Here is a 72,089-nt window from a genome sequence, read left to right as displayed (position 1 = left end):
ATTTCTTTAACCCTCACAACATCCATGTGAGGTAGTTCTGCTGTCATCCCTTACAGATGAAGAAAATAAGCACAGGGGGTTCATGGGGCTTGCCCAAGGCCATTTAGTAGGAAGGTGGGAAAGTAGGAATTGGAACCTAAGTCCTTTTAGTAACCGAGTCTGGGCTGGTGGTCACTGTGTTCTTCTGGATCAGGCATCAGATGCTTAGTGACAGTGCAGGACCAGGAAGTGCACAGGACAGGGCCTCTCCTTTTGTGGGGTTTACAGGAAAGCAGGTGGGTTGATCATAGGTAACGGGGATCCTTGGAAGTGCGGATCCTAGGTAAGGGCGGCCCAAGTAGGAAACTCACCAGTCATAGGGTTCTTGATGGAGATGGAGTATCCACTTCTGTGATGTAGAGTCCAGCCCTAGAGACTGCAGATGAACAGGATTTCAAGTGCTCCTGTAGGCCAGAAGAGGAAGCATGGTTATTTCTCCCTTGCTTGCATAATACTCCCAGCATGGGAGACATCCAGACCCACTCACCCTCTTTCTCTGCCACATTCCACAGCAGTTGGGCTAGGCAGTCCATGGGACTTCTGGCTTCCAGAGAAAGTGAACTACTGGTCCAGGTACATGAAAGAAAAAGCTCTACTTCCCCTAAAAGTGATTTTGGACACCAAGGGCTGGGTTCATTTCTGTTGTGGACAACTCATCCTTGAAATGTGCTGGGAATCCTGCCGTGCTGGCTAAGAAGTGCTGCTTTGCTGCCAATGCCCCTTGCATGGTCATGAACTGGCTTCAGGGCAACCTCCCCCAGTAGTCCTTGTGAAGAGCACATGATGGACTCCATCCCCACCGCAGGTGCCAACCTGAGTCAGCCACCATCATGATTTCAGCCGTATCATGTCCTCCATTCCTCCTAATCACTTAGCATAATTGTTAAGGGCATAGAGTCTGGAAACAAATACCTAGTTCAAAACTCTGCTCTGCTGTCTGCTGGCTATGAGATCCAGCACAAGTTAATCTCTGTGTCTCAGTTTCCTCATTAAGCAAAGTAAACAATACCACCTGCCATGCAGCCTTATTATAATGATTAAGGGCTAAAACGCAGAGTACTTAGAACAATGCCTGATACATAAGATTATATGGCAGTGTTAAAAAAATTATTTCTTTCTTAAATGAGAATTATCTTTTTTACCCAGTTATATGATATGTGCAAGTTAAATTCATTTATAATAAACTTTAAAATAAACAATATAACTACTACATATTGTTTTGAATTCTGTTCATGGATCCCAAGGGGACTGGACACTGCACTGTGGGAAGCTCCAAAGAGTCAAGGTCAAAGCTCTTGCCCTGGCATTCAAAGCCCTTCACACATTGTTCTCCCACAAACAACTGACCAGGTAATTTATGCTCTGTTGATTTGGATACTTCAGAAAAAAACCTCAGTTGTTTTGTTATTATTACCAGAGGCAGCATAGCCTAGCGGTTATGCACACAGGTCTAGAGTCAATGACACGGGTTCGAATCCCAGCTCTGTGCCACCTTAGCTGTGAAAAATCAGTTACTCCTCCTCTCTGTGTGTCTCGGCCTTCTCAACTGTAAAATGGAGATAATAATAGACTCCACCTCATTAGAAGGATTGAGACAATTAAAGGAGTTAGTTCATGAAAGTTCTTAGCATACTGCTTGGCCAAAGTGAAAGTTCCTTAAATGTGAGCTAATTAGGCACTGGTATTACAGTCACATTTACATGTTAAATAAAAGTCATTAAGCCTGACTATTGGACCAAAGAATGAAACAGTGGCTTTCACGCTCAGGCTGTGGGACTATTTTAGAAGCTCCAAGTGTCTTTCCTCCCCACTGGATACTGTGCTGCAGAGAGCTGGGGATGTGGGGAGGGTGACCCAGGATTGAGCGGGCCATTTCTCCACTCAATCAGAAATTCCAGCAGCAGAAATCATCCACTTGGTGAATGAGCCAGACACCCTGGCCAGGGAAAATTTCCCAGACATTTTCCAGATACTTATTTTGAAAGTAAATTGAGACATTATCTTTAATTAAAGTGGCAATCTGCCCCCATGAGTTTTCCTTTCCCTAGATGCTTAAATAATGGCCTCTGTTTGGTTCCTTCTCTGCCTTCCCTTCCTCCTATTAATTTCAAGCCCATCAGAGGGCCAGTTTACTAAATTGGTTTTAATGGAAATTTAGCCAACATGAATAATAATGAAATGTAAAATTATTCCTTAGCTAATGAACAGCCAGTGGCTTTGGGGTTAATTGTTTGCTTCTGGTGTCAGCTTATTTATATTGAAATAGAATTGTAATAGGACTCTAAACTAAAACTGTTTCATCTCCTTGATCATCACTTACCTTAGGGTTTATTCTTTATCATTAGTCATTGTTTAGTAATCACTCCCACTTTGGATTCACTTGTGAATTAATTAATTACCTAGTTAAACTTGAGTGCTTTTTCTTTTCTTTAAAAAATAGAAAATGTGTTTTCTCACCTTGTTATCTACAGATGGCACTGTGAAGGAAATATTAACAGTAGGTAGTGACAGTGATATTTCCTGCTAGCATTGTGCTTTTATTCTAATTATAACCACATACACTGTTTTAGTCATTTCAAGGCTGCTATAACAAATTACTGTAGACTGAGTTGCTTGAAAAAAACCAAACATTTATTTCTTACTTTTCTGGAGGCTAAGTCCAACACTAGAGTGCTGGAAGATCTGGTGTCTGATAAGGGCCCTTGTCCTGGTTTGCAGATGGCTGTCTTCTTGTATCCTCATATGGCAGGGAGAGAGAGATTGTGTGCTCTTCTGTCTCTTTGTCGCTTGTAAGGACACTAATTCCACTCATAAGGGCTCTGCCCTCATGACCTAATTACCTCTCAAAAGCCCCACCTCTACATACCATCACATTGGAGGGTCAGAATTTCAACATAGGGATTTCGGGGGGATACGAACATTCAGAGCATAGCACACACAGAAATACCTTCTCCACTGATCTTTCTGCTAACAAGTCATTCTGACCTGCTGTGAATCCAAGGAGTTCTCACATCAACCACAGCTACTGATGGCCTCTGGACAGCTCCATAGATCCTCTGGGCTGCCTCTAGACATAGGGTTAAGTAGGAGGCAACAGAGATGCTGTCCATCACTAGAAACACATCTTCCTTCCCTAGTACTCAGTGTTCTCATTTTAAAAGGTGAGGAGTTAGAGCAATGCTTCTTCTCAAACTTGTGAAGGTTCTTCAGGAACTACTTCTGCAAATATTGATAGATCAGTGGGACATGGAGGAAAGGGAATCATTCATCCAAATAGCTCTTCCTTCTGTCACTGGTAGGTTCTCTGTGTGAGCTTTGGTTTGGAAAAATTAAAGGGGAAAATGTTATTACACTCCTTTTTATTAAAAAAAAGGTTTAAACTATGGACAATATTCAAGGTTCCCAAATTTGGCTACATCAAAATCATTCAGGCAATGATTTCTTAGGTATAACACCAAAAGCTTAGGTAACAAAAGAAACAATAGAAAAGTTGGATTAAATCAAAATTTAAAACTTTTGTGCATCAGAAGACACAAGCAACAAAGTGAAAAGGCAACCTATGGAATGTGAGACTGTATTTATAAATTATGCATTTGATAAGGAATTAATATTCAGAATATATAAAGAACTCCTACAACTCAACAACAATAAACAAACAGCCAGATACAAAAATTAGCACAGGACCTGAACAGACATTTCTCCAAAAAAGATATACAAATAGTTAATATACACATAAAAAGAAGCTCAACATTCCTAATCATTAGGGAAATGCAAATTAAAACCATATGGGATGCTACTTCACACCCATCAGGAAGCTTAGTATCAAGAAAAACCAAAAAACTCCGAAAATGACATGTCTTGGCTAGGATATAGATAAATTAGAACCCTCACTGGGGGAAATGTACACTGGTGCAGCTGCTATGGAAAACAGTATGGCGTTTCCCCCTAAAATTAAAAATGCAATTACCTTATGATCTAGCAATTCCACTTCTGGGTAAGTATCCAAAAGAGTGGAGACCAGGGACTCCAAGAAGTATTTGCACACTGTATTAGTCCATTTACACACTGCTGATAAAGACATACCCCAAACTGGACAATTTACAAAGGAAAAAGGTTTAATGGACTTACAGTTCCACATGGCTACAGAGGCCCCACAATCATGGCAGAAGGCAAGGAGGAGCAAGTCACATCTTACATGGATGGCAGCAGGCAAAGAGAAAGAACTTGTGCAGGGAGACTCCCCCTTATAAGACCATCAGATTTCATGAGACCCATCCACCACCAGGAGAACACCATGGGAAGGACTTTCCCCCAGGACCCAATTACCTCCCCACCAGGTCCCTCCCCCAACATGTGGGAATTCAAGATAAGATTTGGGTAGGGACACAGCCAAACCATACACTCATGTTCAACCACAATATTATTCACAATAGCCCAAAGTAGGAAACAACCCACGAGTCTGTCAACAAACAGTGATAAATAAAATGTATATACATAGAATGGAATAGTATTTAGCCTTTAAAAGGAAGGAAATTCTAACACATGTTTCTACATGGTTGACCTTGAGAACATTATGCTAAGTGAAACGAGCCAGTCACATAATGACAAATATGAAATGACTCCACTTATATTAGGTACTACCCTGGGTCAAGTCTGTCTGAAGCAATCACAGAAGGCCAGGGGAATGTGAGGTTATGATTGACTCCGATGCTTAGAGAATAGGCTGGAATTAACTCAAGTTCACTTCTAGATCCTACTGGAGGTGGAAGATGTCTCCTCTAGGATATTAGCATTAAAACATGGGGCATCAGTTGGGTCTGAGTTCTCTGGTGGTTGTTCAGCTATTTATGGACTGGACAAGTTGGAATTGAGTGTGATTAATTCCACCTAGGCCTCCTGGTGTGTTTGTCTTAGGACGAATTTGCTGAAGGAATTCCAAGTGGCCTCTGTGAATTCTTCCGATTTTCAGTTTTTCAGTCTATTCCTTATATTTGCCTTTCTTTTGCAGACTGAAAACTTTACTGCCTGGTTTGGGATTCTGAGAAGGCCCTGGACTGGCCCAGGAGGGATTTAAGTCTGGTTCTGGATTTTCTGCTGACTCCCTGCATGGCTTAGAATGAGGCAGTGTGCTCAGTTGCTTTTCTGTTCAATAAAGTGTTTGAACCAGTTGATTTCCAAAGTTCCCTTTGATTCCTAAGGTTTTATGATGTTATGAATTGACCACAGCACCCAGTCATTAAGAGAATGTGCTTAGGATTGAATGTGCCTGAATTTGGTTCACAGCTCTGTCATTCATTGTGAGTGTAACCCCTAGAAGTTACTTAAGTTCTCTTGTCTTAAATTTGCTCATCTGAAGAATGGGACAATAATACCACTCACCCCATAAGCCTACCTGAAAGAACTGTTGTGCATATTAAATTATAAAATGCCTGGAAAACATTTAGCACAGTGAAACACCAAATAAATTACTAATATTTTCAATTAGTCCACTTGACACACGTTGAGCACCTGCTCTGCTAGGAGCTCTGGGTTATGTGAACCGTGTCCTACTAATGAGTTTGCAAGAGGGTTAGAAAAAAGGTTAAATGGTAGTACAAGATTAAAAAATTTAAAAAGTAGATTGTTTCTAATAAGAGGTATTTATATTAGGTTGTTTCCAATTTTTCTTTATTTGGAGAGGCCAGGATATTTTTTAAAAATCTTACTTTGTTTTTCAGTTTTTAAAACTGTCTAATTCCTAAAACCCCTGGAGGTAAGCTTAGCATTGACCACTTTGGAGTTGGTCCTCTCCAATTATACCTCCCCTGGAATTCACTAGAAGGCCAAAGAAAAGTGCTTTACCTAGGCTCATACTCCCAAGCAGAATTAGGCTAGATGGCCCAACGCAGAAGCCAGGATAGCCCTCTGCAAAGCTGCCAGGCCCTGTGAGCTGTAGTATCAGAGCCTGAAGGGGCCCTAGGGACCTACTTCAACTGCTTCATCCTCTAGCTGGGGAAACTGAGACCCAGAAAGGAGACAGGCCCCCAGCATTACTCAGGAATTAATAGCACAGTAAAGAGTGCATTTGTGATTTTCTGATTGTTCATTCACCTGTCATTGTACTGTACTGTATTAAGCACTGATCTCTCCATGGGAGTCTCTGTGCCACCTTAACCCCCTCTTGTCCTCAGTTGACTTTCCATGCAGCTTTATCATTATTTTTAAATGTACCATTCCTCAGTCCTGCTATTTACAACCCTTGCTCATTTGAGTTGCATTGTAGGGTAAATTGTCCCTTGTTGGGGACCTTTACAGCACTGAGTCAGACTGGTTGGAAGAGATCACTTAGGCTGGGGGCTGTGAGTACTTCAAGTGACCACCCCTCCAGGAAGCACCTGTTATCTCCCACAATGTTCTGCTTCAAAGTATGACTGGCCCTGCCTTTGTCCACAGTCATGGGATTGAAGGGTCCAAAGATTCCCTTAGTAAGTATTTAGCAAGTTTACTAGATACTCATAATCATTTTCTCAAAGGGCACAATTCCTAAGCCCTTTCCTCAGAAATTCCAACTCAGTAAATCCCGTATAGAAATGGGGAATCTGTGTGTTCCACAGCACTGAGGTGACTTTAGGATTTGTCTAGCTAAGTCACTATTTCTTCTCTCTCCTTCCTTCAATGCAGAAGAGATCACTGAATCTCAAAGATAAGAAATACTATTTTCAAGTGTGTAAAAATAGGTCTAGAGCCCACTTACCTTAAAAAAAATAATTTATCCTGCTCTTTAAAAGCCTCAGGGCAGACTCTACAAGGATAACCCTTCCTTTGTCTTCACGACCTTGACAGCTGAACAGTTCTTTCTCTTGTCTCACCTTCAGATAAGCATTGTCATTTTCCTTTGGCAACAACTTCACAGTCACCCCACCCAAGAGTCTGCTCTAAAAGCACCCCCATGCCAGTTCACAGAGACGACTAACAATGTGCTTGGGAACAAAATCTCTCCTAAAATTATAAAACAAAAACATCAGCCTCTAAATATATCAACCATGATGAACCTTCTATTTTTGATCCATTGTTGTAGAGCTTGAGATTCAGAGCGCTTAGTGTGCTAAGCTGAAATTAGACAGTAGATATTAAAAGCAATTAATGTTCCTCTCTTTATTTTTGTTTATTTATTTAAGTTTCACAATGCAATTACTTAAGAGGCCTTCAGAAGAGATCCCGAGAATCGTTTTCAATCAGCAGAATGAAAATGTCGCCTTTTGTGATTTGGCAAATAAACGATGTGTAGAAATAACTCCCTTATATGTCGCTGTGTACTATTCATTAAGGGCTAATTGCTGTGGTTGCTAAATGAAATACGGCAAACCGTTCCACCTCTGTGCCAGTTTGTTTAAAATCTGCAAAGCTTTATTATTAACACTATTTAATTATGAGAATGTCAGCCACAGAGAATTCCAAACCCACACTTTCCCTTCATCATTAGTAACAGGGCAAAAATGAAACACTTTCGACAATGAAGAGTTCATATTTCAAGCTTATACAGTAGCTGCTAAAAGGCTATACTCAGAAAATCAATTTTATTAAAGTCCTTCGAGCACTAAAGGGACTTGCATGCAACTAAGCAATTTTAAAAACATGTCCATGAGCTGCGACTTTTTGATTCATGTTTTTAGTGGGGTTATTTTTGAGTATTTTCAATATTGTCTCCTTACTGTGGGGTCAGGAGTGGTTTGGGGTGGGGGTGAGCAGGAAGAAGAGAACATGTCTTCATAATTATTCTCTGCCTCAATTTCCATCAGACATGGGGATCCAGGCAATCCAAGGAAGAGGTGAGTGACAATGTGAAGAATCTGTGTGGATGAGAATGATGGAGGAAGGAAGAGAAGCCAGGAGGACACCATCTTTCCTCTATTATTTTACTTTAGTGGAATTTTTTTTTTCATTTAAACTGTGAAAAAGAATAGCTATTGATGGCCATAAACCACAGATTTGCCAGCTAAGGCTTTGGAGCCTGCATGAATCTTCTCCAGCTTCCCAAATCCCACAAACCCTTCCAGAATCATGTTTGTTCAAATCCCTCCCTCGGCAATTTAGTCATCATTTTCTAGATGACTATCTTTCTGCAGTCGTATATACCAATTACTTTTGTCTTTGAACTTATCTGTTAATCATTTGTGTGTCTTGCCTTCTCAAAAAGGTCTTGAGTGTTTTGATGGCAGAGACCAGGGATCTATCTCTTGGAGCCATGAAGCCAATGCCGTCTTTATCTGAACTGTTATTTTAATCTTTAATTAGTTAACTTATTGCTTAACTCTCTGTCTCCTCTTCTCCACCTTTTTGCAAACTCTCTGGTAGCAGGTGCCTTACATCATTAGATGTCTGGAATGTGCTTGTCATACAGCAGGTGCTAAACATACATTGGTTGAATCTACTGGTGCATTGAGAAACTCTGAGTCCATCTGCGGTTCTCATGTAACCTGGCCCCATGTTTTTGTCCTTAGTAGGTATATAATGATTTATTTCTGTAGTTGTGTTTCAGTATTATTATTTTGGGACTAACTGGATAGCAGCATAGGAACTAAAGTATAGGCTCCCAAGTCAGTCAGCGAAGTCTAAATCCTAGTGCTGCCTATTTTGAATTATGTCATCCTCCTTGGATGGATGATGACCCACTTTATGGAGAGGTTTGGGCCTTGAGCTTTTCACTTCTGACCCTGGTTTACAGTAGTGGTGAGGATACTGAGCTTTGTCATCACACAGGCCACATTTCAATAGTGATATCCTTCTGTCTCTGTGTGATCTTGAGCTCCTTCTAGGCCTTGGTTTTTTTATGGGTAAAATGGAGATGATAAAATTGATTCTGTGAAATTGCCCCAAGGATTACATGAGATGGCTCATGTGTCGCACTTAGCAGCAGATTGGGGACAGGATAAGCTCTATAAACGGACACTGTTGATGACAAGATCAAGCACATCATGGCTAGTGTTTTGGTGGGTGGCAGGGTTAAGGTTTCAGTGTAGTTTTAGGTTCAGGTGTAAATGTGTACTGGAGAAGCCAGAATATTTGAGTCTGATTTCAATGCTCTGTGGCCCTACACAAGGCTTTTCTCATCTCAGTTTTGTCATCTTTGAAATGGGTACACAATCGTACTTAGCCTGTTTACATCCCAATATTGTTGTATGGCTAACAGAAAATAATAGATCTAAAAGGAATGTCCAGGCACTATACACAGTTACTCAGTTTCTATCTAAAATCAGTATTTATTGAGGGCTTGATGCTGGCCCAGCAACTGTCGTTGTGATGAAGACATGTGTGAGCCAACCCCTATCTTCCAGGATAAGGTAAGGCTGATCTAGTCTAGTAATAAATTTAATGTTTACAGAGAGCTTACTTCAGAGCTGGCATTTTCCCCAGCACTATAGGTTAACTCATTTAGTCCTCAGAACAAGCTGACAGGACAGGCATCATTTCCCTCCTCATTTATAGATGAGGAAACTAAAGTTCAGACAGGGAAAGTTATTTGCCCAAGGCCACACAGCTAGTAAGTGACAGAGCTGGGATTCAAACCCAGGGAGTCTAGCTGTTGGCTACTCTCAAGTTCTTTGTTCCTAGGTAAGCTGCTTCCCTTTCCTGGGTTTCTGGCTTCCTTTTCTCAAGATGAGCAGCGCAGAGTTTTGCCTTGTTCCTTCTTGGATAGAGGAAGGCCTTAGGGATGTAGGGAAGGAGAGAAAAATAGATTTTCACAATAAGGGTGAAGAAGGCCAAAGGGAACAGGACTCCATTTTAACAAAAACATAAACATATTTAAGTTGTCAAAACATTAACATTTTCATACACACCTCCTTTCCCTCTGCGGATGTTTACAAAGATCCTCTCCAGTTCAAGTTCAGATAAAAATTAAAAAAAAAAATTAGCCGGGTATGGCGGCATGAACCTGTAATCCCAGCTGCTCGGGAGGCTGAGGCAGGGAAATTGCTTGAACCAGGAAGGTGGAGGTTGCAGTGAGTTGAGATCACGCCACTGCACTCCAGCCTGGGTGAGACAGTGAGACTCCATCTAAAAAAAAAATAAAAAAAAACTCCCTATCATCTGGTCTATTTCTTTTATTTATTTTTTTAGTTTTAGACTTATATCTTTAATTGGACTGGTATTTATTTGGACCTGGAAAGTGAGGTGACGGCTAACCTGGTATTTTCTAAATGGTTAATCAAATTGCACTCCACAATTTCATTAAATCATTATTAATTTCCTGACTTATTGGAAATACCTCCTTTATCAAACGAATGAATATGCAAATTTGAATTGGTTTCTGAACTTTCTCCTCCTTGCGGGCCTCTGCCTATTTGGGTTTTACAATGGCAATTGCTGGTCAGTTAAAATAAGTCAATACTCAATAAAACTGAGAACTGTGGATGTGAGGTCAGAGACAGCGTGAACCTATTACCATTAGGATGTTGCACGACTGGCAGCCTTCCATCAGAATAGTGCAGTGGTCTATCAAGGCTCTGATTGAAAACACTGTGTTTGTCAATTAGTCATTTGACTTATTTTCTGAACAGTTGGTGGGAGGTCTTGACAACTATCACTGGAGCTTTTATAAAAGACAAGGACTAACAAGTTGGTCAGGTGAACTGCTAAGAAGGCAAGGCTCTCTTTCCTTTTTAGAACCCCTCAGAGGCACTTAGACATGGTTTTCCATGCTCACTCCCTGTCGACCCATGGTACAGATTTGGGCAAAGATTTCCTTGATATGTGGAAGAAATACACATAGTTCAGAGAAAATATCCAATGAGCATATCTTTGGCTCTTTGCTCAGATTCTGTGCCGTGAGCATCCATCCTGTAGCAGGTACGCATTGGGAAGCCCTGGAATCCACATGGGTTTGGGAGCCAGACACAGTAGTGCTACATGAAGGGTCCCCATTCAGTTTTTGAATAACTTTGGACAAATCATGAATCTCTCTGAATCTCTGTTTCTTCTTCTGTGAAATGGAAATAATAATTCCTTCCCATCTTATATAGCTATGAAGCTTAAATGAGATGATACATGTAAAAGCATAATACTTCATAACCTTGAAACAATTTTAAAAATGATAGTAAAAAGCATTACATCTGGACCATGAATCTTTTTTTTCCAGATGAATTGTTCAAAACCAGATCTTTTTCTTTCCTTATTGATCTGGAAAGAAGACAGACTGTTCGATAGCCTTTACAAGTTTAAGTGAGAGTTACAGAATCCTCCAAACCCAAGTCATGAGGAGAGTGTTGGGCAGAGATCATTCACTGCTACCAGGTGAATTTCATTTGTGTAATAGGAGTTTTTCTACTGAAAAGAAAATAGAGCAGTAGAAATGGCCTTTAATTTGTTAAAAAACACTTACTAAAGATAGAAAGTTCTCAGGTGTAGGTACATGGAGATGCAGTGCCTAATGAGCAGCTCGTTCGTGCACTTCCATGGAAGTCCGTGCAGGTATTGTCTTTTTGTCACACCGTGATACGAGGTTATGAATTTCAAAGTAAGCTCCTTAATGTAATCATTTCTTCTCAGTATCTTTACTTCAGTTCCTTTTATTCTCTTTTGAACCCACTCCAATCAGGCTCCTCTCCACTGAGAAAGCTCTTGTTGAGGTCACTGATGACGTTCCTGTGGCTAAATCCCATCCATGTTCAAGTCTCTGACTTTATCTTACCCAGCCTCTTCACTGTGTTGGGCCTTGTTGATCATTCCCTCCTTCAGAAAGCACTTTGTTTTCTTGGTTTCTAGACTATCACATTTCCCTGAATGTCGCCCCAACTCAATAGTAATTCTTTCTTAATGGGAGGTCTTCTATATCTCCCTAGTTTTTGAATGTTGAAGCATCTCTGGGCTCAGTTCTCAGGCCTCTTCTTTTCCCTCTTCTCCTCTCCCTTTCCTTCTTCTTCTCTCTCTTCTTCTCCCCTTTTTTGTTTTCTTCTCTGATTATACTCATGCCATTGGTAATTTTTTTCACTGGCTACTCATCCAATCTCATGGCTTTAAATACCATTTAAAAATATAACTCCAGACAAGCAAGACTTCTCTCTTGAACTACAGACTTCTATACCCAATTGCCTACTCAACATCTCTACTCGAGTGTCTAAAAGGCATTCAAAATTAAATTCTGACCAACCTGGTCCAAGCCACCAATACCTCTTGTTTGGATGACAGCAATGTTCAGCTAATGGGTCTGTTCTTCCTTTCTTACCATGATCTTTTTTAGAATGAAGAGTCTGAATATTCCTGCAAAAATCTAAATCTGATTATGTCATTCCTCTGATCAAAGCACTCCAGTGGTGTTTCCTCTTAGTTGGAGAGAAAGTCAGATCCTTACAATGATCTATAAGACCGTGAAAGATCCCCTCCCCATGCTTCTTTAATCTTAGCTCCATCCACCTTCTCCCTCACATGTCCTGCTCTGGTCAGACTTGCCTTTCTGTCGCTGTTGTTTCAGGCCCTTTGTGCAGCTGTGTCCCCTGCCTAGATTGTGAGTCCATCAGATCTCCATGTGGTTCACACCCTTACTTCCTCCAAGTCTCTGCTCACATGTCACTCAAACATTGAGACCATCCCTGACCACCACTTATAAAACAGCAACTCCACCCCCATATCTTCACTATCCCCTTATTTGATTGTTCTTTCTTGAGCTTACTACCACCAGACATATATTTGTTTGTGCTGGGCACATAGTAGGCACTAATAGATATTTGTTGAATGAATGAACGAATGAACAAATGAGACCTAGCAAACACAAGTTCACATGAAAGTATCCATTGGTCTTCTCTTTTCTGGGGCGGAGGGACATCCCCTGGCCCCCAGTCTTCAGTGCCTCATCTTGGAGGGGTTTGCTGCATTCCCTGGAATCTCCAAGGGGTGTGGTGGGTAAGCAGACTTTCACTTAAGCCTTTGAGGTCTGGATCCTGGTGATGGGACTGGCAGGATGGGTCAGGCAGTACCAGCAGTCAGTGGCTGCTGCTCTTCACCTGGGTCAGGGAGAGCAGAGGGGAAGGGTTGAGGCTGTTGCTGACGTGGCAGGTGTTTGAACCTGAGTCCTGAAAAGGAGACAGAACTACTTCACCAGGGAGACCACAGGCTACACACAGACTTCAGTCATAAACTGCCGAGTTTGCTGTCCTAGGTTTGCAGAGGATTTGTCTGGACTGATGTCCTCCCGGGAAATAGTAATGTGTGTCAGCAATTATGCTTTCAAGTTGAAATGCTATCTTATCACAGGGTACTCAGGAACTTGCTCCAAGGGTTATATGAAAGGGAAAGGGGCAATAACTGAGCCAAGAGGCTTCAGGAGTCCTCCTTGGGTCTGGGGCAGGGATAGGGTGGGAGTGGGCATGAGGATCCCCCGCCCAAGCCATCTGGAGCGAACCTTAGCCCGGGCAGCTCACTAGAGACGCAAGAACACCCCTGAGCTGGAGCTCAGGAAAGAGGGCCAAGCCACCCAGGGCCGGTTTTACGCTTTTAGTTTTGAGACAGCGATCCTGCAGGAAAATTCCCTGCTTTTGTGGAATCATAAATTTTTTAAGGTCTCTTGGCTCCACTTTTAAATTTAGTGCCTGAATAAAATGTTGGCTCAAGCTCCATATTCGATTATTAAAAATCATACTCAGGCCTGGGAGACGAGTATTTACACATCTGCCTGCTCATCTGAAGACCCACATATCAAAATGTGGCTCCCATCACGGGGCGGCTTCATGGGAAGAGGGGTGTACGAGAGCTCTTGAGTGCAGTGTTTGCTAAGTGAGGGAATTACACTACAAAGTCTTTAAAACTCTTTCTTGTTTCACAAAAAACATTTGTAAGCACTGTAGGCTACACTTCCACCAAATTCATTGTCTTTTCCCTTGATTTTTAAGAAATACATAAATGCATATGTACATGTGTGTGTATGTGTGTAAATTAATAAAAGAAAGGTCTGGGAAGGTACAGATCAAATTGATAATAGTGGTTCTTTCTGGAGAGGGACACAGTGTGGAAGGCAGCAGGGCTGAAGGGGGTTCTAACCTTATGCTATAATGTTTATCTAGGAATGCGTAGTCGCACATTTGTTCTTTAATTAAAATTATTTTTTAAACTAGTGCACAATGACTACAGACAATCCGAAGCCACAGAAAAGTATAAAAACAAAAATAGAAATTAATCATATTTCTCTCACCCCGAAGATGACACTGTTAATATGTTGGTGTTTTATCTTAGGGAGAGTTTCCTAATTACCACGCTCACTCATGCAAGGTGTTCCTGTCGGTGTTACCAGGACATGGGGTTCATAGGCAGGCAATAGCCTTGGTTTCATCGCCAAAAGTGATGATACATCTTTTTCCCTAAATAAAAATCAACAATAAAATACCCTGGGGAATGAGATGTTGAAAGTGTCCATTTTGGCCCATTTAAAAAACATCTGCACTTTTTATTTTTTGTGGATTGTGGATCATAAGAGTTCCAGGCATGAGAAATATTTACCCAAATGAGGAGAGAGGGAGGAAATTACTAACAGAAAAGGGAGAGATGGAAGATGTTGAGATAAGAGGAAAACTTCTAATTTCTGTTTTCAAGAAAATTTAGTTAAAAAGACAGCTTTCTCCCAGTGGCTCTATCAGGTCTACAAAAACGTCACAAAAATCCCTGTAGTTCAGGCGTGGCTGGTGTGGCACACTAGATATATCCCTTTAAAAAGGCTGTAAACAGCTAATCTCTATTTTGGAAACTGTTTTTTCCATGAACTTGAACTGAATTTCAACCACAGCAACAAAGCACACACATACATACACTTTAAAAGCACCAACATAGTAAAAACAAACACCATTAACTAGAGAAATTATTTTTAACATTAAATGATTCTCAAAACAATTCCCTAAATATAAATGCAATGGTGGTTTTTAACATTTCAAAAAAGTGCATAGCAACATCCTAAAAGAAAGACAAGAACGTTTCTGTGAACAACATGGGAGACTCAGTGACTCAGTTTCCATTTTAGAAATAAACAGGTGGTTCCAGGTTACAGGGAGGTGGACACAGAATAGCAGCAGAATCAAGGTTACCATACTTACTACGGACGAACCAAGAGAAGAACCCTTAAGCAGAATCCCCAGCCAGGGTCCCTGACCCTCAATCTTGCAGCAAGATGTCAAATCTGCTCCCTGCTCTATCCAGCCTGTGACTGGATCTCTGGCAGCCAAGTTCCCCCTAGAGGAGGCCCTCAATGCATATGTAAGTGGCAGGTAACAGGAGCCATAGTTAAAGTTTCAGGTGGGGGTTCAGGGTCCACACTCAAAAAGTAATTTCTCTGTTTCTTTGCTTTAAACATTGACCCTGTCATTTTAAGTCATCTCCATAGTAACTTGACCCTCATAAACATATTTCCTCACTGGAGAAGCTGGGTCACAAAGAAGAAAGACTTGATTCAAACACTAACATCTTCATCCTGAAAACAGACTCTTTGTAACTCAGGGACGGTAGGGATGTAAAGGGCATCTGGTCCTAGCTGCACCTGATGCTTCAATCCCTTAAATGACCTAACCCTTTAGGTACTTTACACTTAAATGCTTCCATGAGCAGAGAGCTCAGTACCTCCTCACATCTGAGAGTTAGTAACTTTTTCTTACACTGAGTTATAAAATCTAGCTCTAAAAGGTCTTCATACAGTAGTCTATGTTGCCAGGTCTGCATGACAACAGTCTGTCACTTCTCCCTGAAGTCACCCTCTGTGTTTCATCAACTATTCCCTGCATGCGTGTTTCCAGGTCTCTGTCTTAAGAGCTCATTGTGCTGCCAATGTCCCGCTTAGCTGTGAAGGCTGGAACCCTGTCTGGATTTGGATATCTGCAATTCATCTGTTCAAGGCAGAGATCTAACATTTGGGATAGATTGTGTTAATTATGACTCCTTCCCCAATAATGACAAAAACTGATGCAAAAGCGCTTTTGCCAAAATAGGGAGTTGATTGACCCACATCACCAAAAAGTCCCACCATGGGTCTCAGGCATGGCTTGATCCGCAGGCCCAATAATGTCTTCAGGACTCAGTCCCATTGTCTCCATTTCTCCACTTGGCTTCTGTCTGTTGGGTCCTAGGGTAGCAAGATAACCAGACTTCCAGACCTCCACGTTCCAGACCTCCATGTTCACCATACTGGCCTAGTGGAAGGGAGGGCTCTTTTCCCCAATAGTTTGGGTCAAAAGATTCTTGGCTCTTATTGGCCTGAATTGCACCATCCACTCATCCCTGCAAGGACAGCTGAGACCACAAGCTCTGATTGGCCAGCCGTGCGTCAAATCCCCACCTGAAAGTCAATGTCTCCCAAAACACACATGAACCGAGAATGGGAAATTGCCACTGGAAACTGGCAGCCCCATTACTAGAAAGAGGAAGAATGGAAGCTGGGGAGCACAAGGTCAAGCACGATGACCCAGAGTCCGTGACACTGCCGAAGGCACGCGGCTCCTGTTCAGGGACGGCAGGCGGGACAATGAAGATCTTGAAGAATGTCAGGCATAGCATGGCGGCGATCTGTCCAGTTCAGAAATGTCCGCTGCAAGCACAGAGCCAGCTTCCCCCGGGCTTTCGATAAAAGCTTTTCCTCACACGTTGCTCAGCTTTAGCACCATGATTCACAGCTCTCAGGTTGTTGACACGTTGTTTAGAGAAAAGTTGATTTTTACACTTAAATTAGGTTGCTTCGGAAAAAACAAAAAACTAGCTGTTCTCTCCTTTCTCTTCCCTTTGCCCCGTGCCCTCACTTTATTCAAAGACAATATTCCTGGCCTCTGACCCACCAGGGCTTTCGGGTACTGACTGTAGATGTTGGGCTTAGGAAATGGAGAGTCCAAGCTGCAACAGGGACAGGCCCCAAAGAGCTTCGTTATTAGACAGTGGTTGGTACTGGGGCCCCGGGAAGTACTCCGGTGTGATGTGAGAAGAGCCCTCATGGTCAGGAAACTGGAGACATGCTGGAGTGGCTTTTGCCCTGCATGGAAAAACAGTCTTAAGAGCAGGAGTAAACATGAATGAGATTGTTTAGTCATCAATGACAGAATGTCAGGACCAGAGGGACATCATGCCTAGATGATATTCTTGCAAGATTTTGATTAAGATAATGAAAGAGGCCAGGCATGGTGACTCATGCCTGTAATTCCAGCACTTTGAGAGTCTGAGGCAGGCAGATCACAAGGTCAGGAGATCGAGACCATCCTGGCCAAAATGTGAAACTAAACTCGTCTCTACTAAAATACAAAAAATTAGCTGGGTGTGGTGGCGCATGCCTGTAGTCCCAGCTTCTCAGGAGGCTGAGGCGGGGGAATTCCTTGAACCCAGGAGGTAGAGGTTGCAGTGAGCTGAGATCACGCTACTGTACTCCAGCCTGGCAACAGAGCAAGACAGAGCAAGACTCCATCTAAAAAAAAATAAAAAGATGCTAAAAGGTACCAAAAAGACAATATGGGAAAAATATTTCAGTAGACACAATGACAAAACATTAGCATACCAATTATACAGCAACCTCTAACAAATTTGTTCATCTGGGACATATTCAACTTAGACAAGCACCCTAGTAGAGAAATAAACTTAACTAGGCAGTTTGTAAGTGAATAAATACAGATGAAGATTCAGCCTTCATTGCAATCAAGGATGCAACATTAAACAACAAGATGCAATCTTTTGGGCCTATCTAAAATGGCAAAGGCATTTAAAATGATCATCCCCAGGGTTGGTGAAGATGTGAGCTCACACACCTTTACGCTGCGCAGGAGGAAATGAGGTGGTTTAATATTTTGGAGAACAATTTGGAAATTTATGTCAAAATCTTCAAAATTATGCATGCCCTATGTCCCAGCAAATCCATGAGTAATTATCCTGAAGAAATTATAATAATTATTTATAAAGGTTTATTGTAGGAATAACTACTAAAGATTTTTTGTAATAGCAAAAAGTCAACAAGTTGAAGTCTCCAGTAACATGGGATTTGTTAAAAAAAAAAAAACATGAAAAATCATATTTTGGAGACTGGGCACAGTGGCTCATGCCTGTAATCCCAGCACTTTGGGAGGTTGAGGTGGGCGTACCATAAGGTCAGAAGACTGAGACCATCCTGGCCAACATGATGAAACCCCGTTTCTACTAAAATACAAAAAATTAGTGGGGCATGGTGTTGTGTACCTGCACTCCCAGCTACTCGGGAGACTGAGGCAGGGGAAACTCTTGAACCCGGGAGGTGGAGGTTGCAGTGAGCTGAGATGGTGCCATTGCACTCCAGCCTGGTGACAGAGCAAGACTCTGTCTGAAAATAAATAAATAAATAAATCATATTTTGGAAGATTTCTGTGACATAGGAAATGCTTAACATATACTCAAATTATTATTAATAAACAAATTATGAGAAAATGTGAAATTATGAAGTAATATATGTACCATATAATATATACACACATACTTATGGATGTGCATGTATAGATATATGTGTGTATGTATGTGTGTATATATGTATACATATATATTATACAGGCTTGAAGGAAGAAGGGCTGGAAGGATAATCTGTAAAATATTAATTTTGGTTATCTCTAGTTTCAGAGTAATGGGTGATTTTTTGGTGTATTTTTCTATGTTTTCTATCATAAGAAATGTTAATGATGGCTACTATTTCTGGAGGGTTTATCATGGGCCAGACACTGTGATAACTCTTTGCATTTATCAGGAGATAAGACAGTAGGTTAATTTACCAGATTACAAATTATATAAAATTATATCCACTTTACAGATGAGAAAACTAAGGGCTGTGCTCAAGCAAGGTCCTCGCTCTTCTTGTAGACGATGCCCTGGTATCCCACAGCCCACTGTGCCCCACTAAAAGGGCCTTGTTATGTGTGGTCTGCAGCACAGGATCAGGAAGGAGAGTGGGAGAGATGTCTGCCTGCCGTCCAGTCGTCCTTCGATACTTAGGGACTCAAATGGTGTGTGTTCTGGGCCAATGTTTCCTTCCCTTCTTTATCCTAAAAGGAAGCAGCAGAGCACACTGGAAGGAGCTCTGTGTAGAATTCCAGGCCTGGTTTGCCAGCGTGACCTTGGGCAAGTCCCTTCCTCTCTCTAGTGTCAATTTCCTGCTGGGGTTGAACTTGCTGCCCCAACACTCCATTCCCCAACACTCTAGTAACTCAGGGGCATTACTGGGACTGGAATAAGCTAGTGCTCTTTCTTCGGGTCCTACCTCCACTTCAAAACCCTTAGAGCCCACTGACGTACCAATGATGAAATTCATTCGTTCCTTCACTCATTCTTGCAGTGAACTCCTGTGTTCCATTTTTATCTAAATGTTATTATTCAGTCCCCACAAGGTATCTCTTGGGAGGGTATTAAATGACTTTTTGATTTCTAGAGAGAAACACATTTGTATGTAGCTTCATCAGCCATGGAAGCAGAAAATCAAAGACAATCAAGATGTTATTGGTGTCCTTCTTTTCGAAACCTCCCAACATATTTAATCTCAGAATTAGCCCTTACTTTATTTGTCATCATCCACCAGCCTTTTAGGGAGCCCGTTGAGCATTAAAGTGAGGTCTGCTTGCAGCACAGAGTAAGTGCACAGTCTACGGGTTCAACTCAGCCATGTCCCTGCACGTGGATGAGGCGGCTGCTACAGGTGTCACTGTGTGTAAGTGTCAGGTGGGAGGACAGAGGCCTGGAAGGAGGGGCCCCTGTGAATTCACAGGACTCCATGCAATGAAAGATACTATAGGCCCCATATTGAAAATCCTCCATCAGCCAGCTCTTGAATTTCAACTAAAATTCCAGCTCCTCCCCTGGGGCTCGCAGATCTTACCAGAGGAAGCCCTGCCCACCTCTTTGATTGTAGGTCCCGCTCCACTCTCCAGCATTCTCAGCTCCAGCACACTGGCCTTCTTCAGACAGTCCTTGGAGTCCCTTCTGCCTGGAAGGCTCTCCTCCCAGATCTTTACCTACCTGGCTCCTTCTGGGATCAATTCAAAAGCAGTGCCCTGGTTTGTCTCACTCACTGCTGAGAATCCCGAGCACCTAAAACAATGCTTGGTACATAGTAGGCCCTTAGTGAATATTTGATACGTGAATAATTTTTCCCAGGAGACATCCCTGAGGACTGCCTGGAGAAGGGGGTATGTGGTCCCTGACCACTAAGCAGCTCTCTGGGCCTCTCCTCCTCCAGCCTACTTCATGTATTTTTTTTTCCATCTGGACACATACTCTTACCCAGGATGACCTCATACGTGCAGATACTGGATTTCAGCTGCTATCTTGGTGCAGTCTCTCCCCACGATGCTGTCTTGCAGTCCCCTGCCTTCCCTGCTCTTTGTCCCTTCTCAGCTGTCCTATTTCTGGTGTTTAATTACAGTCCTGCTATGCAGACAATGACGATGCCATCATTCTCAAAAGATGATTGTGTCTGCTCGCTTTTTTGTCCAGAGAAGAAAGACAGCAAGATGGTCCACATCATAAAAATGCGTGCTGTGTTAGCGCAAAACCATTTCAGAGAGCACTGGAGTGATGCTGTCTGTCGCCACGCTCATGGGCTCACCCAAATGGCTCGTATAGCTTCTGATCTGCTCTGGGCAGGATGTCTTATTACATTAATTACAATTTTCAGGCCTAAGCTCTGTTTTTAGAAGCGCTTTTAAAACATCTTTTGTTTTGGGGTGTGTGTGTGTGTGTGCGTGCGTGTGTGTGTGTGTGTGTGTGTGTGTGAATGATGGGAACTGGAGTTTTTCCAGCCAGGAGCAAATTTAGCCAATAAATAGTTTGGGTGGAAAATGTGCTCCGGCGTTCGGCCTGAGTTTAGGCTTTGGCAAACAGAGCTGTCGTCTTCATTGGACAAAACAGGCAAAGGGCCAGAGAGAAACTTTTCAAGGCCCTTTCAGCATGTTTGAGACCTGGTGAGAATGAGGGGAGAGAAAATCATTGGCTCCAAGAGGAGAAGAAAAATACCATCAACTAGAAATGAATAATAATATTATCAGCAACAATAGAAAATATTCCCATTTTCAAGCAGAAAATAATATATTTCATCGGGGGTCTGAGTGTATTTTAGTATTCTGACATGGCACAGGACGGGACACCACAAAGCGGACATGCCCAGCCTGGGAAGACTTCACGAAGGCCTCGTGGGTAAATGGGGCTGCCTTTCTCTCATCGCCCTCACTAGAAACCACCTCGGTTTCTCCAAAGAGAAAGCTTTTGTGGTGGGATGAGAGAGGCTTTTATTCCTCCATCATAAATAGGAGAGTTTAAACTTCACTGGTAAGAGGAAGATTTAAGAATTAAAATGAAGAAAACTTATAAAATCTTTCCAACAGGACGGTAATTGCAGTAATAATCCCCTTTGTTATAGAAGCTACTGTATTATGGGTGACCTTGACTTCCATTATGTACTGTTACCTTTAGCTCAGAATCTATAACTCAGGGGACTATTAATTATCTTGCCATAAGTGCCGGCCAGAGTGGGGGGCTTTCTGAAAGAGTAAATGCCACATCGATATGAAGTGGAGTTTCTCTGCTGCTCGACGGCTGTTATCAGCGATTAGGGTTCAGCAGCCCGTTGTCAAAGCCAGATTATTTCTGCTTAGGTTCCACACAGCCTCAAACTTTCCTGATCACCATGACCTCTCTCTGTGATTTATCCCAGCTTGTGAAACACAACAGTTTATATATACAATTTAAATCCTCCTACTTCTTCATCAACCACATCCCTGGGGTGTGCACTACTGCTAAAAGGTGCATAAAAATAAAACACTCTCTTTTCGAATGTTGTTTTCCTTGGGGTATTTTTTGCAATTTACAGTTTGTCCCATGGAATGATACATTCTCATCTCCCACCATGTATTGGTATCAGGATAGAGAACATTACTTATACTATATCCAGCTCAATAAATGTTGACTATGCTATGTTGGGGGTGACACAAAGAATTTTTTTTAAATGAGCTTGAAATCAGATTAAAGGAAGGCCTTTCATTTGCCATCTTTTTCTTAAAAGGGCTAGCTCGAACCAACATTCTGACTACTCAGCATCCGTTGGAAATTTTATCCTTCGATTTCAATCTTCGGTTACAGCCAAGAAACTATTCCGAGAAGTTCTCAGCAGTCATGACTAACCCCAAAGCTAAATTTCCATTTCCCCCCCAATGCCCTAATTGAATTTAGGGGTCGGTTATGTTTTGCATAGGCATCTACCCCACATCAAGGGCATGCATTCAAAAAGAGTCTTACGGAGTGGATCAGATAAATACGGGCTGCAAATGTGCTGATTTACCCCAGCTTGTAAAACAAAACAATTTACGTATACAATTTAAACATTCTTTCTAGTTTTTCACAAACCACATCCCTTGGGTGTATAATTGAGATTTCCTTGCCACCCAGAAGATAGTGAGATAGTCCGCCGGGCTTTGTTCCCCTTCTGCGGGAGGGCGGCTGGTGCTGTGAGCGGCTGCTTAGAAACGAGCTGCCGGCGCTTTGGATTCGTGGCTGTCAGATGCTGGACCGGCCGGCAACGCTAGAGTGCAGGCTGACATAAGGATTACGGATGTGCTGCAGACAGCCCGTCGGAAAAGGCAGAAGCCTCTGCCAATAGAGGGGTTGTCTGTTACCTTCTTTATTTAGGCTTCGGGAGAGAACCCGGAGCCGAAGTAGGCAGGCGGAAAGAGGACACGTTTGATGCTCAAAGGGCGCTGCCAGCTTGAGTCACATTGCCATGTGCCGGCTATTTTCATAAAATGCAAAAGCAGCAGCCAAAGAAAAAGGCACGCTTTTCTACCTTGTTTCTCCCTTGGTAGAGCCCTGGAGGAGGGGATGTAGTTCTTCCCATAGGTGAGACTGCGATCTGTCCAAGGACCTAAAATCTACTTCAGTCATCAAGAACCTGGGCATCTTTCTCATAACTGGTGTCAGAATAACTATAGTGAGGTGATTCAACCTAACTATCCATCAGTAGGAGAATGAGAGAGATAAAAAAGAATAAAGAAAGTGACAGAATCACATGGTGGAATATTACACCACAGTTAAAAGGAATGAACTAGGTTGCCAGTTGGAAAAAGCAAGTTGTAGAATTTACAGACACACCAAGTGATACTCCACATGGCTTCTGGATTCCTGTAACTATAGTAAAAGCACAGAAATGAAGGCAAGAAGGAAACATACCACATTCAGTCCAGTGGCTGGAGAAGGAGGAAGGGAAAGAGAAGGGTAAAATAGAGATGGGACAAAAGAAACTTCGGATTTATGTGCAAGTTTCATTTTTACTGAAGTAATCCGGAGCAAATATGGCTTTTAAAGACACGTTTTTCTTTCTGTTTTGTGGGATCTTGTTCGTTTGCATTATTCTCAGTACCTTTTTGTATTTACAGTGATTCATTTTAAAGAAAAATAATTAGAAATATGAGTGTGCAAAACACAGACAGATGCTCACTTTCAACATAGCTCCGATGTTGGGTCCATAAGCCCCCAAGTCAGAATACAGCTGAAAAGTTGTAGAAGTCAGTCACCTTTATAATTTTAAATGGCACCATTTGGGTGTAATTGAGTCTCTTTTCTCCCCCCATCCCCCGCCCCTCTCCTTTTAGTCAAATTAAACTTATTGATTAGAGCCCATTAGTATGTAATGGATTGTTAATTTGACTCTTTTTACAAATCATATTTATCTGCACCAATAAAATATTTGGATTTAATATTCATATGTCACATTTATGGTGATGTTGATTGAGAGCCAAGCAATTTGAAGTGAAAGCAGACACTCCGTCCTTTATTCACAGAAGGAAATGCACAATTAGCTCCATGCACTCCTCCAGAGGTGGGAAACTTAAATATAAAGAAAATTAGAGAAAAAGAGAGAAATGTGCCCCTTTTTTTTTGCAAACATTAAAGAAACTCCATATAGTGTTTGCACACTTCAGCAGCGGACTAGAATTGATGCATCCTCCTCGTGTGTTATTCAGGTGATTTATAAAATTCAGGTTGCAAAATTCCAACTAGGAACAAAAAATCAGATTTTTGGTAAACATCGATTGAGCTGTGGCCTCTTGTACTAATTTTTCCTATAGCGGAAAATAGAGCCCTAAGAAAGATCAAGTCCTTGCCTCCATTTGCTGGTAGAGGGCACTTAGCAGGCAGTTGCTTAAAGGGAAAACGTGAATTTATTTTCTGTGAATTTCAAATAAATATTAACTGAATGCTGCAGGTGATATGGCTGCTGGGAATGCAGGACAAAAATACTGAAAACTGCTACAATTTATTGAGTGTCTATTCTCTGCTTGTCTCCTGGAGTGATGATAACAATATTTTACATATAATACAGCATGAGCATCATCCATTTGGAGTGGATGCCAGCCAAAAACACAACTGGTAAGCTTTACTGGTGCACAAGCCAAGTTTCAGTCCTGCTTGCTTATGGAACAGGAAATGCTACATTTCAGTTTGTTTAATGCCCAATTAAAGGAGCTGCATTTGCCTGGGCTGCTAATGCATTTGATGATTTCCTTTCTCTTTTTTTGTACTCCTAAAATTTTTTAAGTCTTAATACATCCTGGCTTTTTTGTTTGTTTGTTTGGTTTGTTTTTGCAAGCCACTTCAAACCTTCTGAGAAGCAGTCAGGCTATCCATTTTAAATAAATACATGATTTTCCTGATCCTGGCCAAATCTCATTACAAAGAAAACCAAGGCACCATCAGATTCCTTTGTTGCCCAGGGGGTTGTCCTATCAATATTGTATAAAGCAGGCAGGTCATTGACTAGGCTTCAGAATTCTTTTTATTATTTCAAGGGTTTGGGGGTAATACTTGTTGTAATGAGAGCCAATCTATAAAAATAAAATTTCTTTTCATAAGGTTGGTACGAAAAGAGTCTTGCACAGTCAGTGACTGACTGTGACAATATTTGGTTCACGGTCCTTGCAGACAAAGAGCTTGGCTGATCATCATTAATGATGGTGCATGATTGCTACAACTTTTTTTGACATTCCGCTTTCCTATAGAAACTGTATGCAGCCTATTGTCAAGTCGTTTTACTGAGCTCAGGAAATTTCCATTTGTCACTTAACAGCCATGTGTCAGAAGCAAGATGCTTTGAACATGAATTGTGATTTCTTTCAGTTATCTTCTGAGAATGCATGTTCTTTCCACCAGCATGAAATGACCTAATTTTTGAATTGGTAACCTTTATTAAAAAAAAACCAAACTATTAACATTCAAGTTTTCATATTGAATACCATCGTAACTTTTTTTCCTCTAAGAAACCCAACCCCCTTCAAGGCAGTCATTATCCTAGATAAGTATGTGGTGAGCCAGGATATAGAGAGGAAGTGGGAAGTTTCCCTGGACTCAGCAGAAATTTGGTGTCAGAAGCAGAAATAGTCCCTTGTAAGCTAATAGTTACATAACTCTTCCTCTTCACAGGTTCAAGGGGATAGATTTTTACACGAATATGTCATGGCTCCGGACTGAACTGTAAAATTCTAGAGGACAGGGAATAGAATCCATTTGTTTATTTTTCTCTGCAGAACCTAACAAAATAAGTATTTGGTGATTACATTGTAAATTTGGGGATTAGAAATGTCTTTAAAATCTTGATCAAATTACTTCAAACTCTGGAAACACTGTTTTATCATATCTGGACTGAGTGTAATAACATTTTAAGGATTAATGAAACGTTGGGCAGTTCTTGTGTTATTTGGTTATTGCAGAAACCAAGTCATAAGGCAAAAACATTTATAAAATACAAAATAATGATTTATACAGTATGTTATACTCCCTCAGGCAAAGATGTTATATAAACCACAAAGTATTTGGCCACTGTAACACATTTAAGATGTCTTAAATACCATGAGATTTATAAATATTTTTAATAGTTAAATTTAACTTCGAAAGTTACCTAATATTCAATGAGATTTGAGGTTGGAACTTGTTTTTCTTTTTTTGCATTTGAATGTGCTTCATTTAGGTTGATGCAAGCAAGTTAGTGTGGGTGCTTAATAGCATATCATAAAGGATTTAACTTAATTCCACCATAATGAATTAATTCTCTCAGTGACACTGTTTTCATTATAGATTTAATGACATCACCTTGGCTAAGATTCAGGAATTCAGAACGCTAAGTTACCCTGAACTATCTAAAAATGAAAATGGAAAGATAATTCTGGTCCATGTCTGGTGTACTCCAACTGCGGATAAGGGTACGAAGAGAATGTCTATTATTTTGAGTACTTGAGTTAAAAATAAAACTCCTAACACCAGTGAGGAAATTGGATTCCACATTCTCTTAAACTGTCCCGAGGGACATTCATTTTGCAAAACATGAAACCAAGAAGAAGAAGAAAGCCCTAGTGTTTCTTTTCATTGGCTTATGTCATGATTATCTGTTGTAAACATAGAAGGATAAATATGCAGTCTTAAATCATAATTCAGGGACAAGTTTTTGCCAGCTAAGGAAAGGGGGAATGAATGTAAAAACATTTATGCTGCATTTTCAAGGACTGTGTTTAATTTCCTTTTGGATTTGTTTATTTTGTGGAATTAGAGGGATGTTGCATCCTATTTTTATAGTCTTGTATTGTTATAGGAATGTTTTGGCAGATGCAAAATTAGAAACAAATTTTGTGTGTTCTCTAGTGCCCTTTAGGGCCTTAAAGGACAGGAACAAAGTATGGTGGTTTGTCATCAGACTCCAGGAAGCCACGAGGAAACAGTTCTTAGGAACCGAATTGCTCAAAATGGGAAAGAAATGAAGAAACGTGCAGCAGATGCTCCCAGCCTGGACGTGTAACCTTCAACAAGAAGGGCCCAACAGTCATGCTAATTGGTCTTGAACAATGGCTGTTTGCACTGGGAGATGAGAGAGAGTGCCGTGTTTCTTCCTGATTCCCTTCTATAGACATCTTTCCAGGATTTGAAATTGATAATTGTAGACACAAAGATACACTTGGCCTACTTTGCCAGCCTATTTGGAATCATGGGTGTCACCCTGCATGTCTGGTACATGTGCAGATGGTTTCTGGTGGCTTCAATAACATCAGAAAACACAAAATCTGCATTTGTTTTTTTTCCAGACAATTGAAAGGAGCTGGTTGTCAGTGCCCTTCGTGTTGAAATGAAAAATGTTATGCTGATTTTTTAGAAATGTTCATTATGCTTACAGTCCCTTAATACTGCTAAACTCAGTTATCTGGGCTAAGTTCAGAGGTGATGAAATAGAGTCAATCAATACTGGTATCAAGTTTGAATTAGTGACTGCTTTAGCGAAGTAGATATAATTTCTGATTTCCATTTGTAAACAGAATTTCTGCTTTAATCAGTTCAGTACTTATTAACTCAGCATTTTCTCAACATCACTCATTTGAGTACCACCTTTATATTTTTGGCCATATCTAAGTACTACTGTATGATCACTTACATATTTTTTTCAAGCAGACTTACTTTTTAAAAATAAAATAAATTTATTTTTAAAAGAAAGTTTTTTATCACTTTTATAAAAGGAAACCCAACAGTCCACCAACAAGTAACTGATACAAAGTAAACATCGAAATAATCGTTGCTTATCTAAGGCTCTCTGAACCTTAGGCATTTTCATTCTTCATGAAACGGGAGGTTACTCTGTATCAGAAAGGTGTTAAAGCTGTTGTAGTACCAGTGGAGAATATCTCTTTGATAATCAGAGGATGAAAAGAACAGTGAAAAGAGACCAAAGGATTTGACTTTACTCAAAGTGCTCACAGTGGCTGTTTCCCCAGCTGGAACCAAACAAAAATCAACCTTACCCTCAAAGTGCTTATGTCTGTTGGGTGAGAAAATACTTGCCTGTCAGATTTGAGAATATATTTCTACGTTATTTTTCAGATGTGTGCTGAATTTTGGAGCATGCACTCTAAGTTCCGCAGGAATTTAGAAAATGGTGGGCTAACAGCTCCCATTTACTGAGCGCGTATGTGAAAGCACTGTGTTACGTTTCTCGTGTGCGCTCTGATTTAATCCTCACAGTAAATTTAATTACCCGGGTACCCCACTTTACAGATGTGGAAACCGAGGCTAAGAGAAGTTAACTGAGCCAAAGTCACACAGATGTCAACCCAATGCAGGCTAACTACAGTGTAGGAAGTCTTTTTTTTGAGACAGTGTCTCACTCTGTTGCTCAGGCTGGAATGCAGTGAGGTGATCATAGCTCATGGCAGCCTCAAACTCGCAGGCTTAAGATATCCTCCTACCTCAGCCTTCCAAGTACCTGGGACTACAAGCATGTACCACCACACCTGGCTAATTTTTAAATGTTTTTGTAAAGATGGGGCCTTACAGTTTGCCCAGGTTGGTCTTGAACTTCTGGGCTTAAGCAATCCTTTCATCTCTGCCTCCCAAAGTGCTGGGATTATAGGCGTGAGCCACCATGCCCAGCCAGGAAGTCTTAATATCTATATTGTACCACAAATAAAGCTAATTTATATTTGATATTTTGTATTTAGGGAAATACATGTTTCCTTTTAGAAAAGAGCTTGCCCTCTGTATTTGTTAGCTATCACAACAGTGCTGCATAACATACCATGCCAAAACTCAGTGGCTTAAAACAGCAGTGATTTCTTATTGCTCACACATTTGTAAGCCAACTGGAGAGATTCAGTGAAAGGCTCAGCAGCTGAGCCAGCTCTGCACTGCATGCCTCTCATCCTCCTCCTGGGACCAGCAGGCTAGCCAGGGTAAGACCATCCTGGGGTGATGCAAAAGAAAATGCCTAACTTTACAACCACAGGCATGCAAGTTGCAAGCTGTTGGTGGCATCATGGCTGTGAACATCCCATTGTCCAAGGTAAGTCACAGGGCTAAGCCCAAAGTCAAAGACAGGACAATATGCTTCACCTTTAGCAGAAGAGACAACAAATGCATGACAAAGGGCACAGACCCAGGGAGAGGTGATGCATCAGGGCCAGTGAGGCAGTCTCCTTTTTAAGCGCAGGAGCATAATTCTCCCTGTCACTTTATTGGCAACTTGTTTATCTTAGATGCAGGGAATATCACAACTCAACCCCAGTTCAATAGCTAGTCTATTACACTACAGAAACGTAGAATATTATACTACTGAATGCTATATAGTAGTCTCCATTAGTCATGAGGATACTTTCCAAGACCTTCAGTAAATGGTTGAATATATATAGTACAAAATTCTTTAAATACTGTGTTTTTTCCTAAATGTACATACTTAGGATAAAGTTTCATTTATAAATTAGGCACAGTAAGACATTAACAAAAATAACTAATAAGTTAGAGCAATTATAACAATATACTGTAATGAAAGTTACATGAATATGGCCTCTCTCTCTCTCTCTCTCTCTCTCTCTCTCTCTCTCTCTCTCTCAAAATATCTTATTGTATTGTACCCAAGGTAACTGAAACCATGGAAAGCAAAACCAGGATAAGGGAGACTCCTGTAGTTACTAAGTATCTAACACAGTTCTCTTTGTTTCCATTAAGAGGAAACTGAAGTTCAAGGAGAGAAAATGCCTTTCCCAGGGTGTTGGCAGAGAGTGGGGCAGACTCTGGTCTCTCAGCCTCTGTCTAGCCGGTCTTCCACTCTACAAAATCAGTAAGATCAGAACCAGCGAAGTTTTCTTCAAGAAAACAAGGGAGTTATTGAACTCCACAGAGGAACAAGATGTCTTATTTGAGTTAAAAGAGCAGCATCAGAAAAATGTTTACAGAAGTTACTGTAGAGATATTTTGGATTCCTCCCTCTGTTGTAACTAGATTGTAATTAGATGTTACGCATGAACACAGGCTCACATTTAAGCTAACTCTGAGATCCATGTGCACTACTTTAAAGTATTTTAAAAGTAAAAGTCTTAGTAATACTATATAATAGCACATATAATAGTGATTTCTATAACAGCAAAAATTTATAGCAAAACAAAGGTCCAACAATAGGGACTGTTTAAGTACATGATGGTTCTGTATAACCATTTCAACAAGGCAAAAATACTTATGTGATACAATTAAATAACAAATAAGGTGTAAAACTATATGCATCCTTGATCACAACATGAAAAATGCAGACAAAATTTCCAAAATCCAACCCAAAATCATAAATGTGAAAAAGCTAGAGAAAACCAAAAACCAACCCCGCACCACTTTTATGACTCACTATATTTTTGACGCTGAAATAGAATATTCCAGTTTTATTTACACTTGGGACATGAAAACTTTTTCATTTTAGGCCTTCATAGTATTTTCTTTTTCTTTCATTGATAAAATAAAATTAATTTCGCTTTATTTAGGTGAATTTATTTACATGAATTACTCCAGATTCACCCCTTGCAAAACTAGTAAAGGAAACAGGATGTCTACAGGGAGACATGAGTCTCCCCCAAGTATTGAGGCTTGCTTTGGCAAAGAAAGACCTTGGACCCAGGGCATGATGGTCAAGTGTGTCTTCTCCCCAGACAAACCGTCATGGTATATAGTGGCTTGTCGCCAGTTACAGATGATGTAGCCAGGACATCTGCCTCCTCTGCACCTGCACAATCAATATCATCTTACTGCTCAAGCTGTGAGCAGTTGGTCTTGTAGCATTAAAGCTATTTAGAACCCCTGCCAGAAGACAGAAGACAGGGACCACACGTCAGGGCAGAATCAGAGAACTTTCAGAACTGGAAAGACCCAAGAGATTATCTCAGCTTCTTGCTTTCAGGTGTGGAAAGAGTCCCAGAGAGATACAGTGTCTTGCCCAAGGTAGCACAGCTTCTGAGTGATTGGGCAGAAGCTTGATTTAGTTGTTATTTATGGAGATGCTGTCCTTCTTTCCACGGGGAGAGCTCCCTGAGGGCTGACTTGCTGCTGATTTCATCTCTGTCACTTTTGTTAACTTATTAGTGTCTTTAGAACTGACACAAGGATTCCCAGCTGCTCTGTGAGTTACTCCCCAGGTACTCAGCACAGCCCCGTGCCTGCTGCAGGAAGGACTTGATAAATGTGAGCTGTAACCCGTCCTTACATTTCCACTGCACTTTGTGGGTTTAAAAAGCATCCTATAACTAAAATTGTGTGCCATAGACTCAGTAATTCCACATTCCTTTAGAATGACTTCAAAAGACAAAAATAGTAAATACATGTTTTAAAATATTAAAACACAAAGATGTTCATGACAGTGATTTTTATAATAGCACAAAGCTTGTAACAAAGCAAAAGTCCAACAACAGGATCGTTTCAGTAAATAATGGTCATGCATAGCCATTTCAATGATGCAAAAACACTTACATGATAACATTAAATAAAAAGTAAGATATAAAACTGTAAGCACCTTTGATGGCAACATGAAAATACAAAAAAAATTTTTTTTCAAAAATTTCAATCCCAAATCGTATACGTTAGAAACCTAGAAGAAAAAAAATACCCTACATCACTGGTTGCTTTAGATTAGGTAGATTATGTGTAAGCATTTTTAAAAACTGTGTTTGGGGATGTTCTTTTTATTTAATGAGTGTTTATAAAAGAATCAACCTCTTATTTCAAAATAAAATCACATCACATTTATTATCTCATTTGATCACTACAGTTTCAGATAAAGCACACTTTGTCATGCCCCATTACATAAAGCAACTGGGCTGAGAGATTTTTTTTTAAACTTAACCCTTCTAGTAAGTGTTGGAGTTGAAATTTACACTACGATTTCTGAACCTCTCTGCCAGTGCTCTTTTACTGTCTCCTCTGCCTGGTTGGTGTATGTTGGCGATTATATTTGCTCTTCATTGACTGTCATTCTCTTCAGTTACAGCATGCTTTGTGGCAACTACAAAACGTCCCCTTGTAGTCCCATCGTACTGGCTGAGTGATGGGACCACCTTTCCTGTTTTCCTGTCTCTTTATACTCCATAATAGTATACTTTTCTTAGTAGCAACATGTTTAGCTGTGTTGGCTCAGGCACTCATTAGGAAAGGTCTTTTAAAATACTCTTTTCAAAACCTGGAGAAGACATGGAGTATTAGAAGCCCTATAAAATAGCTATTATTATTTCCATTGTACAGATGAGGAAGCTGAGGCCCAGAGACGTTAAGCAAATCTCCTAGGGTCACCTACTTAGTGAAATCCAGCACTGGCAACTCCCAAGTCTATAACCTTGACCACTATTCCAGGTTTTCCCAAACATATCTGATCATAAGGAACCCAGATAGTCATGTAAGAATATATGGATTCTGAGCTCTCTCCTCTGTTAATTATGACCCAGGGTAAAGCCCAGTAATTTGGATTTTTAACAAATGCATCAGGTGATTCTCATGATTATATAGCTATACTGTCTTATTTTAAGACACCAAACCCAGGGTCTGCCCAGCAAGCACAAACCTCTATTTCTGTCTTCTTTTCTCTTTCCTGTACCTGAACTCAGGCTGTGCTTTTAAAATGTGGTTAGCTGAACTCAGCATAGTTGGGGAAATGTGTGGCTGCTCTATTCCCTAAGGAAGAAATGGTAGGTTAAAAATACCGTTTGATTTGGGCATTTTGGAGAACACCTGTGAAAAAACAAACAAAAACTCAAATAAAACCCTAGATTCATAATTGCTATTAAATCTAGAGTTCTGCTGAAATATGTCAAAGTTTCAGAATATACCTTAGCCCTAATGTCTTATGGGAGAAAGTATTATTGTTACTGCCATCTTTTATTTTTAATTTTCGTCTGATTACCAGGATTATGATAAATAACTTATTTGAGACAACACATTGTGATAGTCAAGTCCTGAGCTGAGACTAAGGACATCTGGGTATTCCTGCTAAATGGCTATATGTCCTTTAGAAAAGCATTCCTCACTGGGCGCGGTGGCTCACGCCTGTAATCCCAGCACTTTGGGAGGCTGAGGCAGGCAGATCATGAGGTCAAAGAGATCGAGACCATCCTGGCCAACATGGTGAAACCCCGTCTCTACTAAAAAATACAAAAATTAGCTGGGTGTGGTGGTGTGCGCCTGTAGTCCCAGCTGCTCAGGAGACTGAGGCAGGAGAACTGCTTAAAACTGGGAGGTGGAGGTTGCAGTGAGCCGAGATCGCGCCACTGCACTCCAGCCTGGCGCCTGGCGACAAAACAAGACTTTTTCTCAAAAAAAAAAAAAAAAAAAAAAAGAAAAAAAGAAAAGGAAAGAAAAGAAAAGCATTCCATTCCTCATGCCTGGGTCTCAGGTGATGATATTATACTACTATACTCTAAGACTATACTAGGTCTTAGAGGGTGGTGGCTCACACCTGCAATTAGAGCACTTTGGGGGGCCGAGGTGGGCAGATCATTTGAGGTCAGGAGTTCAAAACAGGCCTGGCCAACATAATGCAATCCTGTTGCTACTAAAAATACAAAAATTAGCCAGGTGTGGTGGTGGGCGCCTGTAATCCCAGTTACTTGGGAGGCTGAGGCAGGAGAATTGCTTCAGCCTGGAAGGCAAACATTGCAGTGAGCAGAGATCACGCTACTACATTCCAGCCTGGGTAACAGAGTGAGACTCTGTCTCAAAAAAAAATAAAAATAATAAAGATAATCTAGATTCAAAACTCATCACTTTCCATTTTTTTCATATTGATAATTTTGAGATTATTTATACCTACTGCATCTGTAAGGTGGGAAAGTGTGTGTTCTTTCTGCTGTGTATCTCTTCCTAACTAGACGATCAGTGATGTCCTGTTTGTAGTCAGAATTTGGCTACATGGAATACTATGCAGCCATAAAAATATCTAAATCATGTCCTTTACAGGGACATGGATGGAGTTAGAGGCTACTATCCTCAGCAAACTAACACAGGAACAGAAAACTAATACCTCATGTTCTCACTTATAAGTGGGAACTAAATGATGAGAACACATGAACACACAGAGGGAAACAACACACACTGAGGCCTATCAGAGGGTGGGGGGCAGGAGGAGGAAGACAATAAGGAAAAATAACTATCGGGTAATAGGCTTAATACCTATTAAGTACAACAAACCCCTGTGACACATGGTTACTTATAGAATAAACCTGCCATCTCCATAAATAAACCTGAACTTAAAATAAAAGTTAAAAAAAAACCCGACTCATTCTCTAGGGTGTAGAAAAGGCAAGTCCTGATTTCTAGTGTTTGCTGATTTTGTGGTGTAAATATTCATACTATGGCTGATGCCTACTACGGCTGAATTCTGGCTACAAACAGGACATCACTGATGGTGTAATTGGGAAGAGATACACAGCAGAAAGAACACACACGTATATGACTTTCCCACCTTACAGATGCAATAGGTATAAATAATCTCAAAATTATCAATATGGAAAAAACGGAAAGTGATGAGTTTTGAATCAAGATTATCTTTCTTTCTTTCTTTATTTTTCTGAAACAGAGTCTCACTCTGTTGCCCAGGCTGGAATGTAGTAGCATGATCTCTGCTCACTGCAATGTTTGCCTTCCAGGCTGAAGCAATTCTCCTGCCTCAGCCTCCCAAGTAACTGGGATTACCGGCGCCCACCACCACACCTGGCTAATTTTTGTATTTTTAGTAGCAACAAATACATATTCTCCAAATAGAATTTGAGAACATCTATTGCATTTCAAAGGCAATAACTCTGAGCATTATCCAGGGTTTCCGTCTTTACTAATGCAGTAATTTTTTAAAATGATAACTTATTGTTTACATTTTCCAACTTACTAACAAGTTTAAACATCTATTCATATTTTATTATCTATTACTACTTCTCTTGAAAAAAAAGTTTATATACTTTGCCTATTTATTTGCATTTTTGCAAGTTGTCTTCAGATTTATTTATTTTTTTACCAAAGAGAATAGTTTAATTTTTTTGTGGTCAGATTTGCCAATCTTTTGACAGTTTCTGGGCGAAATGTAACACTTGAAAAAGGCCTTCCACTGTGCTTTTATTAAAAGAAACTTATGTAGATTTCCATTTAGTACTTTTATGGTTTTATATTTTATATCTAAATATTTGAGACATCTATAAGTAGTTAGAAGTGCATTAATGATTAATTTCAATTTTCTAAGCACCATTTTTTGAATAAACCGTAGTTTCTCCACCAATTTGAAATGCCACTTTTATTTCTTATAAGATCCTCACGTGTATTTAGCTTAACTGCTCCTAATTATCTTTCATTGTTCTGCCTCCTGAGCTCTGGAGTAGCACCATACTGTTTTAAATACTGCAGCTTTAGAATACATTTTAAAATATAATAGTACTAGCCCCTTCATTAATTTTATTTTCAGAATTTTCCTGGCTCTCTTATATGATTGTTTTTCTATGCAAATTTTGATATCCTATGTCAAGTTGCTTCAAAAAAAAACTTTATCAAAGTTTTAACTAGTAATAACCTCCTTCTTGGAAAGGCTCTTTCTGACCCACTTTCTCTTTTGTTCCTCGTAATAATGCTAGCCATGCCAGACCACCTTTACAGGGGAAGGACCTGAGGCTCTGAGAGGTGATAACATTGGCCCATAGTCACCCAGTGAATGTGGGTGCCAAGTTAAACCCAGGTTTTCTGTCTCCAATCTAGTGCTCTTTTTATCACCCCTAGAGAAATATAAATGAGGAATTATTCTGAGAAGTGAGGAGGAAAATATATTCATCTCTGTAGAGAGCCTAAAAAAGAATTAGTCAATCTGAACTCATTCAGAATTCAAGTGTATGTAGAGTTGTGCAACACATCTTTTCAAATGAAGCCACCCGTCTACTTGCATTGTACAATCTTGAACTTCCTCGGCTTAGCCCCTGTGAATGACTATGGAACAATTTGTAACACCAAGTGGCGTAGGGCTTCCTCTTAATATTATGTATTAGGTGCAACCACACTGCTGCTTTGAGCTACTTACTTAAGATGGTGAAAAAAAATGTTGAGACTTTGATCTCATGTTTTAAATCTGGACATTATAAATAGATAGGATTTCAGCTTAAATATACTAATACTTTTTTAACTATGCAAATTATATTGGTTCCTTAGCAACAGAACAGATAAGTGTTTCCCTTCTAATTCTGCATATGTTAGTTTAGAGAAGGCACACAATAAGTTAATTAGAGAGTGGTTGGGGGTGATTTGTAAATGTCATATTAACATGCTGCTTGCTTTTGTAGCACTCGAAGACTTTTAAATATATGGGTTCCATTTCTGGCATGGTTGACTTATTTTTTGTCTCTAGAAACTTTTCCAACTAATATTTGGACTAAAGATTTGAAAGTGGTATGTGGTGTCTTTGTTTGCAACTTCTAATTACAGATGTTCTCAGTTTTGAGGAAGACAGACATATAAAAATTTAACCAGGAAATAAGAGAAATCAGGGTATGATTAGAATCCTAGGGTATCAGAGGTAATAGTTATACAGTAGTATCTCCTTATCCATGGTTGGGGGAGGCTGTGTCCCAAGACCCCCAGTAGATGCCTGAAACTGCAGATTATATTGAATCTGAATCTTACATACAGAATACTGTATCATTATTAAGTTGAGAACTTTCACCTTTTCATTTAAAGGAAGCACTTTACGGCTTCTCTTTTGCATATCCAGATTGCCAGCATCACTACTTTTGCACTTTGGGGCCATTATTAAGTAAAATAAGGGTTACTTAAACACAAACACCATGGTGATACCTCAAAAATCCAGACAACGAAGCAACTAATAGGCTGGGAGCATGTACAGTGTGGATATGCTGGACAAAGTGATGATTTCTACACCCTGGGCAGAAAAGACCAGGGTGCTGGAAGATTCCATCATGTTACTCAGAATTGCTTGCAACTTAAAATATATGAGTGACTTATTTCTGGAATTTTCAACTGAATATATTTGGACCACCATTGACTAAGGGTAACTGAAACCGTGGAAAACAAAACCGTGGATGAGGTGGGACTACCGTAAATCTTTCATTCTACTGGGGAGAGAACTGGGGTTTAAAGTAAACAAATGATCTACCCAAGAGTCTAGTTAGTGTCTATTTTTTGGTTAAGCTTCTAGTCAAATCTGAGACTCACGTATTAGTCAGCTATGGCTGTCATGAGAAAATACTGTAGAGTGAAACTTATCTTCTCACAGTTCTTAAGGATGGGAAGTCCAAGATCAAGGTGTCAGCATGATTGGTTTCTGGTGAGGTCCCTCTTTCTGGCTTGTAGACAGCTACTTTTTCCCCTATGGTCTCACATGGTGGATGGAGGCTTGGAGAAAAAAGAGAGAAAGAGGGATGGTGTTCTGATGTCTCTTCTTATAAAGGCACTGACCTCATCAAGAAGGCACCACCCTCATGGCCTCAATGAATCCCGAAGGCCCCATCTTGAAATACCATCACATTAGGTAGTTTAGGACTTCAGCATATGGATTTGGGGGGATTTAAACATTTAGTCTACAACAACACCCTATTGTGCCTGCTCTTCCCCTTTTATCCTAAGGCTTGCCTGCCACTGTGTTTCTTGAATAACCAACCTTGGTTTATACTTCTGTCTGTTTTCAATTCATCTTGAAGTTGATTTCTGCCAATGCTGCCCTGTGCTCCATCTTCCCACTATGCTTGAGCTGGCCTGTATTGCATCTGATTCATGAACTGTGTTCCAAGAGGGGATAGAGAGAGGTGGTGTGCTAAGGGGAGAAATTCTATAATATCCTGAATAAATTCTAAGATAGAAAAGCTAAAAAGAGCTTTGAGGAAAAAAACAACATCAATTAATTTATTAAAATTATAACATAGTCCAACCCAGTGCCTGGAAGACTGGCTCCTGCAAACAACAGTGGCAAGAAGAAGGGCTATTCTGCCATCAATGGGGTGATGATCAGAGAGCTTACTTTTTGTCTCTAGAACCTTTTTCCAACTAATATTTGGAATAAAGATTTGAAAGTAGATTTGAATATGAGAGCTCATCATCAATATTTACAGATACATCTGGAAAGTGGGCTTCAAGAAGTGCACCTCTTGGGCACTCAAAAATAAAAAATCTGGAAATTTGTCATGAAGTAGATAGGAACCCTAAATATGTGCATTGACATTGGGCTCAACAAAGCTATTGGGGCCAAAGGAATGAGGAACATCCCATACCACATCCATGTGCAGTTGTCCAGAAAAACTAATGCGAATGAAGATTCACCAAATGAGCTCCGTACATTGGTTACCTATGTATCTGTTATCGCTTAAAAAATCTACAGTCAATTTGATAAGAACTAACTACTTTTTGTCAAATAAAGTTATAAAATCACACAAAAAATAAAATAATAACTAATCTTCTATTTTGATTATTTAAATTGCACAATTTAAGTTTTCACATATGTTTACACATGCTGAAACCGTTACCCTTATGTTGATTATTAAAAAGCTTAAGGCAAAGACTTCCTTTATATTTTACAACACCTAGCAGAGTAAGGAAGAAAAGCTAAGTTGACAATGATACAAACTTTCTAAGAGAGATGAACTCAAATTTTCTGTTAGGAATGCATTTAGCTGCAAATAACAGAAATCTGAACTAATAGTGGCATAAATCATATGGACAGTTATTAACTTTACAATGAGTCTGGATGTATGCAGCTTTAGTAACTGTTTAGAATATAAACGATGTTGGGCTTACCCTCTTGGTACCCGTTGGTGCCACTGCCCCAGGCCTCATGACCTTACCATAGCCTGTCCAAAGGCCAGAAACACGGGAAGCCAGAGGTGAGAGGACTCTGTATGCCTCCCTTTCTTTTTATCAGGAAAGAGAAATCATTCTCAGAAGCCCCAGGGGGTATTCTGTTACGTCTCATTTGCCATGACAAAGCCAACATTTAATGTAGAAGAGGCTAGGAAAGCCTTTATTCTGGCATGCCAATGAGAAAAAGGGGCTTGGGTGTGCTGCTGACTGGTAACCAGCTGTCATATACTGGATCTGCTAGCAGACTGCCTGGCCCTGGCCCCTTGGCACTCACCATCCCAGTATATATAAACTGGGTTCTATGGGGAGAGACTGGAGGCTTTCTCTTGGCACAAGTAGGCAGGCTCTTAATGCTGGGAAGTTACATCCCTGGGAGCAGCCCCAAGTCATTGACAAATTATAGATGGAGGACATACCTCAGCTCTTTACCCTTGAGTGGGGCAACTCTGAGGAATATTTCACTTGTTTCCTGGTAGTTTTCTGTGGGACCAAGCCCCAGTTGCCCTTAGGTGTCACATGTTTCTCTGAATTGGCTTTCTCGCCTTCTGTCTCTCACCACTTCACCCCACACCAGTATTTACTGAGATCATCTTCCCGATAAACCACGTGTATTCAAGTCTTGTCTTAAGGTTTAGCTTCTGGGAGACATTCAGCCTAAAATATTAGCTATGCGAACCTCTTTTCCTTCAGTTCTTCTTATTGTGGAAGAGAGATAATAATCTCACCCAGGTAGGCCAGTTGTGAGGGTCAATGACAAACATATGTACAAATACATTGCAAGTTGCAAAGCATGAAATGGACACAGGAATAATGTGGGTTGCAAAGCATGAAATGGACACAGGAATAATGTGGGCTGGAAAACACAAGGTGCTTTTTCAATCAGGCCATCAGTTTAGATTCCACTGATGTAATTTCAGCCATATTTGCCAAGAACTGAGTCTTTGGGCAGAGACTCCTTCTTCTGACATGTAAAGGAGGTGTGATTGCTAAAGTGCTACTTTCTCTCAATCTCTGCTAAGAGCCTTGCTTTTATGCCTGTTACTGCACTAGGATTCCAATTAGCTATTATTCTTTAGAGATGGGGGTGGTGATGAAGTAGTCTGCACTCTTGCATTATAGTTTACAATATTCAGCATATTGACAAAGATAAACAGTTAATTCTCTGTCAAGGTACTCAACAGGAAATCTCTTGGGATTGCCTCAAAACTTTACCCCTGGTTTCATTTTCCCCACAGGAAAATAAAGGTACCTTGATATATTGTATACAATCACTTTAATGAAGCCAGGCTTTTGAAAATAAGAAGCAAAGCCATCTATTTCCATGCAGTTGAAACTTTCTTCTCATATGACTTGAGATTTCTTCTCTGTGTATGTGTTTTCTTGACCTTTAAGCTGGGAAGTTATGGGGTCTCTTTTTCTAATTCCTAGAATTTTCTCAGTGCTTTTTTTCTGATCTCCTGAAGTGGACCTGTGCTATATTCAGGCTGGCTGCATCTAGTCTAGCTGCTTCTGATAGTAGCACCTGTGTTGGATATTTTTCATCTGCCCCTTCAGATCCATTCTCTGCCATTCTTTGTCCTTCCCGATGTCTCTGAAGATTGATCACTATAAACTAAAGACTGCATCACCCAACTCCTTTGATATCTGGATTTCTTTTTTTTTTTTTTTATTGCATTTTAGGTTTTGGGGTACATGTGAAAAACATGCAAGGTTGTTGCATAGGTACATATGTGGCAGTGTGATTTGCTGCCTTCCTCCCCTTCACCTATATCTGGCATTTCTCCCCATGCTATCCCTCCCCAACTCCCCACCCCCCTCTATCCCCCCTCTCCCCCCCAACAGACCCCAGTGTATAGTGCTCCCCTCCCTGTGTCCATGTGTTCTCATTGTTCAACACCCACCTATGAGTGAGAACATGTGGTGTTTGATTTTCTGTTCTTGTGTCAGTTTGCTGAGAATGATGGTTTCCAGGTTCATCCATGTCCCTACAAAGGACGCGAACTCATCGTTTTTGATGGCTGCATAATATTCCATGGTGTATATGTGCCACATTTTTCCTGTCCAGTCTATCATCGATGGGCATTTGGGTTGGTTCCAGGTCTTTGCTATTGTAAACTGTGCTGCAATGAACATTCGTGTGCATGTGTCCTTATAGTAGAACGATTTATAATCCTTTGGATATATACCCAGTAATGGGATTGCTGGGTCAAATGGAATTTCTATTTCTAGGTCCTTGAGGAATCGCCACACTGTTTTCCACAATGGTTGAACTAATTTACACTCCCACCAACAGTGTAAAAGTGTTCCTATTTCTCCACATCCTCTCCAGCATCTGTTGTCTCCAGATTTTTTAATGATCGCCATTCTAACTGGCGTGAGATGGTATCTCAACGTAGTTTTGATTTGCATTTCTCTAATGACCAGTGATGATGAGCATTTTTTAATATGTTTGTTGGCCTCATGTATGTCTTCTTTTGTAAAGTACCTGTTCATATTCTTTGCCCATTTTTGAATGGGCTTGTTTGTATTTTTCTTGTAAATCTTTTCTGGCAGGGGCTTGGAGGGCATGAGAGAGGTATGGGTATTCAGAATTCTGATACCCTTGGGGCCGAGTCGCTATTGGCAGTGGCCTCCTCCTCTACTTACTACCCCAGCTCCTGTCCGTGCAACCTCTACTTCTCTCTCAGATTCTACTAATACTCCCTCTCCTGGCGCCTTCAGGCTCTGGGTGGTAACGGCTTCCTATTGTTGCTGGTCTCTGGGTGCTTCCCCACTTATCTCCTTTAGCCTACACTTCTGTAACAGCACTATACTGACCTCTTCCCCAGTCACTCCTTCAAGAGTGCCTTCTGCACCCTACTGGCTCAGAGAGCATGCCATTTTCCTTCTGAGAAGTTACCTTTCTCCTTCCAGATAGAGCTAGTGGGACATCAAGGCATCCTGCCTTTCTTCAGCCAAGATGAGGATGTTGTGTAGGAACATGTGGCTTAAGCAATTCCAGTGAGGTGCTCTGTTTCTGGAATTTAAACCAAGAGCAGAGCAGTCACAGGCTTGAGCACAGCTGAAGCTCAGTTTTCTGGCAGCGTAACCAAAGAGGCTAATGAGCAGCTCCTATTGCTCAGAAATCCAGAGCTGCTATGGTCAGTGGCTTTTCCAGGCCTGATCCTGATAAAGGCAGCCTTTCTCTCCATCCTCTGAGCCTTCCTGGAACTGTCCAGTAAATTTCTTTCTTTTTTTTTTTCCTCTGGTGAGCTGGTGTAGATTTCTGTTGCCTACCACCAGATAAACCAGATAATCTTCACTGATCTACATCCCAAGCAGCTCTTCCAGAAATTGCCTTCCCCAAGCATCCACATGGACTCACTCAGAGGCCCTACCCTTGTTTCTTGTTAGGGAAATTGATCCTTTTGCTTGTCTTTAATTATTGCACTTAGTATTAATAGTTGCTGCTTTTGATAGCTTCCATCCTGCTATTCTCAAGTGCACCCACATCATATGACAGTGGGTTTTCCTGATAATTATCGGGGATCTCCCCTTTCTGCGATTGCTAGTTTTTAACTGTGGTTCCTGTTTATGCGTCCAGGACCCCAGACCTGAGCCCTACCAACAAATGCCAAACAATAATGAGGCAGTCTGTGCCCTAAAGTAGTTGGAACCTGTAGTCCTTAAATAAAAAGTTTGCCCGAGGAAATGTTATTATCATGACATGGTTTGAATGTAGACACAAATGCTATATTTAAAATGTAAGAGTGCAATTGGCATTCAAAGAGATAGTTTTAAAATGCTGGAGGCAGCCAGCCTGGTATTGGCAGCTTTCTAATAAGCAACCCAATGATACCTGCATGACCCCGTAAATGGTAAGGACTAGAAGCCTCTGCCCACAGAAGCTTGAGGCCATAGAGGGCAAATAGGTTTCAATTTTTGCTATCACATCTTCTCCCATGACCAGCTGAGAAATAATTTATTTTCTTTAGGAAATTCCCAAGTTGTTGGAACAACATGCGCCCCCACCCACAGCAATCAGTTATTCAAACTGACCCCTTGCCTGGATTGGTGCGGAGATATAACTCCTTGTAGTTCCTCTTTGCCCAAGGACCTCCCCTTTCTTTCCACTGGGTCTTGGGAGAGGTGACCTTTGTTTTACTCAGATTTTTCACACTTGTGTTCTTTGTGTAAAATGCACATGAAGACAAGGAGCCAGCTTCCATTTCTCCTTCTGAAACTGATTGATACATATTTAATTAAACTAACCCACTATCTCTTTGGGATCACCCTTCTTTCTCTTTCTGCTTCCTCACAAAATGCCCTCCTTAGAAACCAAGGTCATAGTTAAAAGGGTGTTGTGCCTGGAAGGTAGTTTACAGATTATTTCATCCATCCCTTCTGTAGTGGGTTGAATTTTATTTTATTTTATTATTTTTAAACCTTTTTTTTTTTTTTTAACATGAATAAGTTCTTTACTGGTGATTTCTAAGATTTTGGTGTACCTATCACCTGAGCAATGTATACTGTACCCAATGTATAGTCTTTCATTCCTCACCCCATGCCACCCTTTCCTCCAGTCCCCAACGTACATTTAATTATTCTGATGCCTTTGCGTCCTCATAGCTTAGCTTGCACTATTGAATGAGAACATATGATGCTTGGTTTTCCATTCCTCAGTCACTTCATTTAGAATAATGGTCTCCAATTCCATCCAGGTTGCTGTGCCATTATTTTGTTCCTTTTTATGGCTGAGTAGTATTCCATGGTATATATACACAGCATAGTGGGTTGAGTTTTATCTCCCTGAAACATGCCCAAATCCTAATCCCCAATACCTGTGCATGTGACATTATTTGGAAATGAGGTATTTACAGATGTGGTTAGGTTGAGGATCTCACGATGAGGTCATCCTGATTTAGGGTGGGTCATAAATCCAATGACTGATGTTTCTATAAGAGACAGAAGAGAAGAAGGAGAAGAAGACCACTGAAGACAGAGGCAGTGATTGAAATGATGCTACCACAAGGCAAGGAAGCTGGAAGAGGCGAGGAAGGATTGTCCTGCAGGAGTGTGGCCCTGCCAGCACCTTGATTTTGGACTTCTGACCTCCATGATAGTGAGAAAGTAAATCTAAGCAACCAAGTTTGTAATAATGTGTTACAACAGCCCTAGGAAGCTAATACACCCTTCCATGCACTAAGGCTTGAAGAGGAAAGCACTTGGCCAGATTCTTCTAGGGGTTAGAGGTGACAGATCAGGGATTGGAATCCAATTCTCCTGACTCACAACAGTTACTTTTTCTGCATTGTCCCCTTTCATGAAGCCTTTCTCCAGCAGTCAGAAAGAGGCGTGGACTTGTGCTAACATCCAGTGCTCAGCATGTCTCCTACTCCTGCCCTAGAGTTCAGAGCAGAGGCTGACCCATGAGTCCCTGTCCATGCACTCAGTCCATTAATCAGTGTCTTGTATCAGCCCCCTGCACCAGGCATGGTGCTAGATTCAGTAGGGGGTCCCGGGACAAACCTGCTATGGATCCCACACTGAGGAGTTTATGGTCTACTCGAGTTGGCGCACAGTACAGGATAGAGTATGTTTGCAGAGCTGTAATTCAGGTAGAGTCATACATATTTAATTTATGCAAATGCACCAATATGAGTTTTTAGCTTGCGGGAACAGCACCTATGGATGATGTGATTCTGTCGACTGTTCCACTCCGTGTGAGTGTTCCCTGGGTTAAGTGATGCAGGCAGATACAGATCCACCCTTCTTTTAATTGCCCTGAGTTCTCTGTGTCTCTTGCAGTTTCATCAACCTGCCTGAGTAGAATTCTTGAGTTTAAAGATATGTATTTCTCTTACCATCTGCCCCAATCAACCACATCATCCAATACTCAACCAAAGAGATGGCAATCCCTTTCTTCATTAGAAAAAAGTTTGGGCATTATTGGAATGTATTAGGAGACATCACTTACAAGGTGGTGGCTGGCTTCATAAGAGATTTTTGAGCATAAGTTGGCTTAAATGTCATCTTTATGCCTCCAAGGTCTAGTTATGATGTGATGTCACTGTGTAAACCCATAAACCAATTCCAGCATGGATTTAGGTTATCCATGGTTAGTTATCCATTTTCACACTATGATCCCTCAGGGATATATTTTTCCATTCAATAACTATGTGATAGCTCTCCTTCTCCTCACTCCTTTATATTCTCCCGTGGATCATCTCTGTTTACAACTGTCCTCTCCTCTTCCCCACCAGATTACAAGCTCTTTGAGGACAAGCTCCATATCTGGTTCATTTTTATTTTGCCTATGATGCCTGGCACAGTGTGGAGCTTCCAGGAGGTATTGAATAACTATATATACGAAGAACAGATGCTTATACTTAAATCCATGTTTTAGAGCATCTGGCCTAGTCTTACCCACTCTCTGAAGAATGTAACATTATAACATTATAAAAAACAGTTAAGAGACAGCCTGGCTGAGTGTGTTGGCTCACACTTTTAACCTCAGCACTTTGGGAGGCCAACGCAGGTGGATCTCTTGAGCCCAGGAGTTCAAGACCAGTATGGGCAATGTGGTGAGACCCCACCTCTACAAAAAATGCAAAATTTGGCTGGGTGTTGTGGCATGTGCCTGTAGTCCCAGCTACTCGGGAGGCTGAGGCGGGAGGATTGTTTGAGCCTGGGAGGCAGAAGTTGCAGTGAGCCAGGATCACGTGACAGAGGGAGACCCTGTTTCAAAAAAAAAAAAAAGACAAAGACAACCTACAGCATGGAAGAAATATTTAGAACACAGAACAGAGGATTCCTATTAAGACTATAAAAAAAAATTCTACCAATCAATGAGAGAAACAAGTACCCAGTTTAAAAATAATGGACAAAGGATATATGGACAAGTAAGTCATGAAAGAGGAAAAGATATTCAACGTCACTAGGAATGAAGAAACTGGGATCAAAACAATAACGAGACATCCCTGCATACCTGTTAGATTGGCCCATCTAACACCAGTGAATATCAAGTATTGGCAGACTAGGGGAAACAGGTAGTCTCATATATTGCTGGAGAGAATGTAGCTAGATCGGGACACCTTAGGGGCAATATAACTTATTAAACATTTGAAAGGGCATTCCTATGACCCTACTTTTCAAATCTATCCTAAGTAAACACATCTGCTTATGTGCCCAAAAAGGTACATACTAAGATGTTCAATTCAGCAGTGCTTATAAAAATTAAATTTGAGGGGAAAAATTGTAATGAGTATATATTGAAAACAAGTATATAAATATATAAATGTACATAATATAAAAACAAGTAAATAGATATTTGTATGGATATACATATATATGTGTGTGTGTGTATATATATATATATATAGTGTGTGTATATATATATATAAATTTTTGAGATGGAGTTTTGCTCTGTTTCCCAGGCTGGAGTGCAGTGGCACTCAGCTCACTGCAACCTCCACCTCCATGGTTCAAGCGATTCTCCTGCCTCAACCTCCTGAGTAGCTGGGACTATAGGCATCTGCCACCATGCTTGGCTAATTTTTGTATTTTTAGTAGAGACGGAGCTTTGCCATGTATGGGCCAGGTTGGTCTTGACCTCTTGATCTCAAGTGATCCACCCACCTCAGCCTTCCAGTTTTGAGATTACAGGCGTGAGGCCACCATGTCAGGCCAATTTATATATATTTTTGTGATGCAGTGAAAGGAGTTAGAAAGCAATACACCAAACTGATAAAAGTGCTTACATCCATGGAAGATGAGACCAGAAAGGTTTTTGAGGGAGAAAGTTGTCAAAGAAGGATTTTGGTAGAGACTGGCTGGCTGGTCCCCATGTGTGCTTCCTCTTATTTCTGGTAACCCAGCTAAACAGCATTTCCCAGCTTCTCTTGCAGCTAAGTTGTGGTCATGTGAACCAGTTGCAGGCCTGGCTCATAGTAACCTTGCACATGCAGCCCTTTTCTTTCCTTTTCCTCTGGGCCTTTTCCTTCCTGGATAACTTTGGAAGTTATGTGTTGAAAATGGTGAAGTCATAGGACAGATGGAAGGTTCTTGGAGAGAGAAGCTGCCTATGGACCAGGAACACTGGAATGAGCTTTATTTGATCAAGAAATAGACTTCTATGTTGTTAAATCACTGAGATTGTGTTGTCTCTGTGCTAGAAACCAGCTTTACCCAAGTGAACACTGGAATTTAAGTGTTGATTGAGGTGTTTTTACTTTTTTTAATAAGGAGAATGTATTAATGTATCATAAGCAATTAAATAAAAATTTACAAAGAAAGATGGAGTGAGCCATGAGCCCAAACCCTACTTTAAGACAGCAAAGCACTCAGAATTCTATGTGAGGAATAGTGGATGCTTTTCTGGGTATACAAAGCTCTGTGTTGGGTCCTGCTATGCACCACTCAGAGAAATGCACCTTCCCTTCTTGTAGAAGAGCATGAGAATAGAGTCAAAAGGTCTGAATAGCAATCCTAACTCCTGATACCACCACCTGTGGAACCCTGAGTAAATCACTTTACCTCCCTGGGCCTCAGCTTCCTCACCTGCCAAAAAGACAAACTGTTTAGGACAGATTCCCTGGGAAGCAGGATCTGAGACTCTGAGGTGTGTCAGGTGAGTGCTCTCGACCTGTGAGGGGTGAAGGAACAGAACTTGGCAGAGAGAGAAGTTGAATTGGGGCACAGTTGAAACAGACCTCAGCTGATTCCACAGGGAGTTGGAATGGACCTGTAGAATTGTCTCTAACTGGGGCAAGGCAGCCAAGCCTTTGTAATTGCTCCCAAATAGACCAGGTTTTAGATGCAGGCTTCCCTGGGGAGGGACTTGACCTTGAGAGAGCCATCAGCAGTCAACACTCCCAGCAACTGTGGGGAGGGGTGTCGTAGTCCTGACGAGGGGATCTAGACAATGCACCCCAGCTTTCACCACATACTCCAGTGCTTTTATCCCAAGGCTGGGGAGAAAACCCACTAAAACTTCGAATTTGAAACAGTTTTGTCGATTAAAAACATTCTCCTTATATGAGATAATTTAAACATATTATCAGTGACTCACCAAAACAAATAGGTATATTTATGGGGTCGTATGTGATACCCCATAAACATATCAAATTATTGTCAATTAAAGGTAAATAATTTTTTAAAGTTTTAAAAAATGTTTATATATATATATGTATATACACACCAAAGAGAAGAATACTGTTGTTAATATTCTTCTTCATGATTCTCTTCCCTCCTTTCCTCTCTCTGGTTCATGTATATCACTGAATTCAATTTTCTAATATTGATGTAGGGCTTTTACATCAGTGTTACAAGGAAGATTTTCCTATAATTTTCCTTTCTTGTGAAGTCTGTGTGGGGTTTTATATGAAAGCTATGGGGGAAGGAAAGCTAAACAGAAATACAAATAGATGAAGGTCAGCTGGATTTTTGTTTTCTTGCCCTTTAAGCGGTGTGAGTATCTCTGAGGGGTAATGAAACCCCTAAGCAGAGGTGGGGTTTTCTCTGTGTGTGTCCATTTAGTAGTGATGAATGGAGGGATGGTGCTAAATTGTTAGTGTCCCCCCGATGGTCTGAAATTAACAGAGACCTGGCATATGTCAGAAAGGTGAGGGCCAGGGTCATTTCAGGGTGAGGTTAAAGGAAATGGACTCCAGATGATCATTCGTGCTGTGACCCCCATCTGTTTGATTGTATTGAACCCTAAGAGTGAAATCACTGCTGTTTGAATTCAAAGCTGAAACTGGTCCAGTGTTAGGGGTCTCAGTACTCTAGCTATCAAGCCTCAGGTGCTAGAAACACTAGGCTGGAGGAAGTATATCTGTGTCTTCATAATTTTGTGGAGTGTTTTATAGACTTGCAGTGTTTTATAAATATTGAGTTTGACTCGGGTGTTCTTGTGTCTTGCTCATGGAACTTGGCAACCTATAGCAGGGGTAACTTTAGCTGGGGAGTGGGGCAATGAGAAGCTGACTATTGGTTCTATTATTAACTAATTAATTATTTATTTATGTCACTAAAAATAGTGACAGGGTCTCTGTTGACCAGGCTGGTCTTGACTCCCAGCCTCAAGCATTCCTCCCCACCTCGGCTTTCCAAAGTGTTGAGATTACAGTGTGAGCTGCCACTCCTGGCTACCTCATTGATTCTAGAGGCAACTTTCTCCAAAAAGAGACCAGTGCTTTCCAGGCGACTTGGATATGATCCTTTGGAATAAGAGACAAAAATATTAAAAGTTCTTATTTTCTATCTTTTTTTAAAAATGGATATTTTTGTGTATATATATATTATGTTATAATATATGCATTTAATTTATAAATAAACACCTATGTTTGGGGTGCCTCTTTGAAAAAAATGTACGAACAATAATAGACATTTCTGGTTTAAAGAATAGGATCTTTAAAAAAAAAGAATAGGATCTTTAGGGGGTCGGGATCACTGATCCCCTCTTTAAGAATTTGATGAAAACTAAGGATATTCTCTCTCTAGAATACTGCACACATACATAAGTTTCTACAAACCATTTTAGAGGGCTCTCTGAAGATTTCTCTGAATGTCAGGGAAAGAGTGCTTGTTTTCAAGTGTCCTCACTTAGGGATTGTTCTAGCACATCTTTAGGCCACTCCAGCATCTGTTCACCCAGCAGGTACCTCACTTATGGATCCTGGCAGTCGGCACGAAGGGCATCTTACATTCCTTCTATCTGGTGCCTTCCTGAGCCAAAAGTACTGGACCCAAAATAATCAGCCATTTCCTATCACTCACCCAACAGGACAGCCCCAGAGGGTACAGAAATCCTTTTGTTCATCCCCATTGTTCACATTTGTACACACACAAGCAGATGTATTACGTATTTTTATTATAAAGCTAGATCTTGCAGAAAATTTGGAAAGCTAGAAATGTATACATCAGAACAATTAACAGACTCACTCTTATCTTCCAGAGATAACCACTGTTTTCATTTTGGCACCAGACCTTGAAATCCACTCTCCTATGCATCTTTGTACCTATGAAAGGATTAATTTTAATGTTGATTAAAAGGAAGTCCATCTTCTGAGTTTACTTTAAAGTACCCATGCTTGTGTTTTTAAAAAATTAATTCCAGCTCCTTTATTGATTTTTTTAAAAAAGATTTTTCTTGAACAAGAATGAGACAGATAATTGCATTGTAGTATATCCAGCCAAAAATAAACAAATACATAAATACTGAGGTTTCTGGGATCGTGAAGTCAAGGGCAGAAATTTGGGCTCTTTCTTATTCATACATATATGCCTTTGATTTATTCTCCAATTTTCTGTAAAACTTCTCTTTCCCCTGAAGGTCCTTCTCCTCTTTTCCTTTTCTGATGTCCCCTCCCCTTCCACATTCATTCACTTTTTCAACACAGATTTCTTGGGTATCCACTTTGCATCAGTCACTGAGCTTGGGATAGGAAAACAGACTCAACCCCATTCCTAACTTACTCATTCTTCTATTTCTTTTCTTTTTATTTTTTGTATAGCTGCTCTGCCTTGTTAACATCCACTTCCAGGCATTTCCTTTTTTTTCTCTGTAACTTACACCTCTAGAAACATCCCTAAATTCAGGTGCCTTCTCTGATGGTCAGTATTCCATAAACTGTCAGATCCATGAAAGAAGCCTCTCTTTGCTGAATTTATGGATTGGCAAAGCCATTTCATAAAAAATGATTAATGATAATTAACATTTTAACTTCAGGCCATTTAATGGCACCTGACAAAAGGGTCAAGTGAATCTCATGGGTGTCATATGTCAGATGTCACAGTTACATGATGGGGCTGAACAGTAGCTGAGAATTCAATAAAGAGGATGTGTGGGGAACTGCAAATGAAGCTTCTACACCCATTCCCCAGGGGCCTGCTTCTCCTTTGCCCCTCGTCAAATTAGACATCCCAAATTAGAAGTATGAGTGGGCTTCAGTTTGAATGTATGTTTGAGAATTCAGTTTTGTAAAATACGTAATGGTGCCCTGCTCCTTCTGCCTCATCCATTCGATACCTAAATGCTGCACAATAAGAAAAGTCTAATACATTTCCAGCATTAGCAACTAAAAGTTGAACTTCTCAGCCTCGCTCACTCTGTAACTTGCTCCTTAACTGGCTCAGAGCTGATTCCCTCAATGCCCTCCATCCTCATGTCCTCATTTCACTTCCTCACCCAATCCAGGTTCCACTTCTGCTTCTCTCCCACTTGTTCCTTCCCCTCTCCTCTTGCCCCTTGAAAGTTTGCAGATCACAGTCCAGCAATTTTCTTCCTGGCTCTAACCAGCCCTCAGGAGCCCCCTTCCAGAGGGCAGCCCCACCTTTGCTCTGCCCTAACCTCATAGATGGGACCCAAACACAAGCTACTATCAACATAAAGTTGAGCATCAAGTGAGACCAAGAATCACCATGTTTTAGAAATGGAAGGTTGGAATCTCCCTGGGAACTAATGAGGTGAATGATCAAGGACTAGACAAGATGGTGGATACCATGTACTAGATCTGGATCCATGGGCAGTGAGAGCTTGGTGTTGAGAAAATAGCTGGTAATGAAAAGGAACAGATTCTTGGTGAGGGAGGAGGACACTTCTCAAGAATGAGAAAATTGCCTTAGCAAAACAATGCTTTGGTCAGAAAGTGACACCGCATGCCCAGATTCCAGCATCTGGGGAGTAGCCCTTTGCTGACAAAATTGGAACCTCACAATGAGGTGACACAGGAGATACTTGGGACTATAATCTGTGTCATGACCTTAGCAAGAACATGGATGGCAAGCTGAAGCTGTTTGTCACTTTTCCAAGGAACCCCACCTTAGTTGAGCAAGTTAATATACTCCTAACCAACATTTATTGAGTATGTGTGTCAATTTCTGAGATGAACACTTAACATTCACCAGCTGATTTCATCTTCACCACCACCCCATGAGCTAAGTTCTAGTTTTACCCCGTTTTATATAAGAAGACACTGAGGCTCAGAGTGATTGGGGAACTTGCTCATTGCCATCCAAGTACTAAGTGGTGAGTCCAGAACATGGCCCCGGCTTGGTCTGAGTTTATCCACGTTCCTAATCGTACTACCAATCTCCTGACCATTTGAGTGTGTCATGGTGGCTAAGCAATAAGGAAAGAACAGACGTAAATAGCAGATGTTCACGAAACATTTCTTTATGCTCCAAAACCATTTATTTAAAAATGTGAAAGGGAACCTATTTAAAGAAAAATATGAAGTAAAAGTAGTACAAGTTTGGATTGGCATAAATCTTGAAGGCGAAATGAAAACTAGCAGAGGTTGGTAAGCTCTGAAATGCACATAGCAAGCATCAGGAAACAGTGCTATTGGGTATGTTTAAGGATCAACAGAGAATAATGAGGAGTTTCTAACATAATAAAACAATTCCCCACTGTTAGGCCGAGTAAGCGTCCCCATGTACCACAGCTATTCTGACCTTGTGTTGCGTGCCAATGTCAATAGCTGTTGTCACCAGTGGATGGGCCTCCCGTTTGGTACTTAGAGATTCTCTTTATGCACTTAAAAGGCATCATTAGCACCAAGTGGCTATTAAAGCAGTCTTGCTGTTCAGAATGATTTTCTGAAGCAAATGCAGAGGAAACGTGTTGAGGGCTGAAGTCATTAGCTGTGACCACAGAAGGACTGACCGTGGGCAATTGTGCCATTAATCTTGATAAGGGGAAATATGAACAATTCATAAAATTTGCATGGTGAGGTAGCTCCCTAAATGGACACCGGAGTGAATGACCCCATGTCTTTGCTCTAGGTAAGAGGGACACGTATGAGCTGTGACCTCGACTTGGAATAATGAGTGGTGGGGACCCAACAGTGACTTCAGGCCTTGCTGGAGAGGCAGGCCTGTGGCAGGGCTTGCTGGAGTATAGGAATAGAAAAGCTGTTACAGCTGACACTTTATACAATGCTTACCGTGAGCCAGGCATAGTTACAATGCTTTAGATATGAACTGTTAAATCCTCACAACAGTGCTGTGAGGTAGGTATAATTATTCCCATTTTAGAGATGAGAAAACTGAGGTCTAGAGAGAATATGCTACTTGCCTGAGGATGCACAGCTTGTAAATGGCAGAGCTGGGATTCGAACCCCAGTGGCTTGGATTCAGTGGCTGCATGCTTACCACTTCGCTATACAGCATTAACTTTGAGTGAGTACACTTCTGCCTTCACATGGGCTTTGGGGTCACACAGATATGGATTTGAACCCCAACTCTGCCATAGCCCAGTTATTGAACCTTTGACAAGTGGCCTCGCTTACTTAAGACTCAGTTTTGGCCAGGCATGGTAGCTCATGCCTGTAATCCCAGCACTTTGGGAGGCCAAAGCAGGCAGATCATGAGGTGAAGAGATGGAAACCAGCCTGGTCAACATGGTGAAACCCATCTCTACTGAAAATACAAAAATTAATCGGACATAGTGACAGGTGCCTGTAGTGCCAGCTACTCGGGAGGCTGAGGCAGGAGACTCGCTTGAACCCAGGAGGTGGAGCTTGCAGTGAGCCAAGATTGTGCCACTGCACTCCAGCCTGGCAACAGGCCCATCTAAAAAAAAAAAAAAAAGACTCAGTTTCTACATTTATAAAGAGGACCATAAGTGTAAGGCAATTAACAGTGCTTGGAAGCATATCGCTGTCCTCTTCTTCCACACGGACGGTACAGATGCTGTGCTTGCCTGGCCAGGACAGTGAAGGGGGATGTGGATGGACAGAAGGATGCTGCCTCAACCAGAACCTCCATGGCGAGGGCCAGCTTAGACAACTGGCCAGAAAGACAGTGTCCTCTTCCCTGTCACCTGCTTCCTAACTAGCCTCTTTCATTTTGGGTTCTGGATTAGAGTCTAATAAGGATTGGACATTTTGTCCCCCTAAAATTCATGTGTTGAAGCCCTAACCCCTAATGTGACTGTGTTTGAAGATAGGGCTTATTAAGAGATGATAAAGGTTAAATGAAGTCACAAAGGTAGGGCTGTGATCTAATAGGGCCAGTTCCTTTAGAAGAAGAACCAGAGACACCGGGGCTTTGTGTCTTCTCCATGTGAGCATGTAGCTGTCACAGCTGTCCACAGTCCACAAGGTAGCTGTCCACAAGCCAGGAAGAAAGCCCTTACCAGGAACTGAATCAGCTGGTACCTTGATCTGGGACTTCCCAGGCTCCAGAACTGTGAGAAAACAAATGTTTGTTGTTTAAGCCACCCAGTCTGTGGTGCTTTGTTATGGCAACCTGATTTGAGACAGAGTACCATGATCCCATGTTGAATGGGAGAGTACAGTCTGGAAGTGCATTCAAAACTTTACTTTCACTAGTGGTCCAAATTTGGTAAATACGGCTATGAATTCTTTGCTACTCCTCCCATGGAGCTGTAGAGTCAAATTCCCCTCCTCTTGAAACTGGATGGGCTCTAGTGACTTGATTGAACAAAAGAATATGATAGAAGTGGTGTTCTGGGACTTTTGAGGATGGGTCATAAGAAACCTTGCAACTTTCATCTCGACCTTTTGGGATACTTGCTCTTGAAACCCAGGCTGTCATCATGTGAGAAAACAAGTAACCTAAGGAAAGCCCTGCAGGGGCGAAACCAGGATCCTCCTTGGAAATGGATCCTCTAGCTCCAACAGAGCCACCTCTTCTAATAGCACATGGAGCAGAAACAAATCCCTCCTACTGAGCCCTACCCAAATTGCAGATTCATTGGAAAGGTCAATAACTATTGTGGGTTCTTTTAACCATTATGATTGGGGGTGATTTTTCCACTGCAATACATAGCTAGAACTTCAAGAAACATTTGCAAAACACCCGTACCTCTGCTCAAAGCCACCTCTGAACTGCCCCGGGGGTGAATGTGTTGGCCCATGTGCTGAGGATCTCCTGTGTGGAGGAGTCTCCTTCCACCACAATTCCCTCCTATACACAGGCAGCGGGGATAGGTGATGGACAGAGCTGAAGGATGCCTCTCTTGGCTAAACACAGGCCTTCAATATCCAGGATTACATTCAGCTTTGAGCTCCTCACAAATGATGTTGTAAATTGTGAATATCAGACCCCATTTTACCATGGGGGGAACAAGGAATGCACAGGGCTAAGGGAGAAGCTACAGGCTTTTAGATTTTCTGTCTTCCAATATCCTCCCCAACCCTCTGCCAGTCCACAGCTTCTAGAAAATGCTGAGCCTGGAAAGAGAAACAGCCTGGTTGTAGTTCACTGGTTCTCAACCTTAGGTGCACAGCGGAATCACTTGAGAGCTTTAAAAAATACTGCTGGACCCATGCCTAGAGATGGGATTTAGTTGGTCTACTAACAATTTGCCACTGGCAATGTGAGCTGGTCATGACATTAAATAATGCTGAATCTCAGAATAACCTAAATTATTCCCTTTTCAAGTCTCCTTCAATCCTCTGATTATGAAAAAGAAGTCTCTGTTAGGTGCTAGCTTGTCTTTAACAACTCTCCAACTCTTGCCATTAACCAAAACTCAATTAACACTGAGCTAAATCTTTGTCCTCTGATAGAGTTTGAATACTCGTTTGCACCCAAGTCTCCTGTTGACATCTAATCCCCAATTTTGAGGTCGGGCCTGGTGGAAGGTGATTGGATCATGGGGACAGATCTCTCATGAATGGCTTGGGCCATCTCCTTGGTGAGGAGTGAGCTCTTGCTCTGAGTTCACATGAGTGTGTGGCACCTTCTCCTTCATTCACTCTCTCTTGTTCCTGCTTTTGCCTTGTGACGTGCCTGATACGCCTTTGCCTTCCACCATGATCGTAAGCTTCCTAAGGCCTCCCTAGAAGTTGAGCAGATAGATGCCAGCACCATTATTCCTGTAGAGCCTGTAGAACCATGAGTCAATTAAACCTCTTTTCTTTACAAATTACGCAGTCTCAGATATTTTTTTGTGGTGATGCAAGAATGGCCTAGTACATCCCCATAGCAACCAGGTGAGAAAACCATAGAGCTTATAAAAGAGCCACATCACAACCTACCAGAATGCTGATTCTCGGAGATATTTGGTGTCTTGCCCAAGGACTCAGGTCACTGGTCCTCCTTCTCCCCTTGCCCCAATTTTATATTTAATGAAGAAAATTATGCTAATAGAGGGAACCTCCACAATATAATGACAGAGGCCCATTAGACGCCATTCCTTTATTTTTTGAGACAGGGTTTCATCATGTTGCCCAGGCTGGGGTACAGTGACATGATCATGGCTTACTGCAGCTTCAACCTCCTGGGTTCAAGCAAGCCTCCTACCTCAGCTTCCTGAGTAGCTGGGACCACAGGTGCATGCCACCACCCCTAATTTTTGTATTTTTTTTTTGTAAATACAGGGCTTCGTTATGTTGCCCAGGCTGGTCTCAAACTCCTGAGCTCAAGCGATCTGCCCGCCTCTGCCTCCCAAAGTGGTGGGATTACAGGTGTGAGCCACTGTGACTAGTCTAGACTCCATTTCTTACTCTGATCCCAGAGTAAAGATTAAACAACTCCCACTGAGGGTGAAGAGAGGAAGCATGGAAGGGAGGAGAAAGAATGAACCATGGAGAAAATGTAGACTTTTTAGTTTAGGAGGCAACTTTCAAAGTTACTTGGAGAAGGAATTTGGTTCAAAAAAGAAAGAACTTTCTAATACCAAGGCTGCAAGTGGCTGTGCCAGGAGACAGACACGGTGGAGAAGCCCAGCCCTCATCAGTTCTTTCTTTTGCTTAAGATACCGTCTTTCTTTCCTCCTGGCTTCCTCCAGATGTGTACAGATTCTTGACTGCATGCTTATATTTGGGGATGGGATTCTCTTGTACACCATGGTGCAGGCCACAGGTGCTTCCAACCCTGGATTCCTAAATCATCTTCAGGCAGCTGGAACATGCAAGTTAGCCTCCTAGTTCTCCTACTCCCTCTCCAATAAGAACACATCTTTGAGCTTCTGGATGGGGGAAAAAAGAGCTGAACCGGATGAGGAGATTGAATGGGAATCCAGATTAAATCCTGAAGGAAATGCTTGCACCTGTTACCGGGATGTGATTCACTCTTGGCCAACAGCAGGAGTCCTAAGCCCTCCTGTTGAGCTTAGCGTCTGGCCACTGGAGGTTCAGCCACCACTATGCAGATCAGCAGCCCATCAGACCACCTGGGGTGCTTGTTAACAAGACAGACTTCTCAGCCCACCTCCTAGTGTGATTCTTTAAAATTTAGCTGATTCTGATGGCAGGATCCATGGGCTACATTTTGCCAAACACTGACTAGGGGTGTCTCAGAGAGTGTGTCTCTGGGAAATGTGGGCAATGGGATAGGTAGAGATGTTCTTGGCCAGGGTGCAGGGGTGATTCCAGGAGGTACCACAAGTTTTTTTCCCATTGGACATTTCAAAGAGGGAAGGAGGGAAACCTAGGAGTCCAGAGCATGAAATAATAGACTCTAGACATTTAGGGTCTCAGAAATAGATAATATTATTAATAATTAAATAAAGAAATCTTAAAATAATAGAATGCATTTGCAGTGGAACTTAGTGGTTAAAGAATTAGTCTTGCATAGAGCCTGTCTCTTTACTTGGTAGCTGGATAACTGACATCGAGTTACTTAACCTCTCTGAGCCTGTTCCCTCATTCATGAATGGGGCATACTGTTAGGTGTAATATAATGTGTCTTTGGACTATTGTGATAAATGAGCTAGCACATTTAAAGGACCTGGTGCAAGAGACTAAATGTGTGTGTCCTCCCAAAATGTATATGTTGAAATATAATCCCTAATGTGATGGTATCTGGAGCTGAGGTCTTGGGGAGATAATGAGGTCACAAACATGAAGCCTTTGTGAATGGGATTAGTGACCTTATAAAAGAGACTTCAGAGGGTTCTCTTGCCCCTTCGATGGCACGAGGATGCAGTAAGGTGCTGTCTGTGAACCAGGAAGCAGACCCTCACCAGATGCTGGACCTGCTGACACCTTGGACTTCTCAGTCTCCAGAAATGTAAGCAACACCTTTCTGTTTTTTATGTGTCACCGAATTTATGGTACTCTGTGAAACAGCAGTTCAAATGAACTAAGACACCTGGCATTGATTCTGACACACGGTAAGGGCTCTAGAAGTTTTTATTATCAGTGACAGGATCATAGAATCTTAAAACTAGAAGTGATCATAGAGATCATCTAGTGAATCCAATGTCCATCTACTGACACTGGCAGGAGAGAAATAAAGGAAGACACTGGGTGTGCTGGTGGTAGGGGGTGGGGTGCTCCTCTGGGTGGCTGCTCCTCTCCTCCAGAGGGCCTAGCACCTGGTTGCTGCCCTGCTGAGGGAAAGGCCACTCTAGCCATAGAAGGAATTTGAAGGCCCAGCTTCTATACATCCTACAAACCTGAGAACCTCAACTTTCTGCATTTACCAACATTTACTTTGCAGAGCTCACAGTTCAGCTGTCTGTGGGCACCAGGAGGCTCAGCCGAAGAGAGCAGGGCTGCATCTTCCCTCCCTTTGCTCTGGTGTTTAATCAAGACTGTATTCAAAATATGATTCTGGGAGATTATATTGGGAGATTTGCAGGAGGCTCTCAGCGGGGCAGAGATGGTGGGAACAGATTGCCACTGGGGGCTTGAGGCTGGGATAATCACAGGCTCAGACGTGCCATTCTCAGGCCCTTCTCCTAGACCCCTGGAGCTCACCATCAGCTTGGGAGGAGACACTGAGCAGCAAGAGAGAGAACTAGATCATCCCTGTATTTTACAGTGGCAGAACTAGGAGGGGAAGGGGCTTGTCCAAGCCACGTAATAAGGTGGTAACACGATTGTGAAGGAAAAGCAGGTTTCTGGGATTCCAGGCTACTCTTCAGCCACTCTCACACCCCACTGTCTCCAGCCAACTAGAACCAGACCTTTAGGATAACCCTAGGCTTCAGGCTACCGCTTTGGGCTGGGGAAGGCAAGGAGAGGCTAGGCCACCCAGGCAAGAGATGTTTCTTGCAGCTGGAGAGAAAACCTCCTGGGGTCCTGGGTGGTGAGGTAGGGCAACATGGGAAGGCCTCCTTTTCCATGGTTAAGGCTGAATGGCTGGAGGCTGTGTGCAGGTAAGATTCCCCCTAACCCCCACCCTCTGGATCCCAGACCCTGCTCAGCCATGTGAACTGAGTTTAGTGGAGTCCCTTCTCCAATCTGGTCTTCAGCTTCCCGTCTCCAAGTGTTGACTCTCTGATTCTAAGAATCCCTCTCCCCTCAATGAAATGACTCTCTAGGGCCCTACTCTCAACTGGAGGGCCTAGGAAGCCTCGGCCACCTCTGCAGTCTCTGGAGGGGTCTACCTGGTCCCCCAGTAGGGGGTGGGGTCGAGTACGCCTTGAAAGAAACCTCCAGCTAATGCTCTTTATTACAAGCATTAATCCCGCAAAGCCGACTGGAAATAATGTTTATCTTTTCTCAGTTTAATTTTCCGGACCCTAAGCCGCGGGTCAGCAAGGGCGACTGGAGGGTCCCCGGGGAGGTTGGGGGTGGGAGCAGCTGTTGCCCAGGAACAAAACGAAAGCAAAGAGGGGGGTCTCCCAGAGGAAGTGCATGCGGGTGTTCTGGCCAGGGAGTGGGAACCGAAAAAGGGACATCTACCCCGGTGGAAAGCTGGAGTTGGTCTTCACCACGCACTGCTGTGACCCTGAGCTGGTCACCCGCCCTCCCGTTTGGGCTTATCCTTCTCATCATTAGAGGAGGTTTGCAGTTTTTGTAATTCATGATCTCTAAAGTCCCTTCCGACAGCAAAGGGTCTTTTCCATAGAGAAGAGGGAAGTGGCGCACTGCTTCGGTTTCCCTAGCAATTCCGACCTCCACATTTCTTCTCATCGGCCTCCAAAGATCTTCAGCTCTGCCCAGGAGGCGGACTCTGCTCGTCGGGATTTTGGTGACTGATGATCTGGCATCTGCGCTGGTCTGGAAGGCCTGGCCTGGTCGGGACCCGGCGTTGGAGACGCAGCTCCGCAGCGATCCAGGCCTTGGGCGCACAACCCAGCTACCTTTCCTCTTGCCTTCCCTCCCCATCTGCTCTCCCGAGCTCGCCTACTGGACAGTGCCCCGGGTCCCTGCTTCCCTGCGAGCAGCAGTGCGCTCACTCCCAGGCTAAAGCCGAAGCCACTAGACCCGAGACGCGAACGCAGGCAGCCTTCCCCAGCCGGCATCGTTCGGGCATCTTTAAATCTCTTACCCTCAATCCCCGCAGCCCGACATGGGTCGCAGGGGGAACAAAGACCCCTTCCATGCTCGTCAGCTCCCATTGGTTGGCCTGTACCGGAAGTATTTGCTGACACTTTTGATAAAATGGGAAGAATGCCCCCACTCGCCTCACCCTGACCTGAAAGCTGCCCGACCTAGCCATTAGGTCCAGGTTGACCAGAGGAAAGCGGTCCTCATCACCCCTCCCCGCAGTAAACTTACTACCCAAATACAAACCTGGAAACAGATGCAGTTTCCAGATAAACATCCTGACAGGTTCCACCACCTCCCATGTGCATGACCCGAGAGATGGTCAGCCTGGCTTCGCAGGTTGGTTACACAGCGGCTAGTCCTCTGGGCTGCAGGCCCACCGCCTTGTCGGTTACCTTGTCAGTTTCTTTCCCAGCTACTAAAGGAACTGAGGTCTGAAGACCAGGCCGCGCTGTCGCTGTTGCAAGAACCCCTGGCCGCAATGCATCCTTGCCTGCACCCCGACCTCTCCAAGCATCCCCGGGCAAAGATAGGCCACACAGCATGGGTTCGGACTGATTATTTTTAAGGACACAAGGGGTTGGGAGTGGGAGAAGACGCACACGGTCCTTAGTGGCTGGGTCAGCGATGAAGTTACAAAGTGAGGCGGGTGAGGGTGAGAGACAGGGGTGAGCAGGAGAGGAAGCCGTACTGAATCCAGAGGAGGAAGACAGACTTGGTAGAGTCGGTGGGTGGGGCAGACTTGCCCAGCCTCCCACTTGGCCTTCCTCAAGGTGCCCTGCCATCTCCTCCATGGGGTCCACTAACGTCCAAGTCTGCCCACCACCCTAGCTCTGCGTGCAAGGACAGCTGCTAGGAGGGTTTTTGTGTGTCTGTCTCTTAGGCAAAGTGAGAGCTCCTGGTCCCTGGCAAGGTCTGGCAGCTTCTTAACCTGGAGATGAATTTGAAATGCGGGGCCCATTTCCAAGATTCTTCCGCAAATCACAGCCATTGCGCTAACCTGCTGAGAGAGGAAATGTTGATTAAAACCCAAAGGCCGCTTAGCGGCAATTCTTAGGAAACCTCTGGGTCAGCCATGTCTCTTCTGGAGACAAGAAAAGGGTCTAGAGGCAATTAGCTTGCCAGAGGTAATGTTTGGATCCGTTGTGTAAATTCAAATAACAGTGTAACCCACTTTTCTAAGCCAGCAGCTAATCCTGAGAGAAATTACTACAAAGAGCAGAATCTGACAGTAATTGCTGGAGGCTGCCTCATGCTTGGGGAATGTCCCTTTGTGGGGTGAAATTCCCTTCCACCAGGTCCTTAACGCAGTGAAAGAATCAGCCAGCACCAGGGGACACTGATTGGCAGTCACTGGCCTGCCTGGGGATGAGCCCTTGGCAGAGTGCTCTCCAGGGACAGAACCAATCCCGGCTCTAAAGTTATTGACCACAGGGGCATGTCTACAACTCTCCAGGGGTTTTGGTGGGACACAGAGAGGGCTGCAAAGTAGACTTATGCACTGATCTTAAATCTATGGTGTGCATCTGGCCCACAGTCTCAGACTTCTCCAAAAGCCCTGGCGCCTGCCCAATCCTAGTAAACTATCCAAGCAGCACAGGAGGGGACCACGGGGTCTCCTCTGAAGGGCAGGCAGGGACAAGGGCGATTGTGCTAGAGGGGCATGGTGATGCACACCTGGTGAATTTGGTCGCACACTTGACCACGAATGCAGAGATCTTGGTTGTCCATCTCTCGAACGGCTAAGTGATTCTAGGTAATTATAGTCTCCCTGTGAGTTTATTATTATTATTATTTGGCTTTAAAATAAGGGAGAACTAGAACTTTTATCTCTAAGCTTCCGTCTCAAAGAGTACTGTGAAGCAGTCTCCCGTCAGGTCTGTGGGAAACCTGGGCAGACAGGAGTGGCAAAGGGGTGTGCATTGCCGGGCAGGGCGGTAGGTGTGTGTCTTTTGCACAGATATTCCCAGCGCCGTTGGGGGCCCACTACCTTCTGCTCCAGACGAGTACTGGCAGTGCACTGCAGGCTCGCTCCTCCGCGGGCACGGCGCACAGTTCAGCGGTAGTCCCTGCAGGGCAAACCTGGGGTTTCCAAAGGCTTTGGCTATACAGGAAGACTCGTCGCACGCGGAGTCTCTGGGGACCGCGAGTCGCCGGGCAGAGGCAGGAGGCTGTCCGGTAATCATATGGCACTCAGGACTTCGTGGCCTGGGCCGGGTTGGGGGTGCACCTTCGACAGCGCTAGCTGCTGCAGTGTGCGCCAGAGACCAGATGCGCGGTTTCTCCACGCACGGGTAGTGCATGGTCAACCTGGGGCCGCCTGGCTCCTCCGCGAGGAAGTCAGCTTCTTCCGATCCGGAAGGCTCATTGAAGGAGAAGCGGGGAGCGGCCAGGCCACACTCCCTGCGCTCCAGTCGGCCCTCTCGAGCTGCAGCGCAAAACCCAGGCAGCGACCGCGCGCCCTTACGGAACTCTGCCAGCCTGTCCGCAGCTGTGGCCATTGCCTCCTCGTCTTCAGGTTCCTCCTCCTCCTCCTCCTCCTCTTCTTCCTCCAGGTCTTCCAGGTCACTCAGCCGGAGCCCCCGGGCCTCCCGGCTAGCAGTAACGTCTGCAGGAAATCAAGAGCGAGTGAGAAAAGCCCCAGGGCCCAAGGGAAATCCGAGGAATGCCCATCCTTGGGAAGATTTTAGCAAGACGCGCCCTGCACAGAGGGCATGTGCGGGCATCCGCGGTGTAATTCACCAGACCTGTCGTACCACTCCTTGCACTTGTCCTGGTGTTGTTGGCCGCCTGTCGGTGGGAAAGAATTCCTGCCCTACCCTGTCCCCACCCTTTACTCTCCTGGGCAGTGCCAAGCCAAGGAAACACCATTTGGCGCTGCCCGAGTTCCGGATCTCAGTTTCTCAATTGTGAAAAACCAGGGAGCAGTTTTTACTCAGTCTCAACATCTACAAGTGGCTGCTGTTATATCATTTAATTCAGCAGATATTTACTGAGGGCCAACTATGTGCCTGCCATCATTTAGGTATTAGGTGTGTAGGCACATGGCAGTGAGTAAGACTTCTGGTGGAGCTGGCATTTTAGAGAGGGTATTTGGGTTTGCAAGTTTTCTCACAGTGACAAGTATGGCAAAGGAAATCCAAACAGGCTGGCAGAACAAAGAATAACTGGAAAGATACTTTGGCTTGGGTGAGGCAGGAAGGACTTTAGGAGGTAACATTTTGACGTCTAGAAGATGCTGGTTCTGAAGAGAAATGCAGGTAGAGGGAAGTGCACAGGCTAGGAAGTGCAAGGGTAAGCCTGAGGACCTTCCAGAAAATCTACCCCACAGGGCAGCTTTGAAAGACCAAACTGCCTGATGGCTTGCAAAACCCTTAAGGTGGAGTGAAGGTTTCCAATACCTTTGGTGTCAGCGTTTAGGCAGCCTAGCGAGTCCTCCTCTCTGCCCTCTGCCTTCCTCTCCTCCCCACCTTTGTTCTTGGGTGCCCATGTCATCTTGTTCTCTTTCTTGAGGCGCCGGCGTGCATTGGCGAACCAGGTGGACACCTGGGTGAGGGTCATCTTGGTGATGATGGCCAGCATGATCTTTTCACCCTTAGTGGGGTAGGGGTTCTTGCGGTGCTCATTGAGCCAGGCCTTGAGTGTGCTGGTGGTCTCCCGGGTGGCATTCTTTCTTCGACCTGCGCCACTCAATTCCACTGCCCCATACCTGTGGGGGAGAACCTGGCTCTTGTTCTAGAAGGGGAACAAGGACCTGCAGGCAGAGGGCAGTCTGTGGCCTGGAAGTGTGGCCCAGCTCCCTCCCTCTTCCTTGCCCCCATCCACCCTACCTTGGCAGTGGGGCAGGAAAGACTCAGTGCCAGTCACTTTCACTCCTTACCGGTCATATTGGTACTGCCCCAGAGTACGCTCATAGGGATAATAGGCTCCTGGTTGTGCCAGGCTGGGTGTAAAACTCCCTGCAGCCTCCTTAAATTCATACTGTGGATTCTGGCAGAAGAGAAAAAGAGAATTCAGGACTACAGTTGGGGAGGGAGCACACGGAATGGTCACTAAGGGTTTGGTTCAAATCCCAGTATGGCCACTGGCAATGATCGAGTGACCTTGGGCACAGTTGCTTAACCACTCTGTGCCTCAATTTCTTCCTTCGTAAAATGGGGATAGTAGTACTTATAGGTTATTGAAGAAGACTATGTTGGTAGAATGCATGGCAGCATCCCTGGTGCAGAATAAGCAGTAGTTAAATATTAGCTGCTGTTATTACTGTGCCGCTTGTGCCTCCTCCTGGCCCCTCCCCAACACACACACCAGCTGGGGCACTTCCTGCTTTACTCTCCTTCAGGAGCTTTTTTCTGACCCTTTGTATCTCTGTGACTTTGGGTAAAGTATTTGAACCTCTGTGCACCTCTATTTCCTCATTCATAAATTGAGATTAGTGATGACTTACCTACTTTACAGAATGAAGTACAATTGTTTTCTACACAGTATGAAGTTCTGCAAACTGTAAGGTACTGTGTTTGTTTTTTTTCCTCCTTATACACAGTCCTAACCATTTCCTTTCCTTGTGAGCTGTGCATCTCTCTGTGACTTTCTCTGGACTTCACCTGCCTCTGCTGCTCACGCCCCTGGGACTCCACTCCTGTACTCACCAGTGCCCCATACAGTGCGGGCGGCTCCGGGCTATAGGGCAGGTAGCCAGAGTAGCTCTGGGCAGCTGCAGCGGCTGCGTAGGGGGCTCCATAGATGCCCAAGGCGGCGCCCAGCTCCGGTCGCGCACTGCCCAGCAGCCGACTATCGTAGGGTGCGCAGCAGAGAGCGGGCGCCGGGGTGGAGCCTGATGCCACATCTGAGACTGAGCGTGGGGTGGATTCGCAGCATGTGGTGCTGGAACTTGCAGACACCAGAAACTACAGGGGTGAGAAAGAGGGCACTGGAGGTCAGAGACCCCCCACCTCCCACTGGCGGGAGCTAGAAGCAAAGAGGAAAAAGCCAGATTGCTTCTTCATTCATTCCTTCATTATGCATTAACTAAATGCTACCTGGGCTGAGCATTCTGTTAGGTGCTGGGGCGGAAATTATAAAAGGCATTTTAACCAAACTGCCGTTTTAGATGCGCCTAGGGCATTGGAAGGCCCCAGAGCCCCAGGGGGTCCGGAGAATGTGAATGTTCTGAAACCCGAATTAAAGACACCAAATCCTCAGCCCTCTTCCCTACCCTCCTCACAGGACCTTGCAAAGGCAAAACTAGAAGGTGGCCTTAGAAACCGTCATAAATGTTTCATTCCTGATCCCATTTTATAGATAGGTAGTCGGGATCAGAGAGAGTATGAGACTTGTCTAAGATCACACAGCAGGTCAAAGGTCGAGCCGGCTCTAGACACCAGGAAAATACACTCTAGAGAGAAACTGGAGACCAGTGGAGGCGGTGTCCGCAGAACTTTTCCAAGAAACCCTTGTCATCCCACAACATCCACTTTGGTTTGGAAAACGGAGGGAACCAGAGAGCTTGGGCCCGCCCAAAGAAGCGGTAGGATAAGAGCCGAGGTCAACAAATGAACAGCAATATGGTGAGATGGACAGCGTTCTAGCCTAGAAGCCTTTTTTTTTTTTTTCCTTTTTCTTTTTCTTTAAGACACTCCCGGTCACCTCAGACTTCTGTATAGGAGAAGGCCTGACTGGGAGATTCCTGTGATCCCACCCACCTCACTGAGCGCGTGGTCAGAGTGCCCATGTTTCGGGTCACAAGATTTTCCAGCGTGCACTCCGGGGCGAAACGTTCTCATTTAGGGATTGGGGATGTCAGAGGAGGCTGTGACACATTACCCTGGTCCTTGCTCCCTCCAGCTTCCTCCAGGACACAAGAGGAGGAAGATCAGAGGCAGGCGCTGTGCACTAAGCATTCCTCCACCCAGTCTGTCCCCTATTCCCCATAGAGGCACCTCTTACCTGGGAAGCGCCGCTGTACGGGTGTCCAAAGTGCGGGAAGGACATGGTGGCTGTCCCTGGCCCGCCTCCCTCTTCCCTTTCGAGTTCCCGTCTCAGCCCAGCTGTTCGGCGCCCCCAGCCGTGCGGCGTCTCAGTTCCTTACACGGCTGCGGGTGCCCAGCGCCGGTTCCTCCGCCTGGTTGGCCCGAGTGGAGGCAGAGCTAAGGGCAGCCCGGCTGCGGAGCCCTGTGCTCTGGAGGGCACCCCTCTGGCCCGTGGGGTCCGGAAGACAGAAGGGCCCATAGATGGGCAGGGGAAGGAAGAAGATGCGGGTTCCCAAAGGCGCGTGGTGGCGAGGTGAGGCGCGGCGCGGCGCGGGGTTGTGAGGCTCCGGAGGTATCCCAGTCCAAGGTGGCCAGAGGCTCAATGTGACGTCACCGTAATCCCGGGCCGCCAGACGGGACCCCGGGCCCCGGGGCCCCGGGCCACCAAGCGTGCCAAAAGCAGCCAGCCCGTGCGCGCGCGCGTACTCTCACCCACACTCACACTTGCTCCGGGAGGTTTGTGCAGCTGGCGAGGAACGTCAAAGACCCTGACCCTCTCTGCTCGGCGCTGAATCCTACCCCTTTTCGCCTGGAGCTCACGCGCGCGCGCACACACACACAACCTCTCCAAATTACCCGGGAGAAGTAGGAGAAACGCCTCCCTCCGCGCCGCGCAGGCCCCGGGCGCAGCGCGCTCACCTCCTCCCCTGCGGCCCGGAGGAGGCGAGAGGCAACCGGGGCGGCGAGGGAGGAGAGAATACAAAAGAAGAGACAGGAGAAAAGTGGGGGAGAAAGGCAATAGGGAGAAGGAGGAGGGGAGAGGGGAGACAGGCGTCTGAGTGAGCAGAGCACGCGGGGGTGGGGGAGGGAGCAGGGGTGGGAGAAGGCTGGGCGGAGGCTGAGCGCTAGCAGGTGGAGGAGAGCAGAAGCCCGGGGGAGAAGCCTCCAGCCCGGCTTCTCCGCCCCGGTGCTGCAGGAAAGTTTGTTCAAGCCACAGGCCCGGCGCTCGTTGGAGCAGCTCCGGGCGGCGGGCAGCGTCGGTGACTCCCAGTGGCCCGCCCATCTTTGTCCTCGGGGATCTGGTTCCCCAACTCAGCCTCCCCAGGACTCTGGCTAGATTCCGGTTCTCCAAGCCCTGGCCTTGCTCAGGCCCTTGACCCTGGGGCTTTTCTGCAGCCGCCTGGTCCTCGAGTAGACTGGGTAGCGCCCCCTCGAGGCCGAGGCTCGGGGTCCCTCAGATACGGTCGGGAAACTCGCCAGTTCCGATCCCTGGCATCCGCAGACTGCTGGCTAAGATCCCTGGGCATCTCCTCCGAAGGCAAAGCTTGGCTGCTTCGAGTGCGCCGCCCGCAGTGGCCGCAGGGGAGCCAGGGAGCCCGAAAAAGGCGCCCGGGCCGGGCTGCAGCTGCTGCTCTCCGCTGGGGGTGGCGCTGGAGAGCCGCAGTGGAGCGCTCCTAGAGGGCGGCCCATTCCCTGCGCTCCTCTTGGACGCCCGGTTGGGTACGGCTGTCTGACCACTCCTTCACTCCATCTCAGGGGTCTGCAAAGGGGCACTGATGGGTGGGTGGTGGGGGAAAGCGCTCATTGTTGCCCAGGAGGGGGTTGCGTCCTCTAGGCCTGCCCCTCCTCCACAGGGCACCTCGAGTTTGCGAGCACTGTAGACTGCACATCTGAAGGTTCAATACTCAGGCCCCAGCTGCCCTTCTGAGAGCCTCCAATCTGAGACTTCTAGAGACAAAAAGGGACTGTCGGTCTGGTAGGGGAAGGTCTTCGGAGGGCACTGCAGGGATCCGGTGGGATTTGCAGGCCAGAAACCTCAGAAAGCCTTGCCTTTCACTTATGGGGTCATGGCGCTTTATACTTTTAAAATGGTCTCCCAGGCCCTTGCCGTAACTCCTCCTAGGAGCCATAGGGATTGGTTCAAGGTCCCAGATTTATTGTCTAGTTGAAACGCTAGAGTCTGTGACCCAGAAGATAGCAATGGCTCTGGGTTCTTGCATGAGGCAGGGCAAGGTCTGGGGCCCTGGACAGAGCATCCTTCAACTCCGAGTTTGCCACGGGTACCTTACAGAGGGGACTGGTCACTGGGAACCAGTGATCTCTTTAGAATGACATCTCTAGCTCTTCACACCCCGTTTTAAAAACCCATTCTGTAGAATGCTCAAGGAGCTTAAAGAAGCCACAAACCAGAGACTCGTCTTCTTAAGAGATTATAACCATGAGGACAAGCTCCATTCTAAATACTAACAAACACAGCTGCTGCTGCTGACTGCTGTTACCTTGGAGAAACCTTACGTTCAACCCGGGAAAATCTTAGTTAGAAAAAGAATTATAGTCCTCACCAGATTGACTTAGTGATAAAAAATAATCACTGTAATAGATCCCTTGATTTTTTCAAAATGCACTTTGGATCCATCCACACATTTGCAGCTTGGATATATCTAAGGAATTTTTTTTACAGTAAGAATTGGAGAGTATTCATTAAATTCATCCCTTGGGGAAGATTACTGCTAATTAATTAATTGCAAACATTTCCAGAGGGAAGGTATGTCAATTGTAAAGTAATAAAATTAGATAGTCGAAATACTGACTCAGCAACTTTGATTGCCCATTTGTTCCTAAGCAGAATTTAAAAAAAAAATTTTATGACAGAAAAATGGGACTGGTGGTGGAAAAAAAGCATTAGCCCTGTCCCTTGGTGATATGGTTGCAAAGGAGAAACTACCATATAGGAATTATTGATTTTCAACTGATTTATAAGATCGCTGCTGTATCAATGCTGTGTGCAGGACCTCCAGGCCTACTTCTTGTCTTTGCTCTCTAGGATTTGAGAAAAGCAACACAATTTTTAGAAAGAAAAGAGGGTGAGGAACAGTGGGGAAGGAAATTGGGAGGGAGGACTATGAAGGTGTCTCAGCATTTTTCTTCTTCTGAAAAGAAAAATGAACAAAAGAAAGAGTATGTTTTATGTGAAGACACATTTTCTATTGTCTTCAGAGTTGCTTGGTGGTTTTTGTAGCTTCTATTAGAATGTTTCCCAGGGAGGAAGGCCTGCCATGTCTCCCCTGGCTTCCCAGCCTTGCAAGACCTTGATTTAATATTTTCTTCCCAGGGAGAGGCTGCACCCACTGTAAATCTCCCCTGTTTTGCCGACATTTGATTGTTAATGATGTTTCCTAAAAATGGTTTTTATGAAATGTGCCTACTCTTCTTGTTATTTTGGGACTCTCGTAACAAAACAAAGCCAGTGGGTTAAGCCAATCTCAACCTCTGTCTGGCAGAAACCTCAGGTGAGAAGATGTCTGTTTCTTGGAAATTCTGACTGAGGGAAGCTGCAGTAGAATTTGCTTTTGTCCTCCTGATGGTTCACAGATTCCCACTTGAGCAACCCTGGGTTTCTCCACCCTGGCAGCCTTTCATTGCTTTGTTCAGCGCTGATTAATTTAGTTTCAGAGAAAAAGCCCCAATTGTATATGTGTACACACAGAATTTTATTGAAGCAAGTACATAAATCCATCAAATATAGACCCTCCCAGTTATATTTAAGGGAGTTATTCCACTGAAAGTATTTTAAATAAATGATACAGATTCTTTTGTTGTACTGTGCAACATGCCTGGTAGTTCCTCTAGCTGCTCATTAAAACAAATATGAAACAAATTAAACAGTCAAAAGCCTATCTGTACCAGAGAGAGTGCTAATCCACATTGTTTATTTGAAGCTCTTATTGCTTTGCTTCAAATGCACTGAAGTTCCTGAGCAGGCAGAGCAAAGAATGTGTGATTCACAATAAGCTCGCATGCAGGTACCACAAAAAAACAAACAATAAAAGAAGGAAAACAAACTGTATTTCATTATTTTGGGTTAAAAATGTATGTGATTTTCTAATGATTTATAAAGACAGCAGATTTTACAGGGGGAAATATAGCAACCTGGAAATGCCCCAAATCAACTTCAAATGCCTCAAATCCCAGCAGGAATGAGTGAGTACATGAGCATAATAACAGAGTTGAAAATGTGCTAAATTATATTTTTTAAGTATGGATTTTTTTAGTGACTGTTTTTGAACTGAGAAGAATAAAATTTCCTCAAATCTATGCATGAATGAACAAGTGCATCTGGACAGATGCATCTATAATTTATACTGATCAGCCACCGCAGGTCTCATGGAGTAAAGCCGAAATGAACACTAATTGTTTTGACGGAAGTAGTGTGCACGGCATCTGATTGTGAAATGCAGTGAGTCCCTGCCTTGCCTGAATACATATTGTCAACAGCAACTCTGGCATCAGGAGGTGAAAATAAAAAGGCAATAATTCCCAGATGAGAGTGTTGATGTCTCTTGTCAAAAAGGTGGCAAATAGAAAGAAAGAATTAACTACTTTGGGATAAAGTAAAAAATAAGACTGAATGCAAAGGTCTTGGTTTGCCAGCACTGTACGTCAGCTTAGAGTTAAAATTAATAAAGTGTGTTAGTAATGGTAAAATTTTGTAGCATTTGTTGAGTGCTTGGGAGCTTTCCTAAACCCCTCTGCTTTATCTTATTTAAGGCCAATGATAAGGATATTGGAGAGGTGATAAGCAAGTCTAAGATCACACAGCCAAGTAAGCGGCAGAGGAAGAACTAGACTTCAGACCTCCTGATTCTGGGTCTTTTCACAGAACCATATTTTAAACACATAGAAAGCCAGACACAGCCAGGAGATATTGCCAACTCCAGCTGGACTGTGTGAATTCACGTATCGTGTGCCGTGAAGATGCAATATAATTTTGCAGAAGAAACATCTTAAAGAGTTGCCACTGTAAGAAAATTAAGTTCAGGGCCTGTACGCCCTGTTTTATGTCAATCTGTTTTGTGAAAGAGCTCATGTGGTAATTGGGAGTTTTAGAAATTTGGCGTGAATCATTAATTGAATGGCAAACAGCAAACAGACCCAGCTGTGACTGATATATACATACAAAACAAACAAACAACAACAACAAAATAGCATCCCTCCCCTGAAAAGGAAAATCTTGAAAAAAAATTCAGCCAAAAGATAGTGTCTCTGTTTCTATACTGGTTTAAAAACAATTCATTGAAATTAGTTACTGGTATTTTCAGGAAGAGGAATTTTTGAAAATCTGGCTTTGGCATCAATAGGTGGGGAGATTTGCTGCACTAGTTTCTCATTTTTAAAGCAGTTTTTATGTATTAAAAATTCTTGATTATTTTTATCCTGTGGATGATGGCATCTTTCTAATGAAAAGCTCAAGGCATGTGATATGTTTTCAAGGAATTAAACTTTAAAGTAAACAACAGATGTATGGATTTGAAAACCAGGAAACAATTTTTGAAGTCTAAGTCTTTTGGAAAAGAAATGCATGTAAAAAATTAAGACTTTAAAGGAATAACACACAGGCACTCACTGGGATAAGATGCTGTGCCCTTTTCCCCTCCATGTGACAGGACCTAGAAATGGTCCTTCAGCGTACAATTAGGGAATAGAATCACGGCCTAGACAAGCAGAAAAGGGAGCCATGGCTTCGGCTACAGGAGGGGCTGTATGTTTTTGCAAATAGCCTCTAACTGAACATGCAGTTTATAAGGTTATATTGCTAACATGCAGTTTATAAGGATATTTTGTCATTCTTCCCCCTAAAGGATTTCACCACCGTAGACTTGAAGCTTTCAATTAAAACATGAGCAGCTTCAAGCTTTATACATTTTCATCTTATTAGCAGCATTCCCCTAGAATTCTCTTCCCCGTGCTTTCTCCTACTTTTAAAGCTGAGCATTAGAACTGGCCGGGATTGTTCTTCTCTATGCCACCTGGGGCCCACTACTTTAGGGAAGCTGGGACCATTTGTAATGTCACGTGCTAGCCATGGTAATTTATAACAAATCTTCTCAAATCAATAAAAATATGGAAAGTATATCATTTTTAAAGAAAAGAGAGAGAGAGAGAGAAACACATGAGACATGCCCATTAAGGGCATAGCCGTTCTAATACTTGCATGTCTGCTTAGGTCTGCAATTAAAAACATTCTGATAATAAATCTCCTTGCAGTCTCTTTTAATGCTTTTAACTTTCCTGAAGGTTCAAATTGGTATCCCAAAAATGTGCCAGGACTTTCACAAGGTATTTTATAGACTCATAAATAAATACGGCAATTAATCTATGCTATATTTCTTTCATATTTGATGACAATTTATTATGGCATTCACCCACTCGGTGCACAAAAACTCTAATGCACTTAAAATCGGATTTCAAACCAAACATTTTATGGGAAAATATAGTATTGATCATCCATTTAAAGACATCATGAGGATAA

At 43.0% G+C, this 72,089-nt stretch overlaps 1 protein-coding gene across 2 annotated transcripts; it reads right to left on the bottom strand.

Moving 5' to 3' along the window:
- Window positions 1–60,354: 60,354 nt before the first annotated feature.
- IRX6 (iroquois homeobox 6) lies at window positions 60,355–66,689 on the bottom strand. 2 transcript variants are annotated; one of them, XM_012447984.2, is made up of 6 exons: window positions 65,757–66,689; window positions 64,460–64,717; window positions 63,691–63,800; window positions 63,212–63,519; window positions 61,801–62,418; window positions 60,355–60,813 (listed from the first exon to the last, which is right to left on the bottom strand). In XM_012447984.2, exons 1-6 carry the CDS (start codon window positions 65,799–65,801, stop codon window positions 60,806–60,808), a joined length of 1,347 nt encoding a protein of 448 aa, XP_012303407.2. In that variant the 5' UTR covers window positions 65,802–66,689; the 3' UTR covers window positions 60,355–60,805. The 2 variants fall into 2 exon arrangements, with proteins under 2 accessions (XP_012303407.2, XP_012303408.2); XM_012447985.3 differs by having other exon boundaries at window positions 60,368–60,810; window positions 65,757–65,830.
- Between the last annotated feature and the right edge of the window lie 5,400 nt (window positions 66,690–72,089).

This window comes from Aotus nancymaae, unplaced genomic scaffold (assembly GCF_030222135.1).
Source record: "Aotus nancymaae isolate 86718 unplaced genomic scaffold, 86718_ANA_hifiasm-v0.15.2.pri h1tg000030l, whole genome shotgun sequence".
Classification (NCBI taxonomy): Eukaryota; Metazoa; Chordata; class Mammalia; order Primates; family Aotidae; genus Aotus; species Aotus nancymaae.
The sequence above is the reverse complement of the archived record's forward strand: the minus strand, read 5'-3'. Positions and strand labels throughout refer to the sequence as shown.

Excerpts from the sequence above, each read along its gene's own strand:
- IRX6 (XM_012447984.2), bottom strand. The coding sequence starts at position 65,801 with ATGTCCTTCCCGCACTTTGGACACCCGTACAGCGGCGCTTCCCAG. Across the intron at positions 64,718-65,756 it reads CGTACAGCGGCGCTTCCCAG|TTTCTGGTGTCTGCAAGTTC; the intron begins GTAAGAGGTGCC and ends TCACCCCTGTAG. Across the intron at positions 63,801-64,459 it reads CCGCACTGTATGGGGCACTG|AATCCACAGTATGAATTTAA; the intron begins GTGAGTACAGGA and ends CTCTTCTGCCAG.